We start from the raw sequence: 63,846 nt of genomic DNA on the forward strand, positions 1-63,846 counted from the left end.
TGAGTGACATTTTCATAGGAGGCCACTTCTACCCACTTATTGAAGTAGTATATTGCCATTAGAAGCTTTGGGTGAAATTTGTCCAATGACATCCATACCCTACATAGAGAATGACCACGGAGCAGTCATTAAATGTAATGGATGAGGAGGGGTGTGGAGCTTGTCTCCATAAATCTAGCATTTGTGACATTTTCTGGAGAAATTGATACAATCAGTTTCCAGGGTTGACAAATAATATCCAAATCTCATTATTTGTTTAGCCATTGCATGTCCATTAGCATGGGTACCGCATACTCCTTCATGCACTTCTTCAATGATCGCCCTGGCTTCTTTGGTATCCACACATTGCAACAAGACCTAATCATGACTTTTCTTGTACAAGATCTCACCATCAAGCACATATCCTACAACCATTCTTTGAATTATTCTTTTTTCATTCTCAGTGGCATGCTCAGAGTAGCTTTGATATTTAATATATTGCAGGATATCGTAACACCAGGGATTTCCATCATTTTCTCTTCTATGCTATAGTAATGGGTTGGATACACGTAAGCTTGTATCGTAATATGCATCATGCTTGAATATTCATTGACTTTGTAGGTTGTTCAAAGTGGCCAGAGCATCCGCCATTTGATTCTCTTATCTGGGGTGGTAATGAAATGTCACTCTCTCGAATTCTTTAATGACCTCTAGGACTTACTTACGATATTCCACTAACTTCGTATCATTTGTTTCTCATTCACCTCTGAGTTGATAAATTACCAGTGCTAAATCCCCGTATACTTTGAGTGTTTTTACTTTATGCTCAATGGAAGCTCTAAGACCTAGAATACATGCTTTATACTCGACCATGTTACTTGTGCAATCAAAATTTAATCGGCTGGTGAAAGTATAATGTTTACCACAAGGTGAGACGAGGATTGCCCCAATCCCGTGCCCCAAGGAATTCGAGGCGCTATCAAAATTCATCTTCCACTGTTCAATAGTAGAAGAAACTGTCTCCTCTGTTGAAACAACCATTAAATCTTCATTTGGAAAATCGAAGTTCAGTGGTTCATACTTTTCAGAAGCCCTACTTACAATAAAATCGTCCACAATACTTCTTTTAACTACTTTTTGGCTTACATATTGGATATCAAATTCAGACAATAAGATTTTTCCAACAAGCCAATCTTCCAGATAAAGCAAGTACACCCATTAGATATTTTATAGGATCAAGTTTAGATATCAGCCAAGTAGTGTGATACAACATATATTGTCTGAGCCTTCAGGTAGTCCAAACTAAAGCACAACACAACTTTTCTAATGGTGAGTACCTTGTCTCACAATCAGTGAACTTTTTGGTGAGGTAGTAGATTGCTCTTTCTCTTTTCTCAGTTTGGTTATGCTGCCCTAATACACACCCCATTGAATTCTCAAAGATTGACAAGTAGAGGATTAATGGTTTACCTGATATTGGTGGCATTAAGACTGGAGCATTCGACAAATATCCTTTTATTGCTTCAAAAGCTCATTGACAATCATCGTTCCATACCCCTGGGTTATTTTTACGGAGAAAGTGAAAAATAGGATCGCACTTCTCGATTAATTACGAAATAAATCGGGCGATATAGTTTAATCTTCCCAGGAATCCTCGAACTTCTTTTTGTGTTTGTGGGGGTGGTAAATCCTGAATAGCTTTAACCTTATCAGGATCCACTTCAATCCGTTTTTTGCTTACTACAAACCCTAAGAGTTTTCCTGATGTTACCCCAAAGGTACACTTGCTTGGATTGAGTTTTAACTGGTATTTCCTTAATCTTTAGAAGAGTTTCCTTAAATTCTCGACGTGTTCTTCCTCCATTTTAGCTTTAACAATCATATCATCGACATAGACCTCTATTTCCGTATGCATCATGTCATAGAATAGTGTTACCATGGCCCTTTGATAGGTTGCCCCTGTATTCTTTAGTCCAAACGGCATCACCTTGTAACAGAATATGCCCCACATGGTGACAAATATAGTCTTTTCCATATCATCTGGATGTATCTTTATTTGATTGTAACCTGAAAACCCATCCATAAACGAAAATAGAAAATTTCCAGCCGTATTGTCCACCAGGGTATCTATGTGTGGCTGAGGGAAATTATCTTTTGGACTTGCCCGATTAAGATATCTGTAGTCGATGCACATGCGAAATTTCCCATCTTTCTTTGGTACTGGAACAACGTTTGCTACCCATTCCGGATACTTGGCTTCTTTTAGGAACCCAACATCGAATTGCTTCTTTACTTCTTCTTTAATTTTAAGCAGCATTTCGGGTCGCATCCTTCTGAGCTTTTGTTGTACCGGTTTACATTCGGGCTTTATTGGCAACTTATGTACCACTAACTTAGTGTCTAAACCTGACATGTCCTTATACAACCAAGCAAACACATCTCTGTACTCTCGAAGCAGTTTAATCAGACTTTGTCGTCCCTTAGCAGATATGATGGTGCCAATTTTTATCTCCTTTTTATCTTCCTCTGATCCCAGATTCAAGATCTCAATGGGCTCTTCATGAGGTATAATTTGTTTATCTTCTCTCTCTACCATTTTTAGTAGTTCATAAGGTAAGTCACTTCCCTCATCATTATCATAACCTTCAACTTCCCCTTAACATATGGGTAGCTCAAAATCTATCTTCGGGTCAGAGTCATTAGCATTCATACTATTGATACCTGAGGTCTTGAAAGAATTACGAATGATAGGATATATATACATATACAAATACAGGAGAATCTATCCCATATCAAAATAGAATAAAATAATAATATATAATAGATAAATAAATAAATAAAATATGCAAGTAAATATGTTTGCCATTTCGTGAATTAACAAGAATGCATCATTCATTAAAATAAAAAAACATATAGATTAACCCCTTACTAAAGGTCACCTATTGCCCCAGGGTTTAGACAATAGGGAAAGTTTTTGTGCATTACTCTGAAACAGTTTTTTAAACTACATGTAATTCTTCTGCACTCCAATTGTTTAACACAAAGCCTGGTGGTGCGGGATAAATGCCCATAGCCCTTCCATCTTCGATTCCTTTCTCCGATATCACATTTATACCCAAATCCCTCAGGGCATCTTCAATAACAGGCTCTTTAGATGATCAGACCCCTGAAACATGTGGCCTCCAGATATGAATGTGTCACGCAGCGGTGGGAAAATCATGGGCTTCCACTTAATATCCTCCCTGGCTAACCTGACTTTCCTCTTTTCCTGGCTCTTTTGAAAATTTTCAACTTTTCCTTTAAGGTCGGGTGATATCCCAGACCAAAACAGTCTCATTTAAAACCAGGAAAATTGGACTAATATTCCCCTATAAATGACTCCCTAACCCTCTTCCAACCTTGGCTTCTCTTCCCAAAGTCATTTTCAGTTCCATTTTGGTACAGTTAGACAGCCTAGGCTTCAGAATTTTCTTTCTTTCGGCAACAAAAGTGGCATTAACGAATTCCAGGGCTCTGAAAGAGCACTCGACCGCATCTTCATCTATTTCGACATATGGAGCGGTAGTAGATATGAAAGAAATGATATCTTCCTCGACATTAAGGCATACCAGTCTCCCCTCAATTATAAATTTGAGTTTCTGATGTAGAGTGGATGGCACGGCTCCTGCCTGGTGGATCCAAAGCCTTCCTAACAAGCAGTTATAGGAGGGCATTATATCCATTACAAGGAATTCGACCTCGTAGGTTGATGGGCCTATTATAAGAGGAATATCGATCTTTCCCAGTACCTCATTCTTTGTTTCGTCGAAAGCTCGAACAATGCTTTGGCAATTTCTTATTTGTGTACTGTCGACCGACAGTTTCTTCAAGGTCACTAATGGCATCATATTCAGGGAAAACCGTTTTTATTAGTAATCGTGATAACACATATTCCTTGCACCTGATGGTAATGTGCAGGGCTTTGGGATTGCCCATTATTCTGGACGAGATCTCGTCATCAGAGAAAAAGATGAAATTATCCGCCTGAATTTTTGCAACCAGTAGATCTATCTTTTCTACTGGCATATCTTTCGGTACAAAAGTCTGATTCAAGACTTTCAGTAAGGCATTTTGATTTGCCTCAGAGCTTAATAGTAGAGCCAGGATCGAAATACGAGCTGACAACTTGTGTAGTTGTTCAACGATGCTGTACTCGCTATGCTTCAAGAATTTTAAAAACTCCACGGCCTCATTCTCGGTTACCGGTTCCTTAATTGTTGGCTCATCATCTTTCAACAATATCTCAACCCTTTTCTCTTTATCAACGGCCGCTCTTTTCTCGGATTCACTGGTCTGGTTGGGAGAATAACATCTCCCACTTCTGGTAAAGTGACCTACCTCATCCACCTCTTCCTTAGCAGCCTCTGAACTCTCAACATTCTCTAGTTGGCATCCATACCTCCAAGGGACCTGCTTGTTGTCCTTATAAGGAAAGTACGATGAAGGTGTGATAACCATTTTAGGGATTAACCTTTCCATAGTATGAGCTTTCGGTGTAATGACTAAAGGGGAGTTAGTATTGTAAACTCCCTTGGATGTGCCTTCAGAAGCGCAAATCTCTACCTCTTTCTCTTTCGTAGCTTTATAGTAAAATTCCATGTCTTTATTATCCATCAGCCTTTGAACCAAGGCCTTGAACTCATCACAGTTTTGAATAATATAACCCTCGCAGTGGTGGTAGGGGCAAGCATGTTTATTTTCGTTATCATTAAAGGTCAACCAGCCTACTTTGACCATTTGCCCCCACACCCAATGCATGGGTGACTTCACTTCATTAACTTTGGTTATGACTCTGTTCTCTTTTTCTTTAATAACAATATTAACCCCTGTCCCTACATGGTTCGACAGTGGGTTCTGAGCCATATTAGGCTGCTCACTGTTACCAAAGTTGATGACATTTCTTTGTCTTAATCTCTACACCAACTTTTTAAAGGCCAAACAGTTTTCAATTGAATGCCCTGATGCCCCCGCATGATACTCACATTAAGCATTGATGTCAAACCATTTTGGGTAAGGAGGCTGCATTAGAGAAGTGTGGTAAGGTGACACTACATGTTTGTCGTACAAGATCTGGAATAGTTCTTTATAGGTCATGGGGATTGGGTCAAATTGAACCCTTTTCTTTCCTGTCTTGTTTCTTTTGCCTCTTGCTTAACAAGATTTAGTGCTGACGACGCGGTGGCTTGAGGTCGGGATACTGTAATGTTATTAGAATCATATTTCTTCACAATACTGACCTCATTATCCTTTCTTCTCGCTGGAGGCTTTCGGCTAGATTCTCCCCCATCTTGCTTCCCGCTTTTGATCGCCATCTCGATCATTTCTTCTGCATTGACTATATCAGTAAAATTCTTGGACGAATTTCCAATGAGATGTCCAAAGAACGGGGCCCTCAGGGTATTTATAAAAACATATTAGTTTCGCATATTTTATAATATAATTTGGTTTCGCCTCACATCCGCATCTTTCCACCTTTGGGCATACTGTCTGAAGCTCTCGTTGGATCTTTTTTCCATTCTTTATAATATAATTTGGTTTCGCCTCACATCTTTTATGTGCTTATATTATTCTAAAAAGCCTTAGCCAAATCCTTCTAGGATTTAATTTGAGCCCGACTTAGCTGATTGTACCAACATATTGGTGATCATGCCAGACTTTCTTGAAAACAATGAATTAATAGCTGATCGTTTCCCACATATCCTGTCATTTGTCTACAAAACATGGTAATGTGTACAGAAGGACAACTGGTGCCATCAAATTTCTCAAATTCTGAAACTTTGAACTTCGGTGGAAGCACTAAATCAGGGACCAGCTCTCTGGTGTCGAATTCGTATAGGCTAGCATCTTCTTTCATAGCTCAGAATTCATGCTTCATTTGTTCCCATTCTTTTTTAATCTCCTTATCCTGTTCTTTTTTGTCTTCCTCATCCAAATCAAGGACATCTTCAATTTGTTGCGGGTTTGTAGAAGAGTCAGGTAGGTTCACTTGTATTTTTTTCGGCTGGATGGTCATGGTTTGTTGTCCGTGGATATGCGGTGGTGTGAAGCCAGGGGATATAACGGTTCTTCGGAAACAGGACCGATAACTGAAGCCTCTCCTTGGATTATACTATTTCCCTGTAGCAAACTAGCCAGCTTTTCCATCATGTCGTTTTGGGCCTTTATTATCTGTTCGCGCATATCCTCTTGCGCTTTCTTTAAATTCTCTCATATTTCAGCTTGAGCCTTCTCTATTTGGATAATTCTGTCATCCATTGCCTTTTTTCACGTGTTGTACGGATGCTTATAAGTGTCCAGTATTCTGCCACATAATCTTTTTATTAATCATGGTGTTTTATTAATGAGGTATGAAAAATGTGATTAGAATGTTATTCGTAAAAGTAAATGCGATATAGATGCAATATGAATGCAATGCAAGATGTTGATTCTGGGACAATTCCTTAGAATAACTTTTTATATAGGAAACGAAGCTCAATTACAAGGATTAAACATATAACATATACATCTGAGCTTTCTCTTCTAATTGTTGGATATGTCCCAGTAACTCTAAGATTTTATGGCATTCTTCAGTCTCTGGCTCCAACCCTTCGATCACATCATCAACTTCTTCTGACAGGTTAACCAAATACTGAGCCACTCCTTGAGCCTGCTGTAGGTATCTTGCGATGAGATCCTCCCTTAGCCTAACTCTCCTCTGAGCCTACTCCCAACGATAGCGCCATTGTATAACTCCTTCATAAGGGACTAATGGAAGTTCATTTGCTTTTCTTTAAAAATATTGAACTAAGGCCTCGAGTTCATTCACACGCTTCGTCAATCTTTCTACTTCAGCACGGTTTGAACTACTTTATCAATTTTGATATAGTTGCAAAGCAGTTTCTAAGCTCAAGACTCTATTCTTTAATTTCTCATTCTGGGTTTGATTTTCTTGTAATTATTGTTCAAGGGCATTCTTTTCTCTCGAGAGTAGTTTTGCCTGATGTTTGCTCCATTTGAGTTATTCACTGTTTTCCCTAACTTCTCTTTTCAGTCCTGGCACTTCTTGTCTCCATTCAACAAAAGACTTACTTGAGCTAGCAGCTTTATGATCTTTGATCATTTGCTGGTATGATGATGGGAGATTATTGAAATCCAATCTGAGTTGCTTCTCCACTTTTTCGATCCGGTCAGCTCAGCTCTTTTGGATGTCGATTTCTACGCTCCTCTGGTATGATTCATCCTCCAACCTTTGTAATGTCTTCCTCCACTGTTTCCTCTCGTCATCAAAATCAAGTCTGGCTTGCTCGAGCGGAGACAGAATCACCACCCTGAGGTATTATACCATAGGCTGAGTATTCTATGGGTTTCCTATCGGTATATTATCATTGACTCGGTTGCTTCTCCACTCCTCGTACCCTCGAGATAACCTTGAATCAAAAGTAAAAAGATTTACCCGATGGGTGTGTCTCCAAGCATCGGTGACCCCTTTAACTTTATTCTTGTACAATTCTCCTCTAAGTACGAACTCAGACTTATATAACTCCCATATTGCCGGAATAAACTTCCTCGACCCAAACTACCGGGAAACCAATAACGGGGCATACCCTACATATCCCCAAATACCTGGTAATGAAACCCAATCTCTGTCTCCACATCGATATAATATGTTTGATGAGACGTTCCATGAGGTACACCACATAATGTCACTATCTCAGATGCCTTTAAAGATGACCATCCACTTCTCCTCAGTGAAACCCCCAGGCCACTCCCGAGAAATGAAATCCTTCAACGGTGAAAAACCATCTAAGAAGACCCGACTAGGTGCTCTCTCGATGTGTTTGAAATGACTAAGGATCCAGGTTAGCAACAATGATGCACAACCTATGAAGTGTCATTCCTCTTCTCGTCGGTAAGAGCTCAGGGAACAGAATGTTTATGCTAGGATAGCTGGAACATGATCCACATGTCTATCCAGTCTTTCGAACAGGTCAACCACTGATACATCAATATACCCAAGAACTCTCGAGAAAATGACCAATTCATAGATATCTAAAGAAAAGAAGTCATTCTTCTTTCTTCTGTCAAGATGACGGTCAATCAATTCTTTCAAAAGGGTCCAAGTAATGCATTCGTGGTCTCCTATCTTTTTTATGCCTCTCATAACCCATTCTTCGCTCATGCCAGTCATCAGAATAATTTTCTTCTTAAAGGAATGAGTATTCGACAGTTTGGTGTATACTTTGTCTATCTAGAACCTCGGACAATGAATCAAGGCACAATACTCCTCTATAGTAGGTATAGGTCTACCCGGCCAAATGTAAAACAACTATAAGCGGGATTCCAAAACTGAGCTAGAGCCTAAATAGATTCCGATCAATGGGACATCAAGGAGATATGAAATGTCACCATAGAGTTGATAAAACAACTACTTATCGGAAGCTTCCCATTTTCCCCAAATCTCTTTCAGCTCGTTCAGATCATTCTGACAAACGTTGATGTGAGTATACCCTCTCAGCTCTGATACATACCCTGGCGATAAACTGTCTCCATTTGTTAGTTAGGACTGCTCAGACCATATCAAGACGTCTGCATTGTCCTCTACCTCTTTTTGAATTATTCATTCCATAATACTAGTCTTCTATATGGACATCAGTCATGGATCAACATCAACGAGATGAATAGTGTAATGCAAGATGAGGACAAAGTAAAGAAAATGAAAGAAATTCAGTCAGTAATCATAAATGAATTGATTAAACATAATTCAATTTATCTATAAAACCTACCCCACATGTTAGCAACCCAATCATGCTTTAGTAGATCCTACCCAGTCATGATTTCTACCCATATGCTTTGTTTATAGAACATCCTAACCTCATGCCGTCTAGTTCGCATGCTTATCCAAGAAATTAAACCTAACCGCATGATTTCTAGTTCTCATACATTTATTCGAGAAATTAACTAAAGAATTCTCAAATAAGCTTTTCCTTGTGTACTCTCCTCACAGATCATATGGTCTGGTAAGGTCGTATTGGGTTCTAATTTTACTACATGATGGGTTTGGTTCTAAAGTAAGGGGTCCTCGAATTGTCCTTTGTCGGTGCCCCCTTGGGCTACCAAACCCTCAATCTTGACCCATCACAGTCTTTCATGTCGAGTTCAATTCGAGGGGCACACTTCCTTATGTCATTGTGGAGGTGAAAACCTCACGAGGATCATAAGGCGTGAGCCCAAGGAGCGTTTCACTATCCCGCACGGAGGTGAAAACCACACGAGGGAGTAGTTACTTACTCCTACTTAAATAGGACGGAGCGGGGTTTTAGCTCATGTTATGCAAATGCAGTTGTGCAGTGTGTGAGGAAAAGCGAAAGCAAAACAAACAACACTGAACAAAAAACTCAAGACCCTGAAGAATTATTTACTCTAAAAACATTAACAAATAGATCAGTACAACTATTTAGTGGTTAAGCAAATTACGAGTCAAAATGCAAACATAACTTATTTAAAATCAAACAAGGGATCAAAAACCAAATTAGAATGAACTTGTAATTTTATTTGCAAAGACAATTTATTAATCGACTAATGGCCTGACTCTCTGAAAAAATGTCCCCAGCAGAGTCGCCAAGCTGTCGGAACGGTTTTTTTAAATCACATTCACTTTTAATTAAAATTTATCACAAGAAAGAGATTAATTAAAAATGACGTGGTTTGCAAAATCTCGTATCTCCCCGAAAAAAAACCGTTTCGACAAAACATATAGGTTTTTTTGTAATTTCCAATTTTTTGGGCTATTTTCATATAAATTGTTTAAAATCCAAATAATTTATCAATTTTTAAAATATATTTTTAGTTTTATTTTAATTCTTGTATTTTATTTATTTTTCAACACAAACACTATTTTCTTCAAATGATGTAAATGTCATTCTCATCAATGTATTAGGTATTGCATAATTTATTCTCTTTTGGATAATATTATCTCTAAATAAGGGATATCGACACCTAATTATTTATTGTGTAAATTTATTAAATATTTTATTTAATATTGATATGATATTCAAATGATGTTACTCTTTGACAAGTATTTTAAAATTAAATATATTTTTATTAATATTATATTTATGATATTTCAAATATTATATGATAGAATTTTATGTTATTTTTGAATGAATAAGTTAGGAGTTGATGTTATAGTTTTATTCTTTGATTTATAAGATGTTTCTCATTTAAAAGAAATCGTGTTAGAAGGCTAAATTCATGATCTATAATTTTTATAACTGTTCTACTACCTTTTGATTTATCTTATTATTTACTATAATTTATTTGATAAAATTTCCTACGTAATAACAAATTTGAAAATTGAACATATTAAAGGTTTAAAATCTGACAATTCATAAAAGTTATTTTAAAGAATAATAAGTACACCACACTAATCTAATTTCGGCCCAAGTTTAAAAAAAGATTGAATGTCACATGAGATTACCAAAGCGGTTAATAATTTTTCTTTAAAATAATTTTTCAAAGTCCACATATCATAATGGGGTAATTATAAATCTAAAATAAGTACTATAGTTTAAGTTTACAAAATATGAAGCTCCAAATAGTACAGACTTTCAAAATAAATTTACAAAATAGAGTTACAATTGAGTATAAGTAAGGTTTATGATATACATGCTCTCTATAATAATACACGACATATTCTAATCAACAACAATTGGAACTTTGTTCTTATGATGGTGCTCCTTGATTTTCACCTAAATACCTTCAAATGGAAACATATTTTAAACATTGAGTTATGAGTTCAATGTCGCACAAATAACGCTACTATATTGCAAACATTCATAACATAAGCATGCCAACAATTATGGTCAGAGAAGCAATGCAATCAATGTCGCACATATCCATAATCATATTATAACATCAAGGATGAGGTTCGGGTCACACGTGCATCAAGTGTTCATCCACAACACACAAGTGGACATCATGATGTAGTCTTGGATATGACGTGCATCGCATGACTCTCACCACTCTAACCACTAACGTAGGTACTTTGGATGAGATCCAGGTCACGCACGCATCATGATTTTACATTTAACTGGTTCACAATACCAAGTATCTCGGGTGAGATCTGGTCACATATTCATCAGGAATATTCACTCGACTAGTCTTCTCCTCCAAATTGTAAGATGAGTCTAGGTTACATTAGCATTAGAGAAACATCCAACTAAGATACTTCCAATTTCTCAGTACAATTCAATATTGTCTATTCATAGATACAATTATGTATTTAATTTGTTATTATTGATGATTTGACATGATAGATGATGAGTTAATTAATTTTATATTAAATCAAGATATTCTAAAAGTCATGTTGAGACACTGAAAGAATGCTAGTTAAATGTTACTCTAATGTTGATGTGAGCTAAACTCATCTTATATTATGGAGGAGTATATAACTAGTTGGGTGAACATTCTTGATGTGTGTGTAACTGGAGTCTCATCCAAAGTACTTATCTTAGTTGGCTAGAGGGGTGTGAGTCATGTGATGCACGTGAGGCTTCAGATTACACCATGACGTCCACTTGTGTATTGTGAACGGGAATTTGATGCATATTAATCTCATACTTAATGTTATATTGTGATTGTGAATATGTGCGACATTGATTGTATTTCTTCTTTGGCCATATTCGTTGGCATGTATATGTTATGAATGCATGCAATATACTTAGAGTTATTTATGTGGCACTGAGCTCGTAACTTAGCGTTCAGAATGTATTTTCGTTCGTAGGTATTTAGGTGGAGATCAAGGAGCACCCTCGTTATACCAGAGTTCCAACCGTCGTTGATCATGGTACATCATGTACTATTGTAGAGAGCATGTATATCATAAACCTTACTGTACTTAGTCGGGACTCTATTTTGTAAACTTGTTTTGAGATTTCTAATGTAATATTTAGAGCTCAATATTTCGTAAATTTAAACTATGCTATTTATTTAGGATTTATAGTTATGTGTTATGGTTTATGGGTTTTGAGAAAATGTTTTAAAGAAAAATGATTAATTACTTCGATGATTCCGTGTGATACTTAAATCTTCAAAACTTGAATTAGAATCAAATTAGATTGTTACTATAAAATTTAAAACTATAAATTTTAACTAAAGCATGAGATATTAAAATAGATAAATTTAAGTATCAAATAATTTTATTTATTTTTATACGAGTAATTTTATTATATAATTAATAAATCATGCAAGATTCAATGTACTCGAACTAAAAAAAGAAATGTCCAAAGCAAGTTTGGCCCCATATGTAGTACCTTCACCAAAAGCATGGTGTCACTGATGACATATGGGATGTACTTGTTTTCAGTTTCAAATTTGAGTTTTTTTAAATAAATGCTACTTATATTTATTTCAAATTAATAAAAAAAGGAAAAACAAAATTACACGTAATGATAAAGTTAAAGTTTCATGATATAAGTAATATTATTATGATACGAAATCAATTATATTAAAAAAAAGATGTACACTTTTTGTGTGAAGAAATGACAAACACTAACCCAAAAACAATTTCAAAAGCATAATAAATAATGCACAAGAAAAGCTGGCTAGCCTTTCTTTTATATATATCCACTGTTCATTTCTTTATATTAAAAAGTAAACTACACCTATGATCACCTAACTATGGCCAGATTATATTTTGACCATAATTTTTTTTTTTATCAATCAAACTACTTAACTATTTAAGTATTGCAAATCAATCCATCAACCGCTAACATTTAATGAAAGAGCTGAAGTGGCTGTTAAAAGTAATATAAATTACATATTTAGTCCTTATTGCTTACATATATAAATTACACATTCAATCCTTACACATTCTATCAATTTAGTTATAATTTTATTAAACTATTAAATTTATTAAATTGAATTAAAATTATGATCAAATTGATAGAATGTGCAAGTAATGAGGACTAATATGTAATTAGACTAATTTTTCACAACCACTTCAGCTCTTCCGTTAAATGTTAACAACTGTTAGCTTGATTGACAACACTTAAATAGTTACGTTGTTTAATTGACAAAATTAAAAGATTGATAGTTAAAATAGAATATGTTCATAGTTAAGAGGTCATGGGTGTAATTTACCTAAAAACTAAAGGTAAACTTTTTCATTTGACATTCGTTTTAGATTCAGTATTTTTAGGGTAAACTACACGAGATACCATTTAACTTTTTCCGTTAACTCGTTTATATCATTAAACTTTTAATTTATCAATTATAGCACATAATTTTAATTTTATATTCAATTATGTTACTCCATCGTTAAGTTAATAATGAGACGATGTATGACTAACTGTTGTTAACATGACTTGTCAAACTAAAATGACATCATTTTGGCGACTACTATTAATGTCCAAAATGACGTTTTAGACAATAAACTTTAAGGGTGTATCATTTTTGAGTGAACATATAAATAGTTTACTTCAATGTAAAATTGGTACTAAAATGTTCTCATTTCACTTTTTTTTCTTCTCCTAAGATTGGCTTTCCAGGAAATCTGTTCAAAATCGACAAAAATTTATTTAAAAGTTTGACATATTAATACTTTGATCTCTTTCAATGGTCGTATGATGATGTTAATTTTGAAGTATGTTGTTCATCTTCTTGAAATAATGTTTTTAACCGTTCAAATTTTAAAACAAACTCTCAAAATCTCGTAAATCTAAAAAAACCTCTAAACATCTAAAAAATTAATATTTTTTTGATTAATTTCGTCGATTTTGAATGTATTTCATGAAAAACTTAAATAAAGATCCCTTCAACATAAAATTTATAATTTTCAAAAGGTTTAATACTTTTATAATCCATATGTTTGATAGGAATTTACCACAGTTACACATGCACACATCATACGAAAGGGATCCACTTCAATTTAACCCAATCCATATTTTGATTGGTGCACAGTATCTACATTATCTGATCATGCAAGAATCATAAAAATACAATATAATTATAGTGTAAGGACGCCAATTTTTTTAGTCCCAAGGTTAAAAGTTTTAAAATAGTCAATTGATTATATGATATTATTTTGTTGAGTCTTCTTATAATAAAAGTTATAAAATGATCATTTGACTATTCAAATGTTTTAAACTTGTCTATTTTCATTAAAAAATTTGCAGTCGTCTGAGTTGGACGTTAACATGTTGATTGAGATATGATAAAATTTGATCTCAGAACTATTTGAGTTGTATTTTATGGATCGACTATCCGTTTACATTATGTCTTCAAGTCAGTGCTTGAAATATTATATTATTGACTTAGTGCTTGAAAGCAACGGTAGTGTCAATAGACATCATTAAAATATGATTTTATTATATCTCAGTTCACAGGTTATCATCAAGCTCAGACGACCATCAAATTTTTAACGAAAAATTACGAGTTTAAAATATATGAATAATCGAGTGATCATTTTTGTAATTTTTAATAGTTGATGATTCATAAAACAACACTATAGTCGAATGACCATTTTATAACTTTTAATAATCGAGAATTCTACAAAACACCCTATAATCAGAGACTTATCTATAAATGTATTATATATACGAGGTGCGACATTAACGCCTACCTATACTTTTTTGTGCTTTAAAAAATAGAAATATTCTGAGAGGTGTGGTCAAAACCTGAGAAATTTTGAGGGAAATCGATGGAGAAGCAGCAGCAGAAACATGATGAAGTTCACCATGTCCTGGTTTTACCTTTCCCAATTCAAGGTCACATCAACCCAATGCTTCAATTCTCCAAACGCTTAGCCTCGAAAGGCCTAAAGGTCACCCTCGTCACCACTTCCAAATCCATGCAACCCTCTGCATCTTCAATCGACTTCCAGTCCATCGACTTCCAAGAAGGCGAAGCAACCACCAACATCGACGAATTTATCCGACTTTACGAATCATTGATCCCAGAAAGACTAGCCCAGTTCATCGAGAAGCACCAACATCGAGCTAAAGTGTTGGTTTACGACTCGGGTATGCCGTGGGCGTTGGAAGTGGCTAAACGGTTTGGTTTACAAGGAGCCTCGTTTTTCACCCAGTGTTGGGCAGTGAACGCCATTTTTTATCATTTGAAACTGGGGACTCTTAGTATGCCATCGGAAGAACAGATTCGGACGAATGCCGTTGTTTCGTTGCCGTCAATGCCGGAACTAGAGATCAGTGATTTGCCATCAACTGCGTATGATAAATCAGGGTCGTATCCAGCTTTGTGGAATCTTATGAGAAGCCAGTTCTCAAATTTTCAGGAAGCCGATTGGACCTTCTGTAACACTTACGATAAGCTGGAACACGAGGTTAGCTCCATTCAGATTCTTCAGTATTCTTCTGTTTTACCATTTGCTTGTGCCTTTGAGTCCATTTGTTTCATTCTGCTAATAATTTCTTACAGATAATCAAGTGGTTGGCAAGCAAATGGCCAATCAAGACTATCGGTCCCACAATTCCATCCATGTATTTAGACAAACGATTGAAAGACGACGATGATTATGGTCTCCACCTCTTCGAACCCTACACCGACCTTTGCATCAAGTGGCTAAACTCGAAAGAAACAGGCTCGGTTATCTACGTAGCATTTGGAAGCATAGCCGGTTTAACAGAGCAGCAAATGGGGGAACTGGCCATGGGTTTGAAATCAACCAACAGACACTTCTTGTGGGTAGTTCGAGATACAGAGCAAAATAAGCTTCCCGGTAACTTCATAGGAGAAACATCGGAGAAAGGATTATTGGTTTCATGGAGTCCACAGTTAGATGTTTTGAGTCATAGGGCGGTGGGTTGTTTCATGACTCACTGTGGCTGGAACTCCACGCTCGAGGCATTGAGCTTAGGGGTGCCCATGATTGCGATGCCCCAATGGACTGATCAACCGACCAATGCAAAGTTTGTGGCTGATGTTTGGGAGGTGGGAATCAGAGTTAAAAAGGATGGAAATGGGATCATCACAAAGGAGGAGATTCAACGGTGTGTAAGGGAAGTAATGGAAGGAGATAGAAGCTTGGATATCAAACGGAACTCAGGGAAATGGAAGAAACTAGCCATAGATGCTATTGATGAAGGTGGAAGCTCTGACAAGAATATTGAGGAATTTGTGGCAAAAATTACATGCAATTAGTACCATATCACTCTCCTTATTATGAATAAGTTTTTTAGATGAATTTGCTCTTTGTATTCCAACAAATCAAAATCACCCTAGCTTTTTATGCAAGAGTATATGAGAGCTATTTACAACTCAATCCAACCCCTATACAAGTAAATCCCAATTCAAACAGATGTTACTATGCCTAAACAATTGACTATACTTGATTCTACCTCCAAGTTTAAGTTTAACAATCTCTTGTACCTGCTTGAAAACCATCTCAACAGAGGACTCAATTTGCTTGAAAAATCTTTTGTTTCTTTCCTTCCACAGCACGAAGACACATCCATTCCAAGCTAACTTTAAAATCATAGCCGCAAGAGATCGTCCTTTCAAATTGTTGCACACCCAAAACAATTCATAATCCCAACTCAAGACTACTCTTGTAATCCCGTGAGCACATAAAGAAGCATTCCACGTGACCTTTGAAAATTCACACTAAAAAAAGAGACTCAACCTCCCTTTTACAAAGCAAGCACAATTCACCAACATTCATCCCAAAAGACACCGATATGCTCCTTGTTGACAGTTTATCTACAGTGGCTATCCAAGCAACCATGGAATTCCTAGGAACATTCCCAGGGTGCCAAATGATCCTCTCCCAGGTAATCTTTGGCCCTTGCTCCTTAACAGCTTTCCAAATGTTCGAGATGAAATTTAGAACAGCATGTAATAAATCAGGCAAAAGAGCAGTCATATCACGAAGATGCACCAGATTTCTCCAGGTCCAGCTGCAATGATGAGGACAAGCATGCAGCCAAAAAGAGATACCCTTAAGAACATATTCCTGAATCCATGCAATCCAAATAGACCCCTCATTAAGCAGCAGCCTACGAATCAAAAATAGAGAGCACGCTTTGTTCCAAACTTTCAAATTATGTAAGCCTAGGCCTCCCTCAGATTTGGGAGTGTATATCTTTACCCAACAAACTCTAGCACCCTTTATAAGCTTATCTTTCCCCTTCCAGAAAAACATGTAACATGGTTAATACGCTTAACCACAGCAAGTTCGAAGGAGCTGTACTTTTATCAATTAATATGTGTACTTTTATTTAATTTTTTTAAATTTTTGAATAGTATGAGATGACTATAAGATAGTGTCTGTTTAGAATATTTTTAATTAATTGATAACACATACACACTCTGCAAATATAACTATTCAAAGTTATGACTTCTAAATAGAATAATATTCACTTTTTATCAAATATGTATACTTAAAGTTGGTGATTTCCAATCCTGTTACCCTATTTTTTTAGATTTTAATTATTTAAATAATGGTAGTGAAATTTATTTAATCATACTATTAATCAATGATCGTGCGATAAATATAAATTTAACTCTTATTTTCTAATTTCATCCATTTAAGTTGTTCCAATCTAGGTATATTGTTTATGTATTATCTTCTTAGGTTATGACTTCATTTTCAAATTCTAAAAACTATAAAATCTAAAAGTTAACTAAATTAGAGTATAATAACTAAATCTATAACATATATATATTACCGATGTTAATCATAAAATTTGACTCATTAATAGTATCTGGGGATGGTTGTGGGTTAGATATCTATAATTTTGTTTGATGATCTAAATTAGCAAATCTCTTAACAATTTAAATTAAGTATTATATTTGAATTTGAAATTTTAAATCATATGTGAATATCTGAAGCAAATATATTTTTCATTTGTAGTATAGAGTAGAAGCCGAATACTTTAATCTGTAATTTACATCTGCATAAATGATATTATTCGAATAATAAATATTTTAAGATGATTATTCATATCTGTTTCTAATCTGTAGCGGATAATAATTTTAACATCTAAACCAATAAAAATTCAATTGAATAATAGACAGGATGGAGGTAATGTAGGAGACCGTGACGAAGCTATGCTTGGCCTCGGGGCTACTACCCCATATTTTTTTTATTGAAATATATATGAATAAATATTAAATTAGAGATCTAAATTTTAGTTTATTTTGATTTTGTTCCCTCATTTCTATGGTTAATTATATTTTTGTCCCTCTCATTTTTTATAATTAATTATACTTTGTCCTCTTAAATTAGAGTCGTGGTTCCGTTCCTTGTAGGAGAGTTATTAAACTCCCTTTAATCATAATCACTTTTTTTAGAGGAAAGAGAACAGTTCGCTGCTGGCCTGAGAAGAAATTCAAATCCAAAACAAGAATTTGTCAGATTTGAGAAGGATTGAGAAATTAACAAGAAGATGAAGTATGTGTAATAGAAAAAAGAAGGTTATCATCAGGGAAGCAAAGAATACTTGGGACTTTGGTAAGAAGTTGGGCATGAGGGTGGTGGGAGATGAGAGAAACTTTTGAAGAATTGGTGAGATTTGAGTAGTGGCATATGTTGAATTCATGTCAACTTTTATTAATAAACATGATCACTCCCAACTCTATTAGAAAAAAATTAATTAAAATATAAATGTCTAAATTATATATTTTATATATTTAAGGTGTTTCATTTTTTGGGTAAAGCACACAAATGGTTTCCAACTATAAGATATTGTTTTGTTGAATTCATATATTTTGTTGCCCACCCATTGATCTGCCATCGTCCTTATCCTTGTCTCAATCCCCTATATCTCTAAATTCTTAAAATCCTTAATACGCAAATCTCTAATCTCTAATCCATAATCCTTTCCTTATCTAGTCCCCAGAAACTCATCACGACTACGATAAGGGGGAAGGGGCGGTTGGAAGGGGGATGGATTAGGGATTAAGGTTCGGGTACTAAAGATTTTAAGGATTTAAATTTTAGGGATTTAGGAATTGGGCGACAACAAGTGTAATCATCAATTAGTGAATAGGCGACGATAAGAGGGTGGTCGTTCGATGATAGCGACAACATCAGAAGATGGCCGACGATAATAACTAAGAGTTTGGAGCTAGGAAGGTTGAGAGTTTAAAATGTTTTTCTCGAGATTTTAGATTTTTTTGGAGATTTAAAAAAATAATTTTAAATTTCTAAATAATTGTTTTTAAAAAAATTATAAATCCACCAAGTATCATTAAAATAGTAATGGAAAAAAATATTAGGCACCTAAAATGAATAAGAAGAATAGTTTAAATATTTATTTTTTATTAAACCGTAAAAAATATCTTTTAAAATTTTGGTATAAATTGATTTTTAGTCCTTGATATTCTTTAATTTGATTTGTAGGTTTTTACTTATGTTATTAATCTCTAAATTGATATTTTTTAATGAAACATGTCACAATTTACAAGAGGCATGACACTAAAATGTTCAAAACTTAAAAGAGTAATATGCTTGTGGATAATTTTTTTTAAAAGAAAAAGAGAGAAGAGTAGATTGTACCCAAAGTTCAATGTGAATTCAAACTTAAATTCAATATAAATCTTGTCATTATAGGTTATTTCATAATTAATTTTTAATTCAATTGACTAATACCATTAATAAATTTGTTTAAAAATTAGATTCCCTGCTTGACCCAACAGATAGGAATAGGCCTGTAAACGAACCGAACGCACGCGAACGGATATGTTCATGTTCGTTAGTTTATTAAATAAACGAACGACACGAACATAAATGAACAAAAAAAATTGTTCATGTTCGTTCATTAAGGAATATAGTTCGTTCATTTAAATGATAAATGAACACAAATGAACTAACATAAATGAACATAAACAAATAACACAAACACTAAAAACAAACTTATTCGAACACAACAAATGAATGTAAAAAAAGTAAACAACAAGAATAACAACTTAAAATTCATTAATATAACCATCAATTTTAGAGTTAATTTGTTCGAATACGACAAAAACATACATAAATCATAAATAAGATATATGAACATAATAAAGTCTTAAAGTTAATTTGTTCAACAAAAGAATTTTCTTGAAATCCAAACAACTTTAATAATATTCGTAACAAATTCAATTTGTCCTCTGTTCTAACATAAATGAACGAACATATAATCGAACGTTCACGAACGTAAATGAATAAACGAGCCCTTTGTTCATGTTCGTTCATTTAATTAAACGAACGCAAAATCTTGTTCATGTTCGTTCATTTAATTAAACGAACGCAAAATCTTATTCATGTTCGTTCATTTAATAAATAAACGAACATAAACGAACTTCCCGCCGCATGGTTCATGAACGGTTCGCTGAACGTTCAGTTCATTTACAAGACTAGATAGGAATTAAAAATCTATTAGTAATTAAAAATAATTTTGCTACTTTTAATTATTAAAATCTACAAGTATTTAAAAAGTAATTTTTTTTGCTCCATAGAAAATGACATCCAACAGATGGAGGAAATGGATCCCTACATTCCCTCAATCCTGGACTACGACTTCCCTACTAAAGTAATTAGCGGTCGAAAATGAAATAACCAAGCAAAATAGCAATCAATTTAAATCATATAAAGCAATATGGGGGCACTTTGTGTGCGTGTGATTTAAATCATATAAATCAATTTAAAATCTAGAAATAACCAATTTGGTTATTACACAAACCTCAAGGCTAGACTATTCCTCTGTGAGCGTGTGTTTATATATATATATATATATATATATATATATATATATATATATATATATATATATATATATATATATATATATATATATATGTTTTAAATACTCTCAACTATTTGACAATAAACGTACAATCACCCTTGCAATTGCTGATGCTCAAATTCAAAATTTCTATGAACAACAATGATTACTTTAACCACTGAGATAAATTAATTCGTATAAATATAATATATTTTTAACCAACAACTAGTGGTATTAAACCTATAATTTTTACCTCTTTCTTCACAGGCTTCTTTATAAAACAAAAGTGGCCAAAGGTCTAGAAAACTGACTCATTGATACTTGAGTCTACCATTAAGATTTAATTAATGAGCATCTCCACATTTATTGTAACACCCCAATTTAGGGGCTAAATTTTAGGAATTTTAAAGTGGTGAATTTAATTTTGGTATTTTGGAAGAACATTGAGGATTAAATTGTAAAATCGTAAAGTTATCAGATCATTTTAAGAAGTACAGGAAGTTTAGTGACTAAATTCATGGTTTACCCATTTTCTTTATGGGATGAATTATAACCTCACACCCCGTATATTTTTCTGTAGAAATTTCTCAGATTTTCCTCTCCAACAACCCTCTTTTCAACTCCGATCTATTCGTCGTCTGACCTTCGATCGACGAACCGAAACCACCATCGTGTTCGTTGTCGATCGAGAAACAAAACCCCTCAAATCTTTCGTCGTGAATCGTCGCCATTCATCGTTAATTTCAGTTAGAAGTATCGTCGGTAATAACTCAATTTTAGTTGGTTTTTCGTTGATTCACGACGATCCGGTCATCCGTTTACGACACCTCCCACACCATCGTGTTCCTTGTGCCGTTCTGAGTCTGCCGGTGTTCTCCTTGTCTCCGTCGACAGCGGCGCGTGAGGAGGTGAACCGGTCAAAGTTTCCGACGTTTCGGAATCGAGCTCTCCGCCGTTCAAAATTGTGAACCGAACTTGGTAAGTGTCTCAAAATACCTTAAAATAATTTTTAGAAATTTTTTCAGGAATTTTTCGACACCGTAGCACTGTTCACGCGCCGCACACGCCACACCCGAGAGTGGACATCGTATGGGTGATAATTTTATAATTAAATTTTGTTTGGGTGCTATTTGTATAAAATTCGGGTGTTAGTTTAGTAAATATTTGCAGAATGTGACTAATTTAGTAATTAATTTCTGTTAGGGTAATATTTGTGTAAAATGGTCGAATGTTGACTGTTGATATGCGTTGACCGACGTTGACCACAATTGACCAAAACATTGACCGGATATTAAACGACCTTTGATTTTGACCGAGTATACCTATCCTGACATTTTTTGACTTTCCAAATCCGATTCCGCAGTTTGTTTTTCAAAATTCGGACCTGAATGCCTCGAAATTTCCAATCAAACCCGTTGAATTTGATTTTGACCGAAAATTCCAAATTTTCAAAAAGTCATATTTTATGCTTTCGACGTCCTGAATTCGAATCCGAAGCCCGTTTCTCCAAATTCGAACCCGGTAAGCTATTTTTTACTGATTTATCACCCGATTTGATCCGTTTATCGCAATTAAGCTCCGTTTTTTTATATAATTTATGTTGATATGTATCTAAGGATTTATTGGAAGTTGAATTAAAGATCAAAGGCGTTCGAATGAAATTTTTATGGTCAATCAGTATTACACGAAAATCGAGGTAATACTTTACTACCACCTTATGCTTTATGGAACATGTTTATATTGGTAAATGCATGAATAAGATATGTTGGTCACTTTTGCGGAGTTCATTAATTTCTACACTTGATCTGAATATGGTAAAAAGGTTCAGTAACTGATTATGGTTTAGATAACTTTTATAAGAAACTGAGGAATTGTTAGAATTAAAATTACAAGTTCTGTGTTTAGTGATAAAGGAATCAATTTAGATCTGTATCATATAATTTATTTCATCAAAGGTATTTGGATGGGAAATCATGAGAATATTCTGATAGGGTAAAGTTACGAAAATACCCTTATGTTGTAGGATGACAAGAATTGTCCTTGGAAGTTGGTTAATAACTCTGAAAATGCATATTGATCTGATAAATTTACAGATGTGCATAAGAAATGCTAGTTTTGCTTGAAAAATTCGGTTAATCGGTTTTTAACATCAAGAGGGTTTATGCACGATACTAGAAGTCTGTTGAGGAATCATTTCAAGATTTGAGAATGTTCCGAAAAGAAATTAACCATAGGATCTCTAAATTATATTTATTTTTGTTAAGAGTAAATACTGAAATTATCTGGTTAAGAAATTACGAAAATGTCATTGTGAGGCAAAATAGTCCGAGTTGACCCTGAATGAGAAAGTACTTTGAGGATTCATACTTAACTCGATTAAGTACGGATTTGACTGTTAAGATCCTGACTTAGTGCAGAAAAATTCCTGATATTCCGTTTGTAAAATCTGAGAAGACATTTGACCCGAAAATATCCGAGTTATGAGTAAATATCTGAAGAACAATTTATTGGGGTGCTCTTTTATCAGAATTATTCGAAGGGACTGAAATAGATGATAAATCGGAATTAAATAATAAGGTAAGATGGAAGAAAATGATTGAAATACATTGGATTTGTAAAATGACTAGAATACCCCTGTAATGGAAATGACCCAAGAATATCACCAAGCTCAGGAATGATTGGATGTCCTTGAGCTCTGAAATGAATGAAATAAAACGGAACACCAAAATTACCAAAATAACCTTATAGCCTAAACTAAGTAAATGTCTTGGATTAATTAAGGAATCCAAATAAGCATATGTATTATACTACCTTTAAAAGTAATGGAACACAATTTAAGTGAGTAGATCAACTCTAAAGTTATATCAATACCTGAACGACATAGATATTACTTGAATGCGTGCTCGTCTTCTCAAGTGTGGCTTGATGATAATTTTGGAAGTATTCAACTCAGCTAAACTCTAGATCGCATTCAATATTAAGAAGTGGATATTCATTAGACAAATCAACTACGACTACCAAATTGAATTGAACGGAAGTGCAATATGTATATGAAATTCAGAAGTTTGAATTACTATAGAAAACCCTGAAGTAACTGTAAGGGACTTTACTGCTAAATGAACTAAGTAACCTCAAAGACTGAGGATTAAGTAAGAGATTGGAATAAGTTTGGAAACTCGGATGAACTTATATGATGTATCATCCCTATGGATTATGAACCATAAATCAAGTACGTCAGCATTTCCTGGTATAGTTGAAACATGAAAATGAAATAAAGACCATTAGAATATTTGTTTGTCTCCTTAAGATCTATTCAGTGATGACTCAGAAGATGATATGTGGATAAGAATATTTGGTATTAAAGAGTAAATACCCTGGAAGGTTAATGAATTGTTAAGTTATAAGTATTGGTTCTGGGAGCTATTCATCTGTAGTTGTTCGATAATCGGATTAATCGTTATAGATTGTAAAGATTCTGAATACCTTCAGATTTCGTAGAGCTTCAGAAAAGTGTCTGAATAAGATTATCCCGATAAATCATATCCTGAATAACTGATGATTCTGTCAGTTAATGAACTTTTCAAATAGTGATTCTAACTTCCGACATTCTATCAGTAAACTGAAGATTCGTGTATCTCTACCCGATAAGAATATCCAGTATCTCTGAATAATATCTATAAACTCTGGTGTATTCCCTAATCATATAAATAATTTATCTGATTTCCGACTTGAATTCTGTTCTGATACATGACCTGAATTCTGTTCTGATTTCTGATATGGATTCTGTTCTGATATATTTCTGAATTCTGTTTTGATTTCTGATATCTCCGTTTATTGATGGAAAAATGTTTTAATTGGGGGTATTGTTGAATGAAGTATTTTCGCAGGTTCCTCGACTTTGTGCTCAGGGCCTTACAAGTTGTGTGGGTTGGGTGTATGGTTCTGGAACCTATATATTATGTTGTGTTGGGATAGGGGTATATATATATATATATGTTTTAAAAAGATTTGAAAAGTAACATGGTTTTTGGGAACACACTAGATAACATATTCTGATCTTCTGAACTCAGTCATCCGAAATATTTCTCTGAACTGAAAGCTCATTGTCCGTTACCATCTGAAATATCAGTAGGATCTCTGATCAATATAAAAATCTGTAGATGTTCAGAAACAATAAGAAAACATATGTTTATCTGTATCTGCACGTTCTTCAGCATCATCTGGTAGTTTTGTATTACTGAGCTTTCCGAAGCTTAATCTATTACTCAACATTGTAGGTTAAAAGAATTGTACCAGTGCATCTATCGTCATCAGTATGGGAGTTCTTCCGGCATTGCTTCCAGAGATTGGTACATGTTATTAGGGGGCATGTAATTGTATTTTGCTTTATATTTGAGTCTGAAAATTTGTTTTAATTCTGCATACCGATTAATGATTTTATGAGCTTACATGTTTTGATAAAATGTTTTAAGTTTTCTATATTTTACAGTGGGTCGCTCCGGTGGCACTAATGTGACACTCCAAATCGGATCGGGTTACCCGTATCGGTCTAGGGGTTACATTTAGTGGTATCAGAGCTATGGTTTTAGTCAAAAATTTCAAGATAGACCGGCCAGTCGAATGTCAAAATATGTCTTATCAGTACATGCCCCTAGACTACAATCATACTTCTCTGAATCAGAACTTTAAAGTTGAATCCCTATATCTAACGAGCAAACATAAGCATTATCGTTAAGACTATACCTTTGCATAAGGGAATACCAGTAACGTCTATTTGAATTTTGTAAAGTACCACACGAGCCATGTGAGATTTATTTATCTGAGAAATTCTGACCCGACTCCGGAAATGAAATTGGGATATGCTACTGCTTTATGAGCTTATTCTCGTAACCAAGACTGAACTGATTCCTCAAGGAACTTTTTGTCTGTATTCTTTTATGGAAATTTTCGTTCGGATTCTTTTATTGAAATGAGGGAGAGTTATGATAATAATCTATACTCAACTGGTTAAGGATTAGTGGAAGACCCGTATTTTTATAAGAGTTACATGAAAGATATGAAAGAACTGATGGAAGTTTTATTTATGCAATTATGTGACATGAATGAATTTCGAGGACAAATTCTTTTAAAGAGGGGAGAATTGTAACACCCCAATTTAAGGGCTAAATTTTAGGAATTTTAAAGTGGTGAATTTAATTTGGTATTTTGGAAGAACATTGAGGATTAAATTGTAAAATCGTAAAGTTGGCAGACTATTTTAAGAAGTGCAGGAAGTTCAGTGACTAAACTCATGATTTACCCATTTTTTATGGGATGAATTATAACCCCCACATCCCGTATGTTTTTCTGCAGAAATTTCTCATATTTTCCTCTCCAACAACCCTCTTTTCAACTCCGATCTATTCGTCGTCTGACCTTCGATCGACGAACCAAAACCACCATCGTGTTCGTTGTTGATTGAGGAACAAAACCCCTCAAACCTTTGTCGTGAATCGTCGCCGTTCGTCGTTAATTTTAGTCGGAGTATCGTCGGTAATAACTCGATTTTAGTTGTTTTTTCGTCGATTCACGACGATCCGATCATCTGTTTACAAAACCTCCCGCACCATCGTGTTCCTTGTGCCGTTCCGAGTCTGCTGGAGTTCTCCTTGTCTCCGTCGACGGCGGTGCATGAGGAGGTGAAACGGTCAAAGTTTCTGACATTTCGGAATTGAGCTCTCCTCCATTCAAAATTGTGAACCGAGCTTGGTAAGTGTCTCAAAATGCCTTAAAATATTTTTTCAGAATTTTCCGACACCGTAGCACTGTTCACGCGCCTCACGCGCCACCCCCGAGAGTGGGCATCGTCTGGGTGATAATTTTATAATTAATTTCTATTTGGGTGCTATTTGTATAAAATTCGGGTGTTAGTTTAGTAAATATTTGTATAATGTTGCTAATTTAGTAATTAATTTCTGTTAGGGTGATATTTGTGTAAAATGGTCGAATGTTGACTGTTGACCGGCGTTGACCACAATTGACCAAAACATTGACCGGCGTTGACCGGGCATTAAAATACCTTTGATTTTGACCGAGTTTATCTATCTGATGTTTTTCGACGTTCCAAATCTGATTTCGCAGTCCGTTTTTCAAAATTTGGACTCGAATGCCTCGAAATTTCCAGTCAAACCCGTTGAATTTGATTTTGACCAAAAATTTCAAATTTTCAAAAAGTCATATTTTATGCTTTCGACATCTGAATCTGAATCCGAAGTCCGTTTCTCCAAATTCGAACCCGGTAAGCTATGTTTTACTGATTTATCACCCGATTCGATCCGTTTATCGCAATTAAGCTCCGTTTTTTATATAATTTATGTTGATATGTATCTGAGGATTTATTGGAAGTTGAATTAAAGATCAAAGGCATTCGAATGGAATTTTATGGTCGATCAGTATTGCACAAAAATCGAGGTAATACTTTACTACCTCCTTATGCTTTATGGAACATGTTTATATTGGTAAATGCATGAATAAGATAATGTTAGTCACTTTTGTGGAGTTGATTAATTTCTACACTCGATCTGAATATGGTAAAAAGGTTCAGTAATTGATTATGGTTTAGATAACTTTTATAAGAAACTGAGGAATTGTTAGAATTAAAATTACAAGTTCTGTGTTTAGTGATAAAGGAATCAGTTTAGATCTGTATCATATAATTTATTTCATCAAAGGTATTTGGATGGGAAATCATCAGAATATTCTGATAGGGTAAAGTTATGAAAATACCCTTATATTTTAGGATGACAAGAATTGTCTTTGGAAGTTGGTTAATAACTCTGAAAAGGCATATTGATCTGATAAATTTACAGATGTGCATAAGAAATGCTAGTTTTGCTTGGAAAAATCGGTTAATCGGTTTTAACCCCAAGAGGGTTTATGCACAATACTAGAAGTCTGTTGAGGAATCATTTCAAGATTTGAGAATGTTTTGAAAAGAAATTAAACATAGGATCTCTAAATTATATTTATTTTTGTTAAGAGTAACTACTGAAATTATCTGGTTAAGAAATTACAAAAATGTCATTGTGAGGTAAAATAGTCCGAGTTAACCCTGAATGAGAAAGTACTTTGAGGATTCATACTTAACTCGATTAAGTACGGATTTGATTGTTAAGATCCTGACTTAGTGCAAAAAAATTCCTGATATTCCGTTTGTAAAATCTGAGAAGACATTTGACCCGAAAATATCTGAGTTATGAGTAAATATCTGAAGAACAATTTATTGGGTGCTCTTTTATCAGAATTATTCGAATGGACTGAAATAGATGATAAATCGAATTAAATAATAAGGCAGGATGGAAGGAAATGATTGAAATACATCGGATCTGTAAAATGACTAGAATACCCCTATAATGGAAATGACCCAAGAATATTACCAAGCTCAGGAATGATTGGATGTCCTTGAGCTCTGAAATGAATGAAATAAAACGGAACACCAAAATTACCAAAATAACCTTATAGCCTAAACTAAGTAAATGTCTTGGATTAATTAAGGAATCCAAATAAGCATATGTATTGGACTACCTTTAAAAGTAATGGAACACAATTTAAGTGAGTAGATCAACCCTAAAGTTATATCAATACCTGAACGACATAGATATTACTTTAATGCGTGTTCGTCTTCTCAAGTGTGGCTTGATGATAATTTTGGAAGTATTCAGCTCAGCTAAACTCTAGATCACATTCAATATTAAGAAGTGGATATTCATTAGACAAATCAACTACGACTACCAAATTGAATTGAACGGAAGTGCAATATGTATATGAAATTCAGAAGTTTGAATTACTATGGAAAAACCTGAAGTAACTGTAAAGGACTTTACTGCTAAATGAACTAAGTAACCTCAAAGACTGAGGATTAAGTAAGAGATTGGAATAAGTTTGGAAACTCGGATGAACTTATATGATGTATCATCCCTATGGATTATAAACCATAAATCAAGTACGTCAGCATTTCCTGGTATAGTTGAAACATGAAAATGAAATAAGACCATTAGAATATTTGTTTGTCTCCTTAAGATCTATTCAGTGATGACTCAGAAGATGATCTGTGGATAAGAATATTTGGTATTAAAGAGTAAATACCCTGGAAGGTTAATGAATTGTTAAGTTTATAAGTATTGGTTCTGGGAGCTATTCATCTGTAGTTGTTCGATAATCGGATTAATCGTTATAGATTGTAAAGATTCTGAATACCTTCAGATTTCGTAGAGCTTCAGAAAAGTGTCTGAATAAGATGATCCTGATAAATCATATCCTGAATAACTGATGATTCTGTCAGTTAATGAACTTTTCAAATAGTGATTCTAACTTCCGACATTCTATCAGTAAACTGAAGATTCGTGTCTCTCTACCCGATAAGATTATCCAGTATCTCTGAATAATATCTGTAAACTCTGGTGTGTTCCCTAATCATATAAATATTTTATCTAATTTTCGACTTGAATTCTGTTCTGATACATGATCTGAATTCTGTTCTGATTTCTGATCTAGATTCTGTTTTGATGTCTGTTATGAATTCTGTTTTGATTTCTGATATCTCTGTTTACTGACGGAAAAATGTTTTAATTGGGGGGTATTGTTGAAGGAAGTATTTCCGCAGGTTCCTCGGCTTTGTGCTCATGGCCTTACAAGTTGTGTGGGTTGGGTGTATGGTTCTGGGGAACCTACACATTATGTTGTGTTGGGATGGGATGTGGGTATATATATATATGTTTTAAAAAGATTTGAAAAGTTACATGGTTTTTGGGAACACACTAGATAACATATTCTAATCTCCTGAACTCAGTCATCCGAAATATTTCTCTGAACTGAAAGCTCATTGTCTGTTACCATCTGAAATATCAGTAGGATCTCCGATCAGTATAAAAATCTGTAGATGTTCGGAAACAATAAGAAAACATATGTTTATCTGTATCTGCACGTTCTTCAGCATCATCTGGTAGTTTTTTATCACTGAGCTTTCCGAAGCTTAATCTATTACTCAACATTGCAAGTTAAAAGAATTGTACCAGTGCATCTATCGTCATCAGTATGGGAGTTCTTCTGGCGTTGCTTCCAGAGATTAGTACATGTGATTAGGGGGCATGTAATTGTATTTTGTTTTATATTTGAGTTTGAAAATTTGTTTTAATTCTGCATACCGATTAATGATTTTATGAGCATACATGTTTTGATAAAAAGTTTTAAGTTTTCCGCTATTTTACAGTGGATCGCTCCGGTGACCCTAATGTGAACACTCCAGATCGGATCGGGTTACCCGTATAGGTCTGGGCTTACATTTATGCATCCCACCAACAACTGCACAGTTTATCAGAATGAATGAACTTACTCGAAAATTGATTTGTAATCTCTACATTCTTCCCTCCTTGGTGCTATTGTCGTCTTCCACCAGACTTCCCAATTTGACGATGTCTTCCACGAGAATTTTCCCATCTATTTTGCATTGAAATAATGATATAATTGTTGTCACTCTTATGAACAGATCAATCAAATGATTCACCCTAACAACATAGAAGTGGTACAATCTAAATTCTTAGGTTACTTAAAACATCTTTCTTTTGCTAAACTACCCTTTTCCATGCTATATAGAAACAGCAATAAGGCAGATGAATGACTAGTAAATCCAATCAGATTAAGCTAAGTTAATAGTTTGCTCAATCATCTCGAGATACGGATTCATCTAATGACAATTAATTGCGGAAGCCGAGGACGCGTAAGTCATCATTTTCTGCTTAATCATAATGCTCCAATGATAAAATGAACACACGGATCTTTCAACTATTTTCCAGCCATAAAAGCAGACTAAGAGGCTCCTCCAGAAATGGATTAACAGCAGCACTGAAATACACATACCTAAGCGTGAAGTATATTCTTGTCTATTTATTTATTAGGATAAAGTTAAAGCAAAAAGAAGAAGATTTGCGAAGCTGACCTCAATCTTTTGAAAGATTGCTGATGAGTTCTTGCACGCCCTCCTTTGCTAGTGTATTCTTCAAGTATTGAGCAACGGCAGACACCTCCTCGGGAGTGACTTTCCCATCATGATCACTGTGGACAGAACATTTCTCACAAATCTGAGTACGTAGACCTTGCAGTAATTAATGTGATGGTAAATATGCTCGTGTGATGATTGAGGATATAGAAAAATCATGAGAAAAGGAAAATTCCAAAAACAAATTTTCACCTGTCAAGTACTCGCCATCGATCACCAATTTTTGCATCTACATCATCTATTTCCTTCTCCAGATTTTGGAGCATAGCATCAACCTAATGAGTGGCAAGAAGCACATATGACAAGAAAAGATAAATTGCCAGAAATACTTTGTCTGGATAAGTGTACTTTTTCAGTAAGCACTGAAGAAACCTCATTGCTATCAGACGCTTAACTAGAATGGTCACTTTCCTCTCGTGCAGCTCTATATGCCATAATGGCATCATTTTCACCATCTGCACCTTCTTTGTCTACCATGCTATTATAAAGTTCTATCTGGCAACATTGGCAAAATCCAACATCATTTCTTTGAGCTTTTTTTTATTAAGCTAAGCAGAAAACTTCAACCAATTTAAAACAACCAATGACATTCAAAGAACTGCACACCTGTGAAGCTGCCTTTGGGCTATTTTTTATTAAGCTAAGCAGAAAACTTCAAGACTAGAGGTCCGATTTTGCAGGCATTGAGATTATACCAAACTCCTTCACAACAAGCTGGGTCAACTGAGCCCCATAGGAGGCCTAAAAATAGTAAACAACGTGAAGTAGAGGAGGCTATTCATATGAAAATAATATAATGCATCTTCCATTTTCATTTTCAACCTTGATCAGTTCTTCCTGCATCTCAACGTACTCCAGCTTCCTTCTCCTTTCTGAAACAGGATCTTCAGATGTTAAAGCCATAACACCAACAGTATCCACAACTTCATCAGATAGAGAGGAAAGTGTAGCCCGAACAGCATCTTCAGGCTTCAGCTTTCCTGATACAGTGAATGCCCTAGAGGATATCACATCAGAAAATATGCAGATTAAGATTTAGAATTAAACATAGCAATGAGTATCAGATGTTCAATTCAGCGCCAGCGAAACATTGAAGACAACATAAAACACAACTTTGAATCACCTTGAAAGGATCAAAAGGGAAGATGGGACTGCATGATTGAGAGACAAATCTAGTCAATCCAGAAGCTGCATGCATATACTAACCATATTAAGGAGAAAAATCAAATGTAGTTGATATTGCAATTAAAATACATAACCAATGTAGTTGAAAGAAACATGGAATCATGCAAATCCAGAATTCTATCAATATATGAGATAATGGCACATCTCATAAACTTATCATTGCCTACGCAGTGCAGATAGAGATTGCAAAGTCTCAGGCACTTAATTGACAACGGGAAAAGTAAATAAGCACATAAAAGAATAAAAAAGAACACCTGTTGACGCATTTCTTCTACTGAGAGTGCTCCAAGCATCCCTCATTCCCTACAATCTTCACGAAGTTCAGCTTCTGATAGAGACTCCACCTCCTCTGCTTGAATCAGCTTGTCATCATTCTTAATCCTAAAATAAAAATAATAACTATAATAAGAAAACAGTAACAATAACAACATTTGCAATAACTTAAAAGCACTGAAGAAGGAAAAAGGTAGGCAGAGAAAGGATTTACAGCTTAGCTGGACCCTAAAAGTTAAAGTGAAGGAGAAGCTAACAAAAGTAACTTGCTTCAACTAAAATACGTAAGAAAGAAAACCATTTTCAAAACTTCCATTGCCTTCTATATTCCAATAATACTGCACTTGCTCTTTAGTTTCAGCATACTCCACATATGAATGAAAGAATTGAAGGAGACATACCTATGCATTTAAATTTCCAAATTTTATAGATATTGTATATTACATATTTCATATCAGTATCACTGCGTTCTCAAAATGAAGACTACCCCCTCCCAAAATCTAAATCAGAAAACTAAACAAATAAATGAACACTTAGTATGAAGTCTAGCGGTTTTAAAATGCAATACAAGAAGTGATGATTTAAAGGATAAAATTAAATATGTTTAAACTTTATGTGGTAAAAGAGAACCATCAATAAATAGAAAGTAGATATCTCTACAAAAGAAAAGAATTTCTCATGAATTCACAAGGATCAAGTGAAAAATGGTCAGGAAAAAATAAACCACCCAGGCAACCACAATAAGAAACAAGCTCAGTAAGCAGATCTGATATATAGTCCATTCACTCTTCTTGCATATATCAAACTCCATTGATATGTTCTTCCAGAGGTACACAACAGTTAATTAATTCAGATTGGATAAACATATTTCACCTTTGGAGTCTCTTCTGAAGCATATAACGCAAATATGCATCTGTTCCAAAAGGACTGATTCCCATGTATTTGCACATATTTACTAATCGAGGCCTGGTAGAGGAAACATTAGCAAACGTGACAATTTTAAATTAAGTTGTCAAACAGTTTCAAATACAAAAAAAAAATCTACGAGGAATAACCTGCTGATATTATCTAGAGTGAGTTCATCATTAAACAGCTTGGCAAATCCAAGAATTTCATCATTAGATACGCCAGCACCCCTTCTGACCTGCAAAATATCAATATTGTAATTGCTAAAGTTAAATAACAGGAGAAGGGAAAAGAGGTAAGAAAAATCATAGGTGAGATAGGATCGTACCCTATTCAAAAATTCATCAAGATCTTCAGCAGTCTTCTTAATTTCTCCACTCCTTGAATTTTGAACCTCCTTTGCCATTTCTTTAACTGTATCTTGAAGAAACTTGGCATATTCTATTCTTGCATGGAGCCTCCTTTTCAGTGCTTCCTACATGTTCAGCAACTGAGAAAAATGCATCCACCAAAGAAGGGGAGGGGAGCAGGCACAAGCCACACACAGAAAAAGAGACGGTTCCAACAATAAATCAGACCTAAAGCACTCATTTGATAATACTTCTCCAAAACCAGAACACTCCATAATGTAGGACATAACATCAATAATGCAAACCATTCAATTTTATAGGTAATGTTCCTGTCTGGATATATTTTGCAGATTACCATGTGATTAAATGCAAAAATATGCAAGGATACCTTAAGATATTCCCGATTCACATGGCAGGGCCCTTCCCTATCGATGTATATCACTCTACTTCAAATTATCAGCAATAGCCCAATAAAGATAATCAATTATACTTGATATTATAATCTCATCATGTTTTATGTTATTGATATTTTTCCCTATATTTTTGCATGCCTCTTTATTTTCTCCTGAGCAAGGTACATCAACATCCCACCTGTTAAAAACTCATGCATATAAGAAGCTTAAATCAAGGTGAACATAAAACTTGTTAAAAAATTGGTTCACATCTTGCTCTCAATCAAGTATTAAGATCCAACAGCACTTCTCTGAACAAACAACAACAACAATAATAATCAGAAAACTTCATGCAATGCATTTTTTCACATATGCCATCACAATTAAATTATGGTGAATAAGAAACTCTTGTTGTTTCAGAAGAAAACTAAACAAATAAAGAAAGATCAGTTCAAGTGTGACAAAGAAAAAGATGCACTCATTCTCACCAACGTCATGAATTCATGCATGAAAAAAGATAAACCAAAGTTCAATGACTCCGGCTTTAACACGAGTTTCTAAAAAGAGGCAAAATAACTTCAAGAATAAAACTTGAACAGCAATGGGTGATAAATCAAATCAACAAGAAAAGCAAGCAAAATTTAAAAAAAATGCCACTCTACCTGCTCTTTCATCTTGTCTTGAAAAGTAGATGGCAACATGTTAGGAAACAGTTTCAAGAAAACAGGCAAAAGAAATTCCATGAACTGAACTATGATAAAAACTGCAAATGGAACTAACCTAAAGATATCGGCAGTAGTTCGAGTCAATTGTTGCCTCTCCCTTCTAGATAAACTTCTACCACCAGCCAGCTTTAGCAGCAATCTAGAGCTGATCCTCACATCAACCCAAAGTAGCTTAAAACCCAACCAGTAGTGTTGCAAAGTAGAGCGGATTTCATGTTTCCAATGAACAAGTTTCTTTGCCCAATGCTCCCTGTAAAAAGCAATAGAAAAACAAATATGCAGTTGATCAAAAATCAATATGAATCGTGTTAATAGTTTTATTTATATTATTAAAAAAATTAAAGTATAAGATTTTACCTGCTCATTGAAGCTACAGCTCTTAAAGCATGACCAATACCAAGAACAGTGGTCCATACGCTTTGCCAAATGGATTTGGCAACCTCATGAGAATCTTGCACGCGTTTAGCTTTCGCTTTGGCTTTAGCAGTAGTCAAACCTTCAACAGCTTGATCACATTCTTCTGCAGATGCTTCTTTTCTCTTTTTCGCAACCAATTCTTCATCATCACTACCAGGTGCAGGTTGTCTAGCAGTAGCTGTTGAGGCATGACGAACAGAATGTGACATCAATCTCACACTCAATGGAGAAATGAATTGGAATCTTCCACTTCTAGGACTCAAACAAAACTGGGATTGCCTGGGATCTATAACTACGGTATCCTGATGCTGAAAACCCCAGTAAATCCTGTTTTGCAACTGAATTTACATCCAGTTGCTTTAGATGATTAATATCTTCGGCTGGATAGTCCACATTGGAGATATAAGCACGTGATTCCCACTTCTACGTTGGATGGTCAAGAAAATGGAAAGTCTGGACTTGGCGTAACGATGCATTCAGGTAATCGGAAACAAATCTTCTCCTTCTTAAAATTGCTCTAGAAGCCATTATCAAATGTTTTTTCTTATCAACAGGGCATTCACCTATCTCGAACAACACCTCAATTAAAAATTTAAAACCTGGTTGAGACAACATTTCAAATAAAGAACAACAACACGCCACAGGATACCAAGGTAAGTTTATTGCTTCAAAATAATAAAGAAAAATAAAAATATATCAGCGGATTATCTTTTCTCATATCACTTCACTTCTCTTTTCGCCTCAAGGAAAATAATCCAAACAACACTGAAATAAATTTTCATTTTGTTTCGAAGTTTGATGCCGGAAAAAAATGGAGAGAGTTAGAGAGAGAGTGTGAGTCTTCGAAATGCAAGTTTTCTGCGGGCAAATTTAGAGAGGTCCATGGAGGAGTTACTTGGTCAACGTTCGTTGATAATCTTAGTAGGAGAGTGCGTCGTAGTGCTTTATGGGATCGTTTTAGTTATTATGGAAAAATCATTAGGGTGTTCATTCCTTTTATCAACAACATACCAAAGTATAAGGTTAGTACGTTTGCGTTTGTCCATTTCGCAAGCAAGGAGGATCTGTGCAATGCAGTGGAAAAGATGAACAATGTCACGATTGATGGAAGGAAAATTTCTGTGACAATAGCTAAATATGAGAAATTATCTGGGTCGAGAAGGCAGAAAGATGGTAGGGTTGAGGGATCAAATAGTATTGAAAAAGGAGGGGCAGAGGCTGGAAGATTGTCTTCTCCAGTTGAAGGGGCAAGGAAGATGGAGATGATGAATAGGTTTCATGATGGAATGACCTATAAAGATACGGTTGTTGGGGTGAATAAAGATTCACAGGGTATTCAAGAGGGTAGACATAGAAATAAGAAGGAGATGAAAAATCCTATGGAAGTCTTTATTCCGGTAGAGGAAAGGGTCTGGTTAAGATCATCCCTTACTGGTATCTGTAAAGCAATTTTTGAAGTGGACTTTGTGCATAAAGCTTTAAGGAATGAGGGCATCAATGCAAATGTGGTAAGTGTGTAACACCCTAACCCGTACCCGATCCGGATACGAGTCCGAAATGTCACATTAACTTTTTAAAACAATATTCTTACAAAATAACAACATATTTGAACTTATATTAAGAAACTATGATGATATATTATTGAATTATGTCCGTTATAAAATTTTGAGACAAAAACGTATTTATGAACAGTACTATACGGTATGAATAGTACCGTGAACAATAATGAACAGTGCTATAGTGCATCGATGCATTGCTACATTGCATCGATGCATTGCTACAGTGCATCGATGCACATAAATTTCGAATGCAAATTGTGCATCGATACACTGCTACAGTGATTTTCGTAAAATGTACATAAAACTCGTAAAAATTTGACAGTTCATTACTATGCATTTAATTTACATAAATACGTTTAAAACATTACAAAAACTCGATCAGAGCATAAATACTTAATTTACCAACTTTGTTTACATGCTAACATATTTAACACATAATAATACATACTATTTAATCTACTTCTGATCTGACCTTCAAGTGGAGTTATGTTGTTTTGCTGAGCTTATAATGGATCTCTCTGCTTTTCGATACCTACGTGTAAAACACTTACACGCAAAGTCATAGACTTAGTGAGGCATAAACATAATATTGATGCATTTTTCATAAATATAAATATGCAATTTATGAATTAATCATATCACATATGATTCAGTATATATAATAACAACATAATAACATATGATAATACAAACACTTTTGTCATATAAACATATATTGAACTTTCTATACATACCATTGAACACATATATTATTTCACAACAGAGCACACATAGAATCATATCAATTGATTTATTTATTCTCTTTAAAGACCATGTATTAGCCCATGTATACTTTTGAGAACTTAAGGTATGTGAGTACATTGAGGTTGTGCACAATTATGATGTCACCACATCTCATATAAATATCCCGAAGGACTAGTCCATATATTCCAAAGAACCTAGGTAAACAGTCCATATGTCCTAAAGAACATAGGTAAAACCTCGACCCTTGGCATGCCAACTATACCCCTAGCTCTCCATATCACATAACATGGGCATTATCATTTATAACAGTTCACATATCTCTTCTTTTCTGTCACGTATCACATGTACATGTAATCATTGATCTTATAATCACATATTTCTTTTCTTCTGTCAAATACCATATGTATGTGTAAACATTTGTTTCATATCATATAACATGTATCACATGTGTATATAATCACATAGTATATAAACTTGTACATGTATTCATGTACATACTTACATATATTTCGTGTATCCATGCCAGATAACTTATGTCATATATTTTCCTTTATTCATGTAATTCAGTATTACATATACTCATTTCCATTTATTCATGTATTCATACACACATAAGTATCATATCAATCAAAATTCAAATGACATTTAAGGAGTCACTTCTTACCATAGTAACTCTGTCACTGGCTCATCGCAAGTTAATGTTTATTCAATAATATAATTACAAATTAAATTGCACTCACCTTAGCCTTACTTGCTTTGAATAAATCCTAATCATTTGATTGTTCCGGAATTCGTTTAGGCTCTGTATCTACATAAATATAATTTTCAAGATGATTATCATAAGTCTAAACCTTATACTTTGATGCTATTAACTTAAATGAATTTAATAAACTCATATTCCTAATTTCTTTTAGGAGTGTACCGATGCACTATGGGTGCATCGGTACCCAAATTAGGTTCGAAATTACCATGCATAGATGCACCCCTTAATGCATCGATGCATCTTCAAATTTTGTCTTAGTGCATCGGTACACACTCAGAGTGCATCGATGCACCTGCCCAGAATAAGCTATTTCATCCGAAAATCATCAACACTTCACCCAAATTTTCATGTATAAACCCTTATTATGCTACTAAATTCATCTATAACAACTTTAACTAACTTCTATCATTCCAACACTTTATAATCTCCCATATTTCATCCAAATTCTTAAGGCTAAAAATCATCCCAAATTTTTCATGTTATCCAAACTTAATTCTAACACTTCTAACTCCTTATTCTCATAGATGACAAGTCAAATTCATTTAAACCTTCTTATTCAAAATTCCACTTAAAACCTCATTTTCTTTAATCTATCATAACTCCTTTTATCTTTTGATTTTAAGATAACTTAAGCTTTCCTTAAGCTTAGTTATCATCTAATGATCAAAACCCATGCTTAAAATCAACAAACAATCAAGAAATTAAAAAACTCACCTTTTCTTTAAGTATCTCACGTTGGAGAAGAAGAAGAAGAATGAAAAATAAAGAGTGAAGAGATTTCTGGATAAATCTCTCAACCTTATCCCCATATATATCATTATTTTATTCATTTCTAAGTCAAATAACCATTTTATCCTTTAATTCCTTTAATAATTACTAACAACTTTTAGGATTTATTTCCCAATAAATCATTGAACTATTCAACTATTCTACTTTAATCACCATATTCTGAAATTTTACAATTTAGTCACTAACCCATAGTTTGGGATGTTACAAGGTGGGGCTTTGCAAAGAATGCTTGTTTGGTAGTTTTCCAATCGGTGGAGGAGAGAATGATGGCAATGGAAGAAAAATGGGAAGCTTTGTCCTTCTGGTTTGAAATATTGGTTACTATTTTGGATGAGGGAAGTATCCCCTAGCTTATTGTGTGATCTCCATGATAGGAGTTACATTAAATTGCTGGTTGGTTCCTTTCTTTACTAGTTTGGCATCTATATGGGGTAAGCTAGTGAAGATCCAAGATAAAACTGCTCAAAAAGTGGACTGCAGAATGGTGCAAATGTTTCTCAGGGTCGTGAGTCCATTTGATATTCCTGGACACATTATCATCAATACGTATGGGAGGAAGTTCTTGATTAAAATTAAGGTTGAATGTGCTGATAAGTTTTTTCCTGAGTTATCAGAAATGGTTAAAGAGGATGTTTCATAGGATCCATGGGACGAGAGCTCCTCGACTGGAGCCAAGAGGATGTTCAGGCGTAGCAGGAAGGGCACGTGGGTTTTCAGTAATTGTGAGACACCCAAAATAGGGTAGAGGAATGAGTTCAAGGTTCCCAACAAGGAAAAATCACATAAATCGAGAGAAGTTTGAATTTTTGCCTAAATTCAAAAAATATTTTTTCGGTTGACTTATGTAAGGGAGTGGAAGCTGCATGAGATGTCACCATCCAGCAGGAAAAGTCAGAAGGTTTTAAAGAAGGGAGAGAATATGGGAAGAGTATGAGGGTGCTTCCTTGGGGCATGACATAGTTAACTGGGATAATGAGCTTCAAAAAGGCATGGGAACACAAGTGTTGAGTGGGATGGATCAATAAAATGTGAGAATAACCATGGGTTGTCATATTTCCACAACAGATAATATTGAGGAGCAGTCTCGGGCGCCTCTGTAATGTGGGCCTGTATCGATGGCTCAACAAAGAATTTCTGGAAAAAAGTGAGGCTGGAAGTAAAGCGGGAAGAGACTTATGTAATCATGTTTATTTGAGATCAATGAGGGGGAGTTAAGAGCTGTGTTGGTACAAGTTCAGACTATGTTTATTCATTGAAGGTTGCAGGAGGGGTTGAAGCACTTGAGTGCTGGAATGTAAGTAAATTGTTGGGGGTGAAATTTAGAGGGGGAAAAAGCTTTTATGGAAAGAGCAGTGACATTGGTTAAGGAGAGAGAAGTAAATATGAGTAATTAAGGGGTATTGGTTTGTAAGGTTTTCGATTGCTATAGATGTCAAATTGAAAGTATTGTCTTGGAATGTTCAGCGTCTAAGTAGGAGGGTAAAAGCAAGAGCAGTAAGGAGGTTTATTGATGAAGAAGCCTACAATTTTATTTATTCAAGAATCGAAATTGGAGTTAGTGAATACTTCACTAGTGAGAAAAATGGAAGGGAAATTTTTAACTGGTTCGGCAGTATCTTCTGCAGAAGGTTCTGCTGGAGGTTTAATTACGTTGTGGAATGGAAATGAGTATGATGTTAAGGAAGAGTTCATTCACAGGAGAATTTTGGCAGTATGAGGAATTATTGAAGAGTTATCGGGGTCTTGTTGGTTTATAAATGTGTATGAACCGAGTATGGATTCTGAAAAAGAGCTGTTTTTTGGGGAGTTGTTTTCTTTTTTGGAAAATGCAGACTGCCCGGTGTGTCTTGGATAGGATTTTAATGTTTTTAGGCACTTTGTGAGCAATGCTAATTGGTAGATTTACCTTTGCTGGAGGTAGATTTACATGGTGTAATAATAGAGATGTACCAACCTATGTGAGATTAGATCATTTTCTTGTGGGTCATAATTTCGGGTCCTAAACCATTCAAGTTGTTCAACTATGTCATGGAGGAGGATGGGTTTGGTAAGATGATGGAGGATGAATTGTTTAAGTTGTGTAAAGTAAAGAAGAAAATACCAATTTCTATTGTCTTAAAAGAGGTGGAGAAAGCTGTGAAGAGATGGTCTAATAAGGGTTACCTAGAGCTTCCTGGAAAAATTAGTAGTTTGGAAAAAGAAATTCAGAAGTTGGAAATTGGTATGTAACAAGGCATGCCTATGGTGTCTATGAAGCAACTAATAGAGGCAAAAAAAACAATTATGGGACCTCTATAAAATAGAAGAATCGATTTGGTTACAAAAGTCGAGAGTCAAGTGCAGGTTGGAAGGGGACAAGAACACAAGATTTTTTCATCAATGTGCTGGAGGTAGAGGTAGGTGGAATTGTATAAAGTCCCTCAAAGTGGGGAATGAAGTCACTTCTGATCTAGTAGGATTAAAGCCTCAGTGATGGAATTCTTTAAAGATTTGTTTAACCAGAAAATACACTGGAGGCTGATGATTTGGAGTTGGAATTTCTAAAACTATCGAATGAGCAAAGTATGGCTCTTGAAAAGCCATTTTTTAAAGAGGAAATCTGGGAAGTCATTGCCAATTTGGACAGCAACAAAGCGCTTGGACCTGATAGGCTGAATTTAGGGTTTTTTAAAAAATTCTAGTCAAGCTTGAAAGAAGTTATGCTGCTGTTTTTTAAGGAATTTTATGAGGGAAATGAATCCGGAGGGTCTAGAAGATTTTAGGCGTATTAGCCTTGTTGGAGGGTTTTATAAAATTCTTTCAAAGGTTTTAGCTAGAAGGTTGAGCTTCTACATTAATGAAGTTATAAGTCCATCTTAATTTGTATTTATCTCGGGGAGACACATAATGAATTGCTCTTTTATTATAAATGAAGGTATTGACTTTTGGAGAAAGAAAAGATTGAAGGAGATTGACTTTAAGTAGATTTTAAGATAGCTTATGACTCGGTGGATTGGGAAATTTTGATGAAAATTATGAATAAAATGGGGTTTGAAGTTAGATGGTGCTCTTGGATTTATAAATGTGTGTCATCTGCTTCTATTTCGATCCTAGTAAACGGGAATCCAACGGAGAAAATTCACCCTTCAAAAGGATTAAGGCAGGGTTGTTCGTTATCTCCGATGTTGTTTAATTTGGGAGGGGAGTTGTTGCATTTACTGTTGGCAAAAGCAATGGACAAGGGGTTGTTTTCGGGTTTCAAGTTAGGTACTCATAATCTCTCATTCATGTTACACATTTACAATTCGCAGATGATCTTATAATTTTCAGCAAGGCAACTATTCGTGATTTGTTGAATGTTAGAAGGTGTTGTTGATTTTTGAATTATTGGTGGGGTTGAAGTAAAATTTAGCAAAGAGCATAATATTTGGAGTTAATGTTGACGAGGAGGTTCTAGATGCTTGGGCTAAGGAATTGGATGTTCAATGGGTTATTTTCCTTCGGAGTACCTAGGGTTACCGTTGGTGGCCAAGAGAAACTCTTTTGCCTTGTGGGAGCCTATTGTGCAGAAATTCTATAATACTTTGGCTTGATGGAAGGCTAAATCCCTATCATTGGCTGGAATGGCTGTTTTGGTGAAATTCGTTTTGTGTTCTCTCCCCATATACTTCCTATCTATTTTTCGGATACCAATTAGTGTTTTCAACAAGTTAAACTCTATTATGATAACTTTTATATAGGGAGGCTCGACAGAAAAAAGAACATTCATTGGTTGAATTGGAAGTTGGTGTGCAAGCCAAATAAATTGGGAGGATTAGGGATTTTGAACTTGATGCTTTTGAATAGGGCTTTATTGGGGAAATGGTTTTGGAAATTTGCATCAGAAAAGAGCTCCTAGTGGAAAAAAGTGATGTGCAGTGTGAATAACTTGAATCTAAATTCTATGATGATTGGGAATAATTGGACATCTCAAGCTTCTTGGATTTGGAGAGGTGTTGTAAAGAATTTCTTTTCTAGTGATAAATTTGGGGATTTTCTTAGGAAAAACATGTGTTTGAGAGCTGGAAATGGAGAATCAATAGAGTTTTGGAATGATATATGGTTGGGTATGGTTCCTATGAAGGACTACTTTCCGAGACTTTATGCATTATCAAATAATAAAAGGGGTAAGGTGGAAAAATTCAGAATTAACAGTAATTCGGGTTGGGTGTGGGATATACAAGTGAGAAGGAATTTGGTAGATTGGGAGGTTGAGAAATGGTTGCAGCTTATTTCCTTGTTGAATAACACCACTCTCTCATTATTAGAGGAAGATTGATGGATATGACTAGGAAATGGTGAGGGTTGTTTTTCAGCTAAATTGTGCATCACAAAATTTTATGATCAAGAGGGTAATGATGGAGAGGAGGGTAATTGGGACATGCATGTTTGGGCAGGGGTTGCACCTCCACGTGTAGAAGCTTTTGTTTGGCAAGTTGCACATCAAAGAGTAGCAGTTAAGGAGGAACTGTTGAAGAGAGGAGTGACTGGGATTGATGATATTTTATGCCCGATGTGTGGGAAGTGTGAGGAGTCGATTTCACATATGTTTTTGCATTGTGAGGTGGTTTAGGTTTTGTGGTCTAGATTTTTGAGGGACTGGAATATTTCTTTTGTGGTTCCTAAGAAGTTGATTGACTTTATAATTTTGTGGGAAAATTTAATTACGAGATCTACTATTTGGAAATTCATTCCAAGGGCAGTGTTGTGGTCGGTTTGGAAATGCAAGAACGATATTATTTTCCAGAAAGAGAAAGTGGATTCTGCACTGCTGTTCTTTCTTGCTAAATTTAGAACTACTTCTTAGTTTGGGGCGAGATTTGAGGATATAAAAATTCCTTTCGACTCTCTAGTTGAGGATTTAAAACTGGCAGATTCGATAGGAAGACAGAAAAATGGAGCAATGGCTAAGGGATGGGACAAAGGAGGAATAGACAGTTTGATTAGGGATGACATGGGATTGCAACTTGGATCATTCTCAGAAAAAATTGGAGGCGGTCCTCCTATACTTGCAGAGCTATTGGCGATCAAAAGAGGTTTGACTCTCATTGAAGAAGTAGGATCTTTTCCAAGTCAGATGATTATCTTGGAATCGGACTCGACCACGACTCTGAAGTAGATTAAAAATCTAAATTTATGTACCCCTTTATTTCAGTCCTTGGTTAGAGGTATAGCTACTTATGTGGAATAAAAGGGCATCATTTCAAGACATATTTTGAGAGCTACTGATTGAGAAGCGGATGAGTTAGCAAAAGCTGGTATAGGCTGATCTAGATGTTATATGTTGTGGTTCTTAAGTTGTGGTGTTTACTCAGTTTTTTAAGGTTTCTGGTTTTAGTGTTGCAGTATGTGTTATGTTGTTAAGTCTTATGTTACTCTTTTCCTCCTTCCTCTGTTCTTCATGTTACTGATATAATATGTAGGATATGAAGGGGTTTTAATGAGGTCTATCTTCTATCCAAAAAAAATCATTTTGTTTTAAATAGAAAAATTGGAGAGAAAAAAATTACAAAGGGAAATATAGAAAACAAAAAATGGATGTCTCTTGTTCCCATATGTAATGGGGTAAGGGAGAGGTAAGATAGTAGGCTGCCTCCAACACCAAGTTCAGAGCAGCTTCCGTAGAAGACCTCTAAATTATGAAATGCCCTCCGTGGGACTCGATCCCACGACCTCAAGGTTAAGAACCTTGTGCTCTACCAACTGAGCTGGATAGTCATCTCAAAGGGAAATATAGAAAATGATAACATATATTCAATATTCATAACTATCACCGATTTGTCTAAAAACACTAAACGTTACAATAAACTTCCAAGCTGCAGAATTCAGCAATAACAGTAACCCAATGAATTGTTCATAAAAAGACATTTTACTTACAGTTTTCACGCGATTGCTCAGATATAATATTTTGTATCGATTAAACGATAAAAAAATCAAGATGAAATGCAAGTAAAAAGGAAGACTAAGAAAGCGAAAAAACCTTGGAGGGTTTAAGAGGGGAATGGTGACCGTGAAAAATTACTCTGCAACGCGGGTGTATTTTAGGAGATTGTGAACCGTCGATTGTTTTGACTAGTTCATCTTGACTAGTGTAGTTGCTCGACGCGTATTGTTGATTTGTGCCAATCGAATGAAAAACAATTAGGTAAATTACTTGAAATGATCATTCAACTATTAGTATGCTAACGTTTTTGTTACCTAAAAAGCAATCATTTAAGAATCACTACGTTAAAGGAATATGCCATTTTGATCACCAATTATTAAACTTTTAACAGTGGTTAATTTATCTTTTGGTCACTCATTTTTAGATTGTTAAGGTTTTTGTCATGCAAATGTATTTTAGTCATTCATCATTAAATCTCTTGGCAGATGTTTGTGTGACGTTTGATTATAAAAAATTCATTTTAACTCATCAAAAATAAAATTTATTTTAATTGACTTTAGTTTATGTTGTTGAAGAATTACTGACAAAATACATTTGAAGCGGACACCCAAATATTATCTTATAAGGGTAAATTACAAATTTTATCACTGAACTTTACTCTCTCTTATTTTTCTAACTGAACTTTAAATGTTTTTAATTTTCTCACTAAACTTAATACATTGCGTTATTTTGATCACTCCGTCGTTAAATAGTTAACGGCGTCGAAACGACGCCGTTTTAGAAAAACAATTTTTTTTACCAAAACAAAATCATTTTGCATCTATATAATAGCTCATTTATAATGTCGTTAGTGAGAAAACAATTGAGTGACAAAAAAATTCAATGTATTAAATTCAGTGAGGAATTGAAAAAATTCAAAGTACAATAAGTAAAATAAGAGAGTAAAATTCAGTTATCAAATTTGTAATTTACCCATCTTATAATTTAAAAGGGATCGAACTTCAAATTTTATAATCAAATTACTGACTTCCAAACTAAAAAAAAATTGAATTGCAAGGTGAGCTCGGAACGTATTATTCATTTCTCGAACTCAAAATTAGAACTACAATTTTATTGTCAAGGCCACCAAATGGCATAACAAGTACATTAATGGCTCCCGATTTGTAATTCCCCATTTGTGGCAATGTTTTTTTTTTCACACGGTAGTATTCATACATAAGAGACGGAACATTTCCAGCTCCCTTGACAGAAACCCCAGATCCAATTTCCCTCCCCTCATTTCCTGCAAAGAGTCACATGTAGAGCATAATGCATGTCAAAATTGAACTTCTCATTTCGAATATATAAATAATGTGTGCATGCATCTGAGTGCTCTTGTCTATTGCAAATTGAAATTTCTGCTACAGGCACATGCATGGAAATGGTGTCTACAGATATTCTACATGGCTTCAACTCCCACATCATGAAGTTAGTCATAGAAGTTACAATCCACAATATGGAAACCAAACTGATTTCTACCTCCCTCCCCTAACTTGTCTTGTATGATAAACATAAATGGCATGCATAGGCTAAAATGTGTCAATTGTGTGTTATTGTATGTTAAGATGTGGAATCTGAATCATTTTGGCATGTATGACTTGCTGGTGTGATGTTAGGAACATGTTAGGATCGAATGGTTGAAGCTTAGGGGTCATTTTTGTCCATTTCATCGTACTAAAAATGAACAGGGCAACTTAACAACCAGAATTCAGAAGGCATCTTAATCAGAAACAGCCTTGAATATTTTAGGGGGGCAAAGATGAGCTCAAATGAACAGACATAGTAGTAAGCATTGGGTATGCTCATGATATGTTGAGGAATTCTAACAACATTTCATTCATATGCAACATATACAAACTTCATCATAGTGTGAAAAATGGTAATTGAAGCATACCATGGAAGCTTGAAAGCGTCCTTCCACCACCCTTGTTTTGAGCAGTTGGCAACTATTTTGTCTAATCGTACAATGATCTCCGAAAATGTCGGTCTAACAACAGGTTCTTTAGCCCAGCATTCTTCAATTAACCTGTTCATATATTACAAGTAGTAAAGCTTAGAACATTTGTGTGTGCATATTGCGGTACAAGATAAGCCTTAGAATACACAGCGCTTCTTTCTTCTGAAAAGGATGACACGCACAAACCGGGTTTTTCTTTTCGATTAAATGTGTAAGGAACATAAAACAACCCGTACAAACAAACATAACACTGTCGTTAATTCAATAAACTAACTTGAGGTCAGAAAACATGCTTTCATCTCAAACCCCAAACTTACTCTTTTAAGTCTGGAGGATAACTTTTTGATTTCGACTTGAATGATGGTCTCTTCTCTTCCAAACACATCAATCTCAAAATCTCTTCAGCAGGTTTGGGATGAAAAGGCACTACTCCTTCAATCATCTGAAGTTATACAAGAACAAAACAGAAAAGTGGGTAATTCCAACTATCAAACAAAAAAGCAGCTTTAATTGTCTAAACAATTACTTCCCTCAAACCCCTAACAAAGCTCCCCGCCTTGACTACTCATTCTCATAAACCTCACTCAAAATCGCACATATAGAAAGAATTACAGCAGAAATTGGGCATCCATTTTTTTTGTAAAAAAGAAAATCACATTGTTCGCAAGATGTCAGCAAGAAACAAGGAATGAATAGTCAGAATGGAACGTTCATCTCTGTCAGTTGATAACAAACTTTTGAGAGAACATGTACCTCGTATAGAACGACACCGAAGGAATATGAATCAACACTCCGATCAAATACCAAATTCATATAAAGCTCAGGTGCAGCAGATACATCTGCAATCAGAAAAACCAAATTATTAGTCACAGTTTTACCATTTGCAGAAAGCATACATGTATCATACTTATACTAAACACACAGAAAAGGTTTATACTAAACACACAGAAAAGGTTTTCTCTTCCATTTTTGTCACAAACGTACTTTTTGGATCAAGATGATCGTTTGGATGTGCTAATTTTGCCTTGTCAGGTGCTATTCTTGTCAATCTTAACAAACCGAATCCAGATACCTTCAGATGACCTCCATTATCTATCAAAATGTTTCTGGCACCTTACCAAATTTCAAATATTAAAGAACAGTATATCACAATGAGTACAACAAAGGTTATCGCTTGCAATTTCTGCAAGCATTATATCAACTTCTGCAGTGATTGCCTTACTTTGTCCTTAAATTGCAGTGAATGACTGGCTCTGGTTTACATTCATGAAGGTAATTCATTCCCCTGATATCAAGAAAATGATAATCAATAAAGAGAATAACCAGGAGAAATAAAATGCTAGAAGAAGTTATATGCACTACTAAATAAAGGATATTAAAGGATAAAAGAACAAGCATATTTGGAACATTAACATCCGAGTTTAGCTTAGGAGGAGAATAGGACTAATGGAGATTAAAGTGACAATAACAAAAAGTATTCTTGAAGTATAATTCAAAGAAAGAACATGCCTGGCAATGTCAAGGGCAAATCTTAAGACTTTGGATGGTGATAGACGCCCTTTCTTTTGAAGGTAGCTTCCCAAGTCACCCTAAAATAAGGATAATCTCCATAGTAATTTTAATGTAGCAAGTAAAGCACTAAATACTTTTCTCTAGACAAAGCAAACTAAGTTGATGGAATGGTACCTTCGCACAGATAATGTTTCAATAACCAAATAAAGGAACCATGCCAGAAAAGCTTAAAGTAATACTATCTCAAGGATGCATAAAACTATGTGTAATAATTTTGAAGTATCAAAAGCTCTAGTGAAGAAATGAAGTACAAAGAAAACAAAGTAGAATCAATAACTGACTGCACATGGTTGCGAGGCTAAGTTCATTAAATAGGGAGCCAATCTAGGCAATGTATAAGTCATTACTCAATTCCTCATTTCACCACAAGGCAATATACAGTGATCTAGGTTACAAAATGCGCATACATCTTAATCCTTTTTTTTCTCTATAAATGGACAAGCTGTGCGTTTCCCTTCAATAACTATTTCACACAGAAGCATGCATAGATATGGATAAAATAGACAAATTTACAGAACAAAAATACAGGCAACACAGTCGAGGGGCAAGCAGCAAGAAGAAGTGAGAGAGAGAGATGCTTACTTTTGAAGGATACTCGGAGACAAGCATCATGGGAAAATTTTGTGTAACAGCTCCAACAAATTGAACCACATTCGGATGTCGAACCTTTTCTAGCAAAGTTAGCTCATACTTGAAATCATTTCTGTTAAGAGAATATATATATATACACACAAAAAAAATCTTAATATACTTTAACAATAATTAGAAAAATCATACAGCTCTTGAAAAACAAGAAATATAAAGTAACAAAATAAAGTATGTGCTAATCTCCGTAGAAGTTGATACAACAAAATCATCAACGTAACCATGTAACCTCAAAATTTGTACTGAATACATTTAATACATCTGGTGCCATTATACCAGATAAAAAATGATTGAAGGAATTCAGAGGCATATTCCCTAATTAAACTACAAGAAGACTGTGATATGAATGAATGAAAGTGCATAATTGGTAAAAACTGTATCAAAATTTTACACACCAATCACTCTAGTACTCGGTGGCGGTACAAAGCTGTTAGAAAGTTACTTTACAACGTCTTTTTTTCAGTATTAATTCTATCAGAACTAGAGCTATATTAAGCTATTGTTGCTCCCAACATATATCCTTGGTTTCTTCTCGTTGGAATTTGGACCAAAGAACTAATCTGCTGGAGGAAAATCAGCAAGCATGCTTGTTTCTTATCCGGTTCTTAGGTTATATGAATGTTGGAAAGCATGCAAACGCTCTCGTCAACCTTTTGAAACATTCATATGCAAACTTATTGCAGACCCTTAAAAACATGCAAATAAGTGGAAAAAAAGGATATGCGTAATTTTTAACACAGACATGATAAGAAACACACAAATTTATTGATGCATAAATATCTATATAAAGAACCAGCACGCAGACACTGAATTCCAAGAAAGTGTACACAGCAAAGGAATGCGCATAATACAAGAGTAAGTATAAATGAATGACTTCAATAAGGAAACAGCACATGTATGTTGATTCACATGAGTCAACACATAAAAAAGTAAACAAAGTAAGTGCATACATGGTCAATTCACATGAGTCAAAAACACAAAAAGGAAAACAAGGTAAGTGCATACATGGTCTCAGGGTCTGAATAGCTGTCTGTATCTAGTATCTTTACAGCAACCTTGGTGCCATTCCATTTTGCAACTTGATATGATCCCTGGCAAGAGATTTATGAAACGTTAACAATCTATATATATATATATATATATAGAGAGAGAGAGAGAGAGAACAAAGAGCAACTGATAGATCTCCTAAACTTTGAAACGACAATAAATATAAATTCATCAAGATGCAGATCAGTGCAGTGTTCATCAACCCCAGAGACAAAAATTGTGGCTGCCTAAGAGTAAGTCTTAGCTAAAACAAAAGTTTGCCCAAAGCAGCAAGAGTTTGGTCAAAAATTGAGGGAGATAATGGAGACTAAAATATGTTTCTTCATGTACCATTTCGTATATGATTGACAAGTTCAAAGCTGTACCATAAAAGTAAAGAAAAACTTCAATCTTGGGTCTGTCTTCTTGAGAATCTAAAATGGATTACCACCAAGATTTTAAGATAACAGATTCTTTTAAAAAATTATGAAAACGCAGAGACCACAAGAAAATATTGAATGTGTGACACCCAAAGTAATGCCAAATAAGCCTCTGTTGAAAGTGGAACTGAGCGGAAAAGAGATCCGAATCTAGCAAGAGAATCCTACCCTAATCCCTCCACGGAGTAATACATGAAACATTTACATAAGAAATCATCCGCACATCAACCTGATCACCTTTCAAATTGGACCATACTTGAATGTCCAAAAGAATCAATGTAGTAAAAATAAGCTAAGAGAACCATACCTTTGTTATACCATCAGACTTCCGAACTTGAAGCTCCAAGGGATTAAGCTCGTACTCTGGAACTTCTCGAGGATTAGAAACTGTCATTGGCGTATTCCTGGTTTTCTAATATCATAGCATACATGTAAATATCAATCGTCATAAATGCATAGCAATGACAATAGAAATGGCATTTAGATTGAAGAAGAGAGTTTAATGTCGTACAGGAACGTTGGCTCCACGGGCCTTCAAAATATTGTAGACCTCCGTATTTCCATAGTACTTTGCATCCGCAGCTGCCTGCCCATACAAAAAAATAAACTTACTAACATGCTCAATATGCATTGAAGTCATAAATAAAACTGCATTTGATATGCAGTATGATATCATCAAGGAAATAAAGCTGTCTGCCCATACAAAAAATAAACTTCCACAAAATCATTGAATCTCCTAGTTCAAGACCAATAAATTTTATTAACAGAACCAACAAATAGAGATGAATTATGTTAAAGCTGAACCTGCAAATAAATCTTATTCCCCTCCCTTCGATTTTGAACAACTAAAGGGTTCAAAAGAAAACGGACGGAACAAGCAAAAAGAAATAGAAGACGAAGAAAAGTACCGTGCTACCCCAACGATCACGGGCATCAATATTAGCCTTCTCAACAAGAAGAAGCTTAACAACCTCAACATGACCTTCACAAGCAGCGATGTGCAAAGCAGTACGGCCATCCAAATCAATACTATTAACGTCAACGCCTTCATTCAACAAATCTTCCACTCCTTTGACATCCCCTCTACACGCCATGAACAGCAGATGCATGGTCGCGTCAAGGTTCTCCGGCACCGCGATCCCATCATGGACGGGACTCCGCCTGATTGGGTCAAGCGACGACTGCCGACCGAAGCTGAACCTTTGGTTGTTCTTCCGGGGGTCGAGCGATGCCTGCCGTGTGAACTGGCGGCTGAAACTCTGTTTCAACGACCCAGTAGAAAACTGGCGGGAGATTCCCTTTTTCAGCTGACCTGCTATGTTTGTCATGGTCCGTTTGTTATGATACAACAAAAAGGGTAATCCAGAAATCAACTGCAGAATTGGGAACAGCAAGACAAGTCAGATAAGAATCATTCGAACAGCGACATGATTCTGGAATAAAGGGGAATAAATTCTAAGCTGAGGGATCTCGAAACGAAGCCCAAGCCTGAAGGAGGAGACGAATGCTAGAATAGACTAATCGAGATCCGAGCTAGGAACATTGCAAGAACTAAAACAGAGAAAATAAAGAAATTTAAAGCTGGTGGAAAATGGGTTGGCCTCAACCGATGAAATCAACGAAAATGGCGTTCGTCAAAAAAATCTAAAATGATTTCTGTATGACATGTTACTTGCATATATGAATTCTTGATAACTAAGATTCATAACATATTCTTCTTTTTTTTCTTTAATTATAATTCAGATGGCTGGAATTCAAAATCAACGACTGAGTCAATGGACTTATACATATAAAATAACATCACTCTCTCGTTGTTCTAACGTCTTTTTCTTGTTAATATGCATTTCCCTATTTGATAATAAATAAATTATTTTTAAAATTTATAAATAAATTATTTAATAAAATATTATTATAAATATATTATTTCATACTAAAAAATAAAATAAAGATCTAATTTAATTGTTATAATAATATTTTTAGTCCCCAAAGAATTTGTGTATTCTATTATTTTTATATTGGTTTAAAATAATTTAATAAATTTAATCTTTTATATTTAAAACTTTTATCAATTCAATCTTTTTGGCCGTACTTTCAAACCAGATGAGTCTGTCAAATCAAATGAGTAGTTAGATAAGTATTAAATGTTATTATATAAAAAAAATATTTTTAGAAGAACCATTAATTTAAGAGTAGAATAAAGGTAAAATGATAAATATTTTTAAAATATTAAAGGCCAAATTTATTGAATTTTTTAAAATTAGGATTAAAATTTAAAATTTATATATTTTAATAATATAATATTTAATTAATTTTTTAATATTTTTCTTATAAAAATTATTTATTTATAATATATAAAATAATTATGATTAAAATGTAAAATTTTGAAAAAAAATAAGTAATAAACAAAAATATATTAACTATTTTATTTTATGGTTAAAAAATATAGAAAAATCAACCATCAGTTAATAGGGTGAGATAAAGCACTAGATTCTTTCAACAATATCAGAGGGTCTAATATTGACTTTTACGAATTGAACAAATTGGGTTGAGAAGATCATGTTCACCTTTATAGTACTCAATCTGAATTAATAGATCAATAGATCGAATACTGATGATTATAAAAATATATATATAGAGAAAATGGCCAAAAACCAAGACAGCTACTGAAATAATGGGCGATTTTTCCCAAAAATCACCGGTGATCGGTATATTTACCGATCTAATACCGGTCAGATTATATTTTCCTATCTAACACCCGTAGCAGTAAAGTGCGCGCCCTAAACCGCGTTATATGCTGATTTGGCTCCACGTAGAGTATAGCGCGCCCTCTGTACCGCGCTATACACTGACTGGGTTACACGTGAGGTATAGCGCGCCCCCTGCTCTGCGCTATACGCCATGTAGGGATATAGCGCGGATCAGGGACCGCGCTATACGCCGTACCAAAATTATATTTAACGCGATCCCTGATCCGCGCTATAGAATTACATATAACGCGATGTCGGTACCGCGCCTTATATGTTTATAAATACCTCATCTCTCCTCACATCTCCTGCATCTCTCCTCTCTTATAAATTAATACAATAATTCTGTCAACGAGTAATAATTTTGGCAATCTTCTAATATTTAATTTAGAAGTTCGTGCGATTTTTCGTTATAAGGTAATTTTGTTATAATTTTTTAATTATACTTATTGTTTATTATCATTATTTGAAAAAATATTATACTAATTATTTTTAATTAATTTTTATGTTTGTACAATTAAAAAGCGGAAGCATACGTCGAAATAGTTTTGCGGTGCAGGTAATAATATAAAATTATATTATTTAAATTATTTATGTTGATATGTAAAAAAAATTTGTGTTATATTTTCGTTTATATATAATTTATTTAATCAGGTTTGTTTAAGTTATTTTTTTTGCAGATATAATATTGCCGCACTTTTAAACTCAAAGAATGGCGCGACTTACAGCTATTGTTTATTATGATGGTGAAATTCGAGAAGATTAAACCGGCGTTGTTTTCGTATCAAATGAGCGTGTTAAAATATCATTCAAGAGAAACATAACTCTTGAGGAGCTAATAACGAAGATTTTGAGGAAGATTCATGTTGGAAATAATAGAAGAATGTCGTCGTTACACTACAGATTTCCAACATCATTGTTGCCATTAACTTATACAGCGTTCGTACTTTCGAACAATGATGATGTTCAAATGATGGTTGAAGCTCAAAGTAATTATTCAAACGCCGCTATTGAGATGTATGCACATTTTGTTCAAGTGCGTGCTGTTCGGGGTCAATCTTTAAGTTCACACTATGGGCTGGCTGAACAAGTTAATCAAGTTGACAGTCCGACTATAGTAATGTGTAATGATTTTAATGCCATAATGGGGAGACATTCATCCGGAACTCCTTACGATATGTACCGAGGTGGGTCCACGAACAATCCGTATGGCAACACCGCGTCCAGTTCAAGGGGAAGGCATTCATCTGCAAATTTCTTTGACCATATGGAGATGCCATCGACACAACCATCTGTGCAGTTTCCATTTGACACGATGGCTTCAAGCTCCAGGGGGAGGCATTCGACTGCGAGCTTTTTCGATCTCAATATCGATAAGCCTTCCAGTTCAAGGGGAAGGCGTGCAAGTAGTAGGTTCTTCGAACTAAATGTGGAGAGCATGGAGGAACCATCATCTCCACCAGAAGAACCGCTTCGTGAGCCTGGTGCGGATGGTGCTGAGACTGAACTATTCATTCACCCAGAATCACCGCAATTCAACTCCGATGATGATGAAGTTCCAGGAAATGTGGCACAAACTGACCCTCCTGCATACATGTATGAAGCTGATTATGGTGCAATGTACGGGCCAGAATTTGCGGATATGCCTCATCTCGGTGACTATGGATATTACTCATCAATAAATAATGGCGAGTTATCTTTAGGCATGGAGCTTTCAAGCAAAGAAAAAGCGATGATGGCTATCAAAAATTACAATATCCGTAATTATGTTCATTCCAAAGTCAACCGATCAACGACCGAAAAATATGTATGCTACTATGTCCGACGCGAAAACAGATGCAATTAGATGGTTCGTGTATCGAAAATAAAGAGGAAAAACAACATATGAGAACTAACAGTATACAACGGTCCTCACACATGTTGTGTTGGAGGGGTCAACCAAGATCATCCCAACTTGGACTCTAAAGTGATATGCCAAGCCATCATGTCCATGGTAAAAGCAAGCTCTCATATAGCTGTTGCAGTGTTGATTTCAGCTATACAATCGCAGTATGGGTACACTGTCTCCTATAAAAAAGCTTGGTTGGCAAAACAAAATGCCATTGTCAAACTTCATGGCGAATGTGATCCATCTTACAATGAACTTCCAGGTTGGTTTAGGCTGGTGCGGACGTTGAATCCTTGGATAATTGTGCACTTCGAAACCTCCTATGCATACCATAATGATCGAGTTCTTCACGATCGATACAAATTCTACCAGGTTTTTTGGAGTTACCCACAGTGCGTTAATGCTGCCAAATACTGCAAGCTTGTGGTATAGATCGACGGGACTTTCTTGTATGGAAAATACAAGCAAGTTTTATTATTGGCAGTTGTCCAAGATGACAATCGCAACATTCTTCCAGTTGCTTTTGCTCTTGTCGAAGGAGAAGATACGGATTCTTGGGCTTTTTTCCTCCGAAATTTACGTGCACATGTTATCACGAGGGAAAAAATTTGTGTCATTTCAGATCGCAGAGCTGGGATCAAAGCAGTAATGGAGTCTTTGGGTCCAATGTGGCAACCACCCTTTGTCCAACATAGGAATTGTCTCCGACACATTGATGTGAACTGTCATGGAAGGTACAAGAAGAATAATGAGCGTCAATTAATTGTGCGCATGGGTAAGTGAAAGCAAGTTAGTAAGTTATACATTTTTTGATCAGGTTACGAACTACTTCCTCGAACATTTGAATCAATGCTTCAAGATTTGCGAGCGAAGAATGAGAAAGGATACGATTACATCAGCCTCATCGATAAAGAAATGTGGATAGACGCATATGATGGTGGATATCGATATGGACACATGATGAGCAACTTGGCTGAGGCAATCAATTCAACCTTAAAGGGTGCACGTCACTTACCTGTAGCGGCTTTGGTAAAAACTACATATTTTTTGTTTGGGGGTATTTTTTTGTGAAGCTCGGGGGACAAGCTCAAACCTGGATGCAAGGCAGTCATGTCTATCACCCTAGATTAGTTGCAGATCTACAGAAAAAAATTGTTGCATCAAATGGAATGTCTGTAACAAGCTTCTCTAGAAGGCATGAAATGTTTCGTGTCACAGAGTTGCCGCGACCTCTTCAAGGGATTGAAGCTGTGTCATTAAGAGTAAATCTAAGGGACAGAACGTGCGACTGCGGGTTTTTTCAAGCTCTGAAGTATCCATGCTCTCATGTGATAGCAGCTTGCTCGCATACATGTCAATACTATAACCATTTTGTGGATCACATATACCTATTATCTGAAGTTTTTAAGGAATAAGAATTTGAGTTTCCCCCATAGGTAATGACAAAGACCCTGATGAGGTTCAAGATTGGCTTCCGATTGTACTAAATCTGAGTTTATTGAGGGAGCGTGGTTGTCCAAAATCCAATCGAATTCATTGCGATATGGATATTCGAGAAAGATCTAGACAAGACAGAAGATGTGGCCATTGTAGAAACCCAGGACACACTAGAAAAACATGTCCACTTCTGTTGTCATCAAGTAACAATTGATGAGGAAATGATGTATTTGTTTATCAAATAATAATTCTTGTATTTTAATTTGCATTTACTTCAAGTTAATGTCATTCGATAATCGCTAATGAAGATTAAAAAACGAACACAATCATTAAATTTTATCAAACTAATAACAATTTGGTATTTAAATACAATAAACTTACAGTAATAATTAAATGGTAAATGATAACCAAATTACAATAACTGATATTAAATGGTAATAAACAAAATTAACTGAAATATATTAAAAAAAAGTCTAACAAATTTAACAAAATAAAGTAAGTATTAAATGAGAAATAATAAAAAATTACAATTAAACAAAATAAAGTAAATACAAATATAATAAAAACAAATCTATTGATGCCTGCGTCGCGAATGTGTTCCGCAGGGTGGTAGCTGTCGGTCTTGAGGAGGATTTCTTCGTATCACTGGTTCTGACTCCTCGCTGTTATCATCGTCGTCGTCGTCACCATCGTCGTCGTCGTCGTCCTAAGCAGGTACATTAGGTTGATGAGGAGCTGATGACGATGAAGCACCTCCATAGAATAAGGACCCTGGAGGTGTATGACTGACTATCCCACCGGCCTGCGAAAACTGGGAAAACCCAGACATCGCTGAGTGTGAAAACTGTACAGGAGGTGTCTGTGCTGCGGCCATGGGTGATGAGGCTGAACCCGCCAAATATCCAGCATATGAACCCCAAGTCAGATCTACAAACATAGACCCATAATAGCCTCCAGGAGGGTTCATCTGTGACGGTGGCAGCGGTGGGGTCATAAAACCAGGTGAAGGCGGCGGCGACGACATCTGGTAATAGAAAGGCGATGGCGGCATCATATATGGCTGCGGCATCATATATGCCTGCGATGGCTGCTGGAAAGGTCCTGCTGGTGCAGCTGAGGATGAACCGGAAGCACCTGCTCTCCGTCCACGAGTCGGGGGACGATGCTGCTGTATCGGTGAACGTCTCTGTCAATGTCGTGGAAAGGTCTGCCCTCGTGCATCCTCGGGAAGTAGAAACAATTTCCCGTTACTGTTAAATCACTCATAATAATCCTCAGCATACATCAAGAAGTCAGTAAAAATGGGCTCTTTACGTGGAAGGCGCCAATGTCGATCCTCCCACAACACGACCCACTCATGATGCCTCACCAGCCAATCTGTATCTGTCTTGCCGCGTCTATCTAAGCTATGCAACTCGTCCATATTACGAGGTGCTTCCGGAATTGGTTGAAAACAACCAAACTGCCGGAGCACGCGATCAGTGGAGTGCCACTCGACGGTCGCATAACAGATCAGAGGGACCATCGCCATCCAAATATCTGATGGACCCCTCAACTCAAGTGGGATCACCGCCCTCACATCATCAGTAGAATATGGCACCCATTCAAACTAAAACAAATAATATATAATTTTTATCAAAATAATAATCTAATTATATAACTATAATCTAAAATCGATTTTTAAACATTAAAATTCATACATGTGTGCCAGCTTTCTGATCGATTAACATCCTAATTTTTTCTAAATCATCAGGTAGCTCCTGATGATTTTTCCTATCAGTAGACCACCTATTCAAGGAAAAAAATTTATTATACGCTGTATAAAATTATTAATATACAAAATCAATTTTATAATTACCTCAGAAGTAGTGGAAATACGAATGGGTTATTCACAACGGGACATAAAAAGGGAAATCGATATCATGCTTAAGACTGCAGCAGCAGGAGACATCTGCCGATAGCATTACGTCTGTAGTCAGTGGCTCCACACATCTCCCTGTACAACAAAGCCAAAACTGCCGAGCCCCAACTGAATGATCCGGCGAGACGAAAGTCGCTAAGATGTCGCAACCACATACAGTGAACTAGGTTGCGCGATTTGTCTGGCATCAGCAACCCTCCTATCAGCTGCAGTATGCATGCCCGTGCATACATCTTAACCTCATCCTCAGAGGCGTCTGCCCTCAACTCCCGAAAATTGACATCTAACCAATTTAACGGTATCCTACCTCTGATAAATTTTTCCGGGACACGTCCTAGACTATCCCGACACAAAGTAGTCTAAGAACCGGAAGCTATCCCCGATATCACATCTCCATCCACTAGAAGCCCCAGGTGCATAGAAACATCCTCAAGCGTGATCGTGCACTCTCCGCAAGAAAGATGGAATGTGTGGGTCTCTGGCCTCCACCGCTCTACTAAGACAGAAATCAGGTCTGGCTCTATCTTACAATGACCCTGATATCTACCTATGTAACCGAATCCAGCCTCTACTAAATACGGCAAGACACGGCTGGATATCACTAACTTAAGATTCCTAATAAAAGGATATAATACACGGTCATTCTCCTAAAAATAAATAATTACAAAAATTAATTCTTAATCTAATAATCATGCATTAAATAAATCAACTAATTATTACTAATAATTTAAATTAAATTAAAATGTTACTGTATCAGCAAAGTGTCGAGATATTTAATTCTTAATCTAATAATCATGCATTAAATAAATTAACTAATTATTACTAATAATTTAAATTAAATTAAAACGTTAAAATGTTATCGTATCAGCAAAATATCGATATATTTAATTCTTAATCTAATAATCATGCATTAAATAAATCAACTAAATATTACTAATAATTTAAATTAAATTAAAACGTTAAAATGTTACCATATCAGCAAAGTGTAGAGATATATGATTTCTATCCGAGCGAAGAAAAATACATTCCATTATATATCTGTAAAAGAATTATATTAGTAAAATATTAAATAAAGTAAATACATAATAGTAAAAATATTATAAAATATACCTTAAAAAGAGAGAGTATTTGAGAGAAATTTAGAGAATTTGATGTGATAAAAGTGATTGAATATAAGGGTATTTATAGGGATGATTGGGATGTGAGGGGTCGGGTATTTAGGGGTATAACGCCCCTTGCACCGCGCTATACCCCACGTGTCAAATACGTAAGTATAGTGCGGATCAGGAGGCGCGCTATACCCACGTGGCGTTAAATCACCGTATGTTGCAGGGCATGGGGCGCTCTATACCCACGTGATGCCAAATCAGCGTATAGCGCAGTTCAGGAGACGTGCTTTACTGCTACGAATGTTAAATCGAGAAATATAATCTGATCAGTATTAGATCGATAAATATATTGACCACCGGTGATTTATTAGAAAAATTGCCGAAATAATGTCTAAAATTAAAATCTAGCCTTAAAATTGTTGTTTGACAACTGGAGCTGTAGCGTTAGGGATATGGTGGGACCCATTGTCAATGCATGGGGCCCACTTCAATTGACTTGTCAAATAAATCCACTGGCTGCTCTTTCACACTCACTATATATGTTTTTCCGGGAGATTGGCCCCCCACATTCAAAGCCTAACATGTGGAATTCCATTTTCTCGCTCTAAACTTCTTCCTATCATATACTATATTTTATTATTTTATACAGGGGTAATATCACATTTAGTACTATTACTTTAACAAAAAATATAATCTCATATAGATATCTTTAAAATGTTAAATGTGATAGTTATTATTTGATAAAATATTTAATATATATTTTTATTTTGATAAAAATATTTAATATGATATTTACATTTGATAAAAATATTTGATGTAACACTTGTATTTTTAAAATATCTAATATGATACTTATACTTTGTTAAAATATCTAATATAGTACTTGAACTATCATTTTGTGTATTATTATGATATATGAATTAATAGTATTAGTGAACCCTTCAAGTGACAACACTGGAAAAAAAGGATAATATTATTTTCTCTAAAAGTCACGAGTTCGAGTAGTTACGTCTGTAGTGTAGGTGTGTGTTGTCAATTGATTAAGAAAATTCTAAATAAATACTATCTTATAATCATTTCATATTATTAAAAAAATACTATTAATAAGTTATGTAGTTAAACTATTATTTTATGTGTTATTATAATCCATTGATTAACAACATCAATAAGTATCAAATCAATTAACAAAAATTTATAAATATTATAATAATATTAAATAATATATAAATATCATATTGAATACTGTATCAAAGTAGAAACAACACATTAAACATTTAGTCAAAGTACATATATATAATTAATTTTTTAAAGATAAAAATAGCATATTGTAAATTTGGCTTAATATAAAAATAAGTGTTTAAATTACAACATTTTTTTCATAGTGGTGCCCAAACTTTTTTTATTCAGTCAATCTAGGTGTCTAACGTTAGAAACATTATAATTTTAGGTTTTCGGGCTGTAACGACAATTAATTCTACCTTTAAAGGACACATGTCACCTTTATATTTAAATTTTTATTTAAAATAAAATTTATAATTATAATTTTGAAAAGAAAAAACCTAAAATTTTATAAAACTACAAAAAAACCCAAAAAACTTTTTAAATTCTAATTACAATCTCTTTGTCACCGTCAATCGACTGACCTCCCAACGAAGTGTGACTGTAACACCCCTAACTCATATTCGACTCGAATACAAGTCCGAGATGTCACATTGACGTTTCAAACTTTGATTCTTAAAGAAAAATCCTGGGAATTTAAAACTTTCATTAAAACAAAATACTTTAATTTACATAAAAGAGACCACTTAATAGAAAATCGATCAGAGCATTCGTAATTAACCAATTATTACATACCAACACTTTATACACAACAAAATACCTACTTTGTCAATTACTTCTGATTTGATTTCTTAGTAATGTTGTTGTCCGTGCCACTGTTATTCTGAATCTTCTTATTTCTTGGTACCTACGTGTAAATCACTTACACGCACGCTAAGTCATAGACTTAGTGAGGCAATAAATGAATATGCAACAATATCTTCATGAATATGCATTCTTACCATTTCCTTCATGACATTTCAATATGCATGTATCTATTACACAATAACATATATAATCATATCATGTATGTACAAAACTTACCTTCTTGTACCACTTTCACTTTACTTTGTATTTCAATTGCCCATGTATATTATTGAGAATAGATGTATGTGAGTGCATTGAGGTTGTGCACTAATGCTGTCACCACAGCTCGTATCAATTCCCTCATGGGGCACCGAACCTTAGTTCAGTATTCGTCCCGAAGGACTGTCATATATGTCCCGTAGGACCACTACATCCCGAAGGGCTACGTCCCGAAGGACTATTATACCCTCGACTCTTGGCATGCCAATTACACCTATAGCTCTCATATCGTATATTATGGGCATTATTCTTATATTTTATATGTTCATGTACTCATGTCATTTCTCTTGTGATCATGTAGTTCATGTCATTTCTCTTGTGATCATGTAGCTCATGTCATTTCTCTTGTGATCATGTAGCTCATGTCATGTTCTCATATCACATATCATATCACATGTGTATTTAAATCTATTCATATATATACATCATTTATCCAATCACATGAACATATATATTCCTTATGCATGTATTATAATAATTATCATGTATGCATGTTCACAACTATTGTACTATGAAAATCAATATAGAAATTAGACTTATCACAAGTCTTATTCCATTATACTATACATATAGTATGCACTCACCTTAGGTTTGCTTTGATTCGATTCTAATCCTTTGATCATTCCGGAATACATTTAGTATCTACATAATCACACATGGATATATATCAGTATTATAACTAATATACTCTAATGGTTCACTCTTTAGATTAAGATAAATGCCAATTTCATCTTTTAATGAAGGTATGCATCGATGCACTACTTGTGCATCGGTGCATAAAGTGCATTCGATGTTTTATTATTAATGGGATGCATCGATGCATGCCTTATGCATCGATGCACTAATTGCATTCGATGCTTATATTTTAAAAGAGTGCATCAATGCACTACCTGTGCATCGATACACCTTCAAACAATTTTTGGGTTTTAACCTTGATGCATCGATGTACTCTGCCCAGAATCCTCTTTTTGAACCCGAAAATTCATTCATTTTGGATTAAATCCTTCATGTTTAATCTCCTTTTTCATTCTTAACTATAGTACACATCCTTAAACCAATTTATACTCATTTATTTCATCTTAAACCTCTAAATTCTATCCTTCATATGTAATTTAAGAATTACATCAATAATTCAACATGTTTGAATTCCGCTTTTAACACTTCGTATATCTTAACTAGATTGATGACAAGTCAAATTTAACTTTCAATTCTAGTTATGAACTCTATTCCAAGATTTCATTTAAGAACTTCAAATCTTAAATCTCTCCTAACTCCATCATCCTTTGATGTTAAGATAACTTAAGCTTTCCTTAAGCTTAGTTATCATCTAATAATCAAAACCCAATATTAAATTTAACAAGAAACTCAATAATCGGAAATCTTACCTTTGCTTTGGTTCACATGCATAAGGAAGAAAGAAGAAGAAGAGAACTCTGGAAGCCTTGGGTGTTTTCTCCCCTTCTACCCACGTGTATCCTTATATATACATACTTATCCCTTCTTTAATTTTTTTCCTTGCAATTACTCTATTGTCCTTTCATTCCTTCTTCCTTTCAATTCCATCCTACACAATAATTTACATGTAAATCTTTATACTATTCATTCATTTTATTTTAACCACCAAATTCTGAGACTTTATAATTTAGTCACTAACCTGGTATTGAGGATGTTACAACTCTCCCCCTTAAGAAAATTCGTCCTCGAATTTTCATTATGCAAAGAGGTAGGGGTACTTAATCTTCATGTCCTCTTCACGTTCCCATGTTGCATCCTCTACTTTGTGATTCCTCCACAAGACTTTAACCAATGGAATAGTCTTGTTCCTTAGTTGCTTGACTTCGTGAGCTAATATTTGAACAGGTTCTTCCTCATAAGTTAAATCTGATCGAACTTCAATTTCTTTAATAGTCACAATGTGGGATAGATCAGATCGATATTTCCTAAGCATTGAGTCATGAAAGAAATTGTGTATCTTTTCCATTTCATGTGGCAAAATTAGCTAATATGCTACTAGTCCTACTCTCTTAGTAATCTTGTAAGGTCCAATGAATCGAGGACTCAACTTTCTTTTCCATCCAAACCTCAATACTTTCTTCCACGGAGATACTTTCAAGAACACTTTATCT

The 63,846-nt window shown here is 34.9% G+C and overlaps 3 protein-coding genes and 1 pseudogene across 3 annotated transcripts; 1 reads left to right on the forward strand and 3 right to left on the reverse strand.

Moving 5' to 3' along the window:
* Positions 1 to 3,347: 3,347 nt before the first annotated feature.
* LOC120200724 lies at positions 3,348 to 4,881 on the reverse strand. Its single transcript, XM_039201489.1, has 3 exons — positions 4,222 to 4,881; positions 3,920 to 4,062; positions 3,348 to 3,825 (listed from the first exon to the last, which is right to left on the reverse strand). Exons 1-3 carry the CDS (start codon positions 4,879 to 4,881, stop codon positions 3,348 to 3,350), a joined length of 1,281 nt encoding a protein of 426 aa, XP_039057420.1.
* A 9,743-nt stretch (positions 4,882 to 14,624) lies between these two features.
* Positions 14,625 to 16,271, forward strand: LOC120200731 (UDP-glycosyltransferase 74E2-like). The gene is made up of 2 exons (XM_039201495.1): positions 14,625 to 15,337; positions 15,433 to 16,271. The coding sequence occupies exons 1-2, from the start codon at positions 14,696 to 14,698 to the stop codon at positions 16,153 to 16,155; spliced, it is 1,365 nt and encodes a 454-aa protein (XP_039057426.1). The 5' UTR covers positions 14,625 to 14,695; the 3' UTR covers positions 16,156 to 16,271.
* Positions 16,272 to 30,108: 13,837 nt separating this feature from the next.
* On the reverse strand, positions 30,109 to 35,607 carry LOC120200732 (annotated as a pseudogene).
* A 10,230-nt stretch (positions 35,608 to 45,837) lies between these two features.
* On the reverse strand, positions 45,838 to 52,030 carry LOC120200733 (integrin-linked protein kinase 1-like). The gene is made up of 12 exons (XM_039201496.1): positions 51,346 to 52,030; positions 50,949 to 51,023; positions 50,745 to 50,849; positions 49,977 to 50,062; positions 48,909 to 49,029; positions 48,264 to 48,343; positions 47,977 to 48,039; positions 47,739 to 47,860; positions 47,508 to 47,593; positions 47,072 to 47,196; positions 46,692 to 46,823; positions 45,838 to 46,040 (listed from the first exon to the last, which is right to left on the reverse strand). Exons 1-12 carry the CDS (start codon positions 51,763 to 51,765, stop codon positions 46,034 to 46,036), a joined length of 1,422 nt encoding a protein of 473 aa, XP_039057427.1. The 5' UTR covers positions 51,766 to 52,030; the 3' UTR covers positions 45,838 to 46,033.
* Between the last annotated feature and the right edge of the window lie 11,816 nt (positions 52,031 to 63,846).

This window comes from Hibiscus syriacus, unplaced genomic scaffold (assembly GCF_006381635.1).
Source record: "Hibiscus syriacus cultivar Baekdansim isolate YM2019G1 unplaced genomic scaffold, ASM638163v2 tig00006507_pilon, whole genome shotgun sequence".
NCBI lineage: Eukaryota > Viridiplantae > Streptophyta > Magnoliopsida > Malvales > Malvaceae > Hibiscus > Hibiscus syriacus.

Excerpts from the sequence above, each read along its gene's own strand:
- LOC120200731 (XM_039201495.1), top strand. The coding sequence starts at position 14,696 with ATGGAGAAGCAGCAGCAGAAACATGATGAAGTTCACCATGTCCTGGTT. Across the intron at positions 15,338-15,432 it reads ACGATAAGCTGGAACACGAG|ATAATCAAGTGGTTGGCAAG; the intron begins GTTAGCTCCATT and ends AATTTCTTACAG.
- LOC120200724 (XM_039201489.1), bottom strand. The coding sequence starts at position 4,881 with ATGGCTCAGAACCCACTGTCGAACCATGTAGGGACAGGGGTTAATATT. Across the intron at positions 4,063-4,221 it reads AGCCAACAATTAAGGAACCG|ACTTTTGTACCGAAAGATAT; the intron begins GTAACCGAGAAT and ends GTCTTGAATCAG. Across the intron at positions 3,826-3,919 it reads GCCCTGCACATTACCATCAG|TACACAAATAAGAAATTGCC; the intron begins GTGCAAGGAATA and ends GTCGGTCGACAG.
- LOC120200733 (XM_039201496.1), bottom strand. The coding sequence starts at position 51,765 with ATGACAAACATAGCAGGTCAGCTGAAAAAGGGAATCTCCCGCCAGTTT. Across the intron at positions 47,594-47,738 it reads CGATCATCTTGATCCAAAAA|ATGTATCTGCTGCACCTGAG; the intron begins GTACGTTTGTGA and ends TTCTGATTGCAG. Across the intron at positions 46,824-47,071 it reads TATCCTCCAGACTTAAAAGA|GTTAATTGAAGAATGCTGGG; the intron begins GTAAGTTTGGGG and ends ATATATGAACAG.